This window comes from Sorex araneus, chromosome X (genome assembly GCF_027595985.1).
Source record: "Sorex araneus isolate mSorAra2 chromosome X, mSorAra2.pri, whole genome shotgun sequence".
Classification (NCBI taxonomy): domain Eukaryota; kingdom Metazoa; phylum Chordata; class Mammalia; order Eulipotyphla; family Soricidae; genus Sorex; species Sorex araneus.
Window position 1 is genome coordinate 189,831,435 of NC_073313.1, and position 72,089 is coordinate 189,903,523.

A 72,089-nucleotide genomic window follows, 5' to 3' on the forward strand; every position below is an offset into this window, starting at 1 on the left:
ATTCTACTATGTTGTTTGTCTTCAGTACTACTGTTTTGATCCATTGATTTCAAGTATTTGTTGAGTTAAACCATTCCCCTCAGCCTATTTATACCTTCCTTTCCTCCCATCTACCACGGCTCTCCACATCTTCACAGGTTTTTATTGTTCATGACATGGCCTAATAATGTCTTCCTCAAAGGAAAACTTTAAAATAATTTGTTAAGTTTATACTAAAAAGAAAAACAAAATAATCAGTGTTCTAAACCTAATTTCTGGAGAAGGCAATAATCATGTCCTTTAAAACTAATGGTTCCAGTTGTCTGAGGAAAATAATACTTACAACAGCTCCAAAGTCCAGCAATACCAGGAAGAAAAATCTTTAATAACTCAAAATTACCTTAAAATATGAATATGGTATAGAGGCATCAATTTTTTTTAATATTCCTTTGGTTGGTTTGCATTTTCCTAGACAAAGTGAAGAAATTCAGATAAAATTATGTGCACCAACTAAGATTTGACCTGATTAGTTCATGAATTATAGAAAGAAATTATTATGTTCAAGCGAGTAAAAACCTTTCACGATTAAATGGAGAAAATAAAAGAGATGGGTGAGAAGGGGAAAGGAGGGATGAGGCAAAGGAAAGAAGAAATTGCTAAAATGTAGTCAATACAGAAAAGATGCTTCAGGCTTTATAGGGACTTTATATTTAAAAGTGAGATATGATATACAGTTTTATAAAGAGATCTCATTATTAGACTTATATTGTATTTCAATTTTATGTTTATTTTTAAATGTCTAATCGAAAAAAATATTTGGATAACAAAGATGAGGTGTGTTTTGGTCCAGAATAAAATAGATTCCATTCAGCTAAAGAGAACTGGTTTTTTTTTAATGGAAAATATTAGACTCCCCCAAATCAATCAGGAAACAAAATTATTTCTCTGTAAAAAGAAATGGAAGAACAGAGGGAATGAGAAAACATTTGTCAAGTTAGCCCTACTCTAATACTTTCTGCGACCATTTCTCTCTTGGTTATTATGCAGTCTCTATAGAAGATATTGTCTCTAAAAGCTGTCCTGCAGCTCTGGGAAATAGTGAAAAGTAGGATTCCCTGGTCCTCACAAAAGAGAACGGCTTCCCCTGGTAATCAGGTCTGGCTTCCCATGGTTGCTCAACCTTAAAAACTTGTGGAGTGTCTTCGGTCCAGGAGCTACCAAGGTAATTTTACTCTGGATAGAGCTCAGAGAGGAGCTGTTCTTCACATGCGATTGATCACAGATGAAAATATATCTTCTTTAACTGGGTATGCTGCCCTTTACAGTCTCCCACTTCAATGTAATGGGACAGATTGAATATTTTTCCATGTTAGTGGGTGGAAGTTTTTCTGATGCCACCCAGTTGCTCTTTTCTTACAGAAAGCAAAATACAGATTTCCTTTGCGTGCAACAGACATCAAGAAATAAAAAATAGCTGTCTCACATGCAATGCAAAATGACATCCAAAGAAATCACACATCAGAATTCACACATGGCAGAGGAAACAAGCTTCCTTTTTGAAATATTTTGGCACCTGACATGAAAGTAAAAGAATCGCACAGCCCACCTGAAAATTTTGTCATAAAAAATTAATTCAGTAATACATTTCTTAAAGGGTTATCCTGAAAAAATAGGTGGACTCTGTATTTCGAATGATATTTGGAGAAATATGGTTAAAAAGTGAGAAGTAGATCTGTAAAACCAAATTATACCTAGTTGGAGTTCCTCAGTCACTAAGACTCAAACAAATAAGGGGAAATGACTGCAAATCATCATGAATGCTTTCTGATGGACATAGCCAAACAGTTATCAAGACAAAAACTCTCTGAGACAGAAACATTCCCTTCAATTTCCTTCAAGTAGGTTCTCATTCATTTTATTAAACATAATTACATGTGGAATTTCAAGAGACTAATCATTTTTATTTTAAAAGACATTAGTCTCTTTTTAGTCAGACCAAAGTTTAGTCAGACCAAAGGGGCAATGGTAGAGGGAGGGCTAAAGGCACTGTGGTGATGGTAATACACAGCAACTTTATCCATCAATACTAGAAATCTAAACACTATTTGAAACCCTATTACCTACACTATAAACTATAATGCATTTTTTAAAGTTATTAGTTCTATTTGAAAAGAAGTCTTAGAAGGTGATGTCCAGAAGGAGGAGAAGGGAAAATGAGTTTCATGTTTAAATAGTTCACTTTTATGTGTCTGCAAATACTAAATACAAATACTAAATACCAGAGAGTACAGGAACCAAACTTCGTACAGTACACCTGTGTGAAGTATTAATGAGACAAGTTCCCAACCTATGTGTAACTCAATGAAAGAGTTACGTAGTCAGGGAAATTGGCTCAGGAACAGCTAATACAGTGGTTGAAATGATAGAGGTGATGTTTGAAGCTCGCAGCCTGTCAATGCCAGTAAGAATATGAACCAGTTTCACTTACTGCAATAGCTTACACATTTTTCTCAATTTTTCTTGATGAACGGCAAGCTACTGAGATTATCCACCCGCACGGCAAGCTACCTGTGGTATACTCGATATGCCAAAAACAGTAACAACGACTGTCCTCATTCCCCTGATCCTGAAAGGGCGCCAATACACCATTGGGCTACAATAACATGCAACAGGGACGAATGGAGATGTTACTGGTACCCACTCGAGCAAATCAATGAACAACGGGATGACAGTGATACAGCTAAAATAATTTTGGCAGATAAAGTTGTTTCTCTATTCCCTTCTGGTTTTTAAACTTTTTATTCTGTCTGAACAGTGCCTGAGATTTTTAATAATCCACTGTCATTTGACTTGAATTTTAGATTTCCATGCTAAAACTGTTTAGAAAAGACTTTAACATAAATTTTAAATTATCACAAAATACAGTAATAAAGAGAATTCTCTCCAGAAATATTTCAAAGAGTTACAAAGAGATGACACTTGAGTTTTGAAGCATTCATAGAAATTTCCCAGGTTAAAAGAGAAAAGAAAGTGATTTCACATTTAAGCAATAGAAGTAACAGCATGCACAAAAACATGTGGTTTTCCTGAGACAGAGTGTTGTAGCACTGTAGCACTGTCACCCTATTGTAGTACCACAGATTTGCTCAAGCGGGCATCAGTAACATCTCCATTGTGAGACTTGTTGTTACTGTTTTTGGCATATCAAATCCGCCATAGGCAAGATACTCTTGGTAGCTTGCTGGGCTCTCTGAGAGGGATGGAGGAATGAACCCGGGTCAGCCTCGTGCAAGGCAAAGGCCCTACCCGCTGTGCTATTGCTCCAGTCCCAGAGGAGGTAGAGTTTTCTCAGCAAATAACAAGCTTTTTTTTAACAACTATAAAATAGACTACAAGAGGGGAATAGACAGGTGGGCCAGCATAATCATAGGCCAATGTGAATTTATTCTCCAAATAACAGTGTATAAAAAGTCTTATTTTAGTGGTGAGTCTTTATATGCCTAGCTCCAGCCTACCTTACAATTTTGCTCAAATGACACACAATATATGTATATATATATATATGTGTAGATATAATGTGTATACACACATACACACACACACATATATATATACATATATATTCTAAAAGCCTGCTAGCAAAATTGAAAAAATACTTTTACTGGGCTGAGGCATTGTAGGTGCTTTAAATAGGAATAAGGCACAAAATTCAAGAAAAGAAATGAGGAGGTAAAACAAACACTATAGTCACAAAAATACATTCAGATAACTATTTAAATAAATTTTATACAGAAGAGAAATCATTCTGTCCTGGAATTAGTATTGGGTGGACTAAATTGAGTCCATTAAACATGTCTGTGCAAAAAGGGATTTTGATCCAATAGTCATTATTTCAAAAGCAAAAGATGAAAGCAAAAGTAAAATTCTTTTTATGTACCCAGGGAAAAAAACAAATGTTATTGATGTTTTTCTCATTGTTTGGGGAGCTGATACAAATTGAATAATACATAGGATATATTATAAGGATATTATGTTCTAAGATTATTTCAATTCTTCACTAGCACCTTTTTTTTTTTCCCTGGTACATTATTTTATTTTTGTTTGTTTGATTGTTGGTTTCTGGACCACATCCAGTTGTGCTCAGATCTTATCCTGGCTCTGCACTCAGGGATCTGTCCTGGTCGAGCTCGGGGAACCATTTAGATATTGGGACTAAACTAGGGTCTGTTGCATGCAAGACAAGTGTCCTATTCACTGTGCTATCTCCCTAACCCTTTTGTTTTTGTTTGTTTGTTTTTGTTTGTTCTAGAGTGTCACTTTTCTAGTAGGAATTTCCTATACTTATTGGGACATGACAGGAGTCTTTTAAGTAGGGATATATTTGGTCATATTTGCTTCTTAGAAAATAAACACTATTGATAATTAAAGACTTATAGAGCCAGGGCTGTCCTGAACACAGAAGGGTGTGGCTCAACCCCATCCCACACTTAAAATCAGAACAAATCCTGGAGAGCAGTGAATCACTAAGCTCTATGATTCAAAGAAAGAAAGTGAAAGCTAGAATGATTACAATGATGATTTTAACTATAAAAATGATGAATAGGAATTAATGACACATTGTTGCCACTAGTTTGTCCAAAGGCAATGAGAGTGAAAAGGTTGACTTACAGTAATTCATCAAACAGTAGTAGCAAGTTAAAGAGTTGGGAGTCACATCCAGCCATGCTCAGGATTTACTCCTGCTTCAGTGCTCAGGGATTACTTCTAGCAAGATTTGGGGGAACAATAGAGAGTGCTGGGAATCAAACCCAGGTTGAGACATGCAAGGCAAATATCCTACCTGCTCTAATATCTTTCTGGCCCCGCCCACTTTTTTCACTACACCATCAAGGATATGGCAAAATTTATTGAGAACCTAGAAGGCAGTCTAGGCAGAAGGAGATTTATTTATGCTAATTTATAGGAAACTTTTGGAGAAAAGCAAGGAAAATACTGGGATTTGGTTTTCAGGTCACAGTTTGCTGTTCTCAGACTTACTCATATCCTTGTGTTCAGAGTACCATAAGTGATACTGGGGATAGAATCCTGGTAGTTTGCATACAAGACAAGTACCTTAGCCTCTGTTCTAACTATCTGCTCAAAAATATTGATTTTTCTGAAAAGTTATAAGATTCCCAAATAGTCCCTGAAAAATTAGCACCTGTTCTGAAATAATTATAGTCATGATGAAATACCATTTAGAAAGTTATTTATGAAGGGAATTAAAAAGTTCAGATATAATTCTTTTGTGGGTTGAGAATGTATTTGACAAAAACATCATATTGGCTTGACCATTAGCCTTTCAATTTTTTCCTTGGCTGGTATTGGTTAATAATTATAACATAAATCAACATCATGAGGAACTTCTAAAATCACCCATTCAGGTCTATGCCTTATATAATACATATGCTCTTTTGATATTCATTGAACATCAAAAATTTTATATTTAGTACTTTTAAATATCCTAAAAGGAAACTAGATATTTAAAGATATCCTGTGATAGATGTTTGCTAAAGGAAGAATCCTTTGGTAACATGAATAATTCTCCCATATTTATAGGTTAGTCACTTTGAATTTTCATGTACTGAATTATGTTTTCTTAAAGGGAGTATATCCTAACTGGCAATGCTGTTATGTTAGAAGTGTATATCTTATACTTATTTCAAATTTCAGTGCAAAATGAATGCAAATATTATTCCAATCACCTTTACACCATAAATATGCCAAAATATCTTAGCCAATGAAAAACTCCCCACTGTTAGATACATGTTTTCATGAAAAACAAATTAGATACATTTTCCTAAGGAAAAAAATTAAAATGCATTCTTTGAATCATGTGCTACAATTTTTTTCCAGAGCAGCTTATGCTGTTCCTTACAAAGTCAATGTTTACCAGTATATTTATATGATTTTCTTTCTTTTGTTTTGCCCCAAGTTGGCAGAACAAACAGTACTATATAGGCATGTGTCTGAATATTTAGCCATACTACACCAGGAGTCCACACAATGCTTTAGAACTGTTTAGTTTAACAAAGAATGTGTACTTTTGCATGTGCTGGCACATACATATGAGTGATTCCAAAAAGCTCTATTAATGGCAGAACATACTTGTCACTTGAAATTTGCAACAGTGCAATGAGTCTAAACAAACCACCACCAACTCTATGTTTTTTTGTTCAGCTTGATGCAAAATAAGGTGTATGAATGGGGGTGGGGTGGAGAGTGTAACCCTGATGAGTTTTGAAAGCATTCAACAGTACTCAGAATTTAGAAAAACAAATTCTTGGATGATTTTTCTGTGACTGTCTTCTAAATTTATTCATGTTTTGCTTCTAACAAAGATAACATGAAGCTCAAAATATGATTTATAACCTTCCATATAAATCAATTAGAACTGCTGGGACAGTCAAATATTTAATAGTCTGCCAATTCCCCCATATCTTATATCTAATTTTGATCTTTGGGTTGGGATATTGTGTAGTTAAATTAAGTAAACATTAACTCAAAACAAATGATGAATTGATGATAAAAATGCTGAAGCAGAAAAAAATTCAGTAAAATTACTTTAAAATTATGTGACTGCTAGATTTAAACATGTTATTTTTCTTACATGAGAACTATGGAAAACTGTTTCCTACATTGATTTTTTTTAATAAATAGCAAGAATAATTTCAATATTGAGGCAATGTTCATTTCTATTATAAACTCTATTAGTAGTGCCTTTTCTATTAGTAGAAAACAGTGTTTTGAAAACCAATCATGGTGTTTCGCCAGTATTAAGAGGTTAAGTTTGTCTTCTATACTAACTCTTATCAAACTTTATGGGAACATCTAAGATGTTTAACAAGGAAATTACAATTAAAAAATATGACTTGGTGACCTGATAATCTGCTTTTCTATCAGATTCCTAAATAAGGATTTTTTGTTGGTTTGTGAATTGCTCTTTGGAAGAAATAAAATGAGTGATTTTTAAAATAGAAATCTTATTCTGTATCTTCTATCTAATGATGAGTCAGTTTTTTTTGTGCCAACATGATTTGTATCCAATATTATTCCTAGGCTTGAATGAATAGAGCTTAAACATTCTATACTATTATGGAGATAGGAGAAAACATATTTCTGAGTTCATTACCTGGTACAAAATACCTTCCCCCCCTCAGCATTTCTCTATGTGGTCCTGGGCACTATCTTGACATCCATCAAAATTATAAAAGAAAACACACTTCAAGAGAAAGAAAGAATATCAATGGTAGCTAGGGGCAGAATGCAGATAAGGTAAAAGGTCCCCTTACCAGATTTCTCAACAGAAACTTTACAGGTTAGAAGAGAATGGCATGACGTAATGAAAGTACTCAAAACTCAAAACTGTTCAGCCAAATATACCATATGCTGAAAATGTTTTCTCTGATAAGAAGAAAAATATAATCCTCAAGTGACTTACAAAAGTTGAAAGCATTTTTAAAACTTAAAGTTCTTGTACAAAAAACCTTGAAAGGAGCTTCCCTATCCGATTTTCTTTTTAAATAAATCCCACCCCCACCTCCTGCAAAATAAAAAAAAATAGAACTAGGAAATAAAATAAACAGAAAACCGAGATTAGCAAATAGAGGTTTGGGAGGGATAGATGAGGAAATTTAGCGGTGATACAGAACAGTGGTAAAGCATTTGGGCATGTTGGTGGTAGTGAAAATGCAATAACTTAGTTCATCAAACCGATAAAAGTTAACACTACATGTTACCTAAAAGACAATAAAATTAACTAATTTTTTGAAAAAAGAAGCTGGGGGCCAGAGAGATTGTACAGAATGTAGAGCATTTGCCTTGAATATGACAAACCCGGGTTCAGTCCCTGGCATCCATACGCTCGGTCCTCCATGGTCACAGAGCTAAGGAGTAAGCATTGAGCACCATGGGCTGTAGCTCCAAAACAAACAAACGCCCCCCCCAAAAAAAAAAACTGAACCAAAGCAGTTAAGACATAATAACAGCAAAAAAAAAACACCCCTTGTGTATCAATAATCAACCTTAATATAAATGGATTATATTCACCAATCAAAAGGCACAGAGTCACAAAATGGATTGCAAAGCAAAGCCCGATCATATGTTATTGACAAGAAATGCACTTAAGCTATAACACTAAACATACAATTAAAGAAATGAAACCTCACAGGACAAGCCAACACAAAAATTAACAATACAAAACCTATTTAGTTATGTAAAAAAAAAATCAACTCCAGGCCTGGGGAGTCAGCACAGATGTTAGGGGTGCATATGCAGGACTGCAGTCTGATGCACAATATCACATTGCCCACTCCAACCCCAGCACAACCAGATAGAGGCGTGGAGGCCCGAGCATAGTATGGCTTAAGTAGCATAGCATCTTCAGGACATTATCTAGGACTGCCTGGACTTGTTGGCCAAGCATCATTCCCTGAGCACTGCTTGGAAGTCCCCCAAATTATAATAGACCTATGAGAGAAGCTGACAACAATATGAAAATAGTTGAGGACTTTAACATCCCACATACAGCAATGGATATATTACCCAGACAGAATACCAGCAAGGAAACAAAGCTCTCAAATTAAAAATTAAACAAGATAATTAACTTAAAAAGAACTCCACCCCAATTTGCCACAATGAATGTTCTTTTCAAGTGCTCATAGAACATTCTCAGAGATGGAGTGATAGTCCATGATCATGGATGGGAATCATTAAAATAAATTAAAATGGGTAGATTACCTAAAGCAACATACAGATTTAATGCAATTTTCATAAAAATTCTAATTACATTATCTAAATAATTACAATTAAGTTTAAAAATTAAAATACAATTAAAAACTATTAAGCTTAGTTGGAAGTAAAAAAGCTTAAATACGTCTGAGAAAAATAAATACAAATGGAGGTAGCATCCTCCATTCAAACTATACTACAAAACAATAGTAATAAAAAAAGCTCTTTATTAATATAAAAGTGAGCATACATACCAATGTAATATAATTGAGTCAGAATCAAGGTTACATTTTTATAGATAGCTTACTTATAACAGAGGAGCCAAGTGCTTACAATAGAACAAGAAAGTCTTTTCGATTAGTGGATTTGTGAAATCTGGAAAGCTAAATGCTAAAGAAATAAACTATAACTGTCTAACACTTCCAAAAATAAACTCAGAATGACTTGAATAGTTGACTGTTAAGATTTAAAACCATAAGACAAGTAGGAAAACTCTTAGATGACAAGTTTCTGGATATTTCCTAAGAGATATGTTTGGAGACCTATCTCCAATGGCAAGAAAAAAAAAATGGGACTACATCAAACTAAAATGTTTCGTCACCGTGAAAAAAACTGACTTCAGAACAAAAAGCCATCCTATTGAATAGGAGGGTGGGTATTTTCATGTATGAGGACAAAAATGGAGTTACTATCCAAAATATACAGAAATGTTGATAAAATGACAACTAATAAAATATTGGCCAAAGGATCCGTATAGGCTCTTCTCTAAAAAGACATACAGATGGTCAATAGGCTCATGAAAAGACAATCATTATCTCATTTTTATTACAGAAATGCAAACCAAAACAATAATGAATTATCACCTCAAACCTGTAAGAATATCTATTATACAAAAAAAACCAGAATCAACAAGTGCTGGAGAGGACGTAAAGAGAAAGGAATACATACACACTGTGATGAAAATTAAGTTGATGTTATCGTTATGGAAAGCAGTATTGAGCTTTCTCAAAAAATTAAAAACAGAAATTTCACATTATCCTACTTTTGGCCATTTAATTCAAAATACAAAACACTAATTTGGAAAATATGCATTCCCATGTTTATCACAGCATTATTCACAATAGCTAGGAATGGAAACAACTAAAGGGCCATCAACTGATTAATGAATAATTTTTTTTTAAAGATGTGGTGCATACACACAGGAGAATACTATTCAACCATTTTACAAAACAAAATCTTGCTATTTGCAACAATATGGATGGATCTAGAGGGTATCATGCTTGTGAAATAAACCAGATGGAGGAAGACAAACACTGCATGATTTCATATTTATGTGGCATATAGAGAAAATAAACAGACTAACTGAATTAAACAAAAACAAACTTAGGGGTTATAGATGTATTAGTGCTTACCAGATGAGAAGGGGAGGAAGGTGAATAAGTTGGGACAAAGTATACAAATGTATGATGTACAGAATTCGACTCTCAGCAGTGAGCTTTTTGCAATATACTCAAGTTTAACACACGTTTATTTTCAGTGATACAAGCCATCAACTTATAGTACATTCTAATATACTATTTATTTAATATAAAATAATAAATTGGATTTGTTTAATTTATTTTACCTATTTGTTTTGCTTCTTTACGTAGCACATGTGAGTGAAATAATATGGTTTAAGTGTTATTTAAGGAGGGGGGCTCACACATGATAAACCCACTGTGCTCAGGGCTTACTACTAGCTCTTTGCTCGGGAACCACCCGTGATGGTGCTCAGGGTAAGAGAATTAACGCCAGATCAGTCATGTGCAAGGCAAGCACTTTACCCACTGTGCAATCTGTTTGATCTACAAATGTTAATGTTTTTGTCCTATAGCCCATATACACTCAGCAGTAGCTTGAAATTCTTTATCTTAGAGAATTTAAGTCAGAGATCCATACCAACATTGTTCTGTTTAACTATAAATTTGTCAGTATAATTGGGTGCTTTTCTCTGTGAATTTCCTTCTGAATTGAGGAAATAGAAAGAGGGAAGAAATCCAAAGAACTCTTTCTATTCTTCTCTAAACCCTAAATTCATTGAGATGATAATATTAGGTCTCCTGGAATTGTTTTGAGAGAAAAAGGAAGGAGAAAGAATGATAAGAAGGTTTACAGAGAACAAAGGGAAAAAGAAAGGACACAGTGGTAGATCCCTGGTGTAGGAATAATGGGGAAGTCAGCTGGTCCTAGGATTATAAAAAAAAAAACTGAACCCATTCTCCTATATGACAGAAAGATGAGATAGCAAACTTCAGAAAGGTGTCACTGTACCAAGCCTTGCAAAGATCTTGCAAGACCTTGAAAATTGTGCAAAACTTTTGGGTGGTATCAAAGCCAAGAATGCTTGCATTTCAATAGAGCATCTAGAAATGAATTTGGATATATAAGCAAACTATAACTGTTCTTGGTATACTACATATTGCCTCCTAATTCAAAGTTCTCATAGAAAACACAAGGACTAATAATTACTGAACTGAATTTTATGTAAGCCAGTCTGCAATTATACAATCAAATTATAAATTAATTTAATAAGTATAAAAAATCCGTGCACTCTTGCATACATATTCGTTGATGCATGTGCTATCTTGAATCTGTGACTTATCTGAGTCTCTTTTTTACCATAACTTTTGTTAGTCAATAATTTTTCAATTGATTGTTACCTTTACAATAGCTGTCTATATGTTTTATGCTCTTTACAAAGTATGTATAGAATAATTTAATTTATTAAATGCTTTTCTCTGTGAATTTCCTTCTGAATTGAGGAGTCTTATAAGTATCTATCTCTGATTTTTCTTTTTGTCATTACATAATACACAATTTTTTTAATCATTGTTACCAGACACCAACAAACAAAAATAGTGACACTAGAGAGGAATATAACATGCTGAGAAATTTTTTAAGGAAATGAGGTAAAAACTTTAATATCAAAAATAAAGAATGATGGCAAAGCCAATAATGGTGACCACAGAGATGGTTACTATCACATAAAAGCTAAATGCCAAGTGGTTATAGTAATTACTATACAAGCAATTACCATGGAAATAGAATCTTATTTCATAATTACAGGGGTTTTCTTTTTCAATCTTGAGACGTTCTGATATGCTCTCCAAACTACCAAATGTCTTTGCTAATAACAAAGCTAAATGTGTCTTTCATTTTATCATGAGCAAAATTATCTTTCCAGGTGAGATTAACTCTAAAGATACTAATTACTATTTTAATAGGTTGTGCGGACAGTTATGGTATACTTTGAAAACTTTGAAAATAAATATGTCATTGAATAATTACTCCTTATGTAAAGTTTTGGCCATTCAAATAGGTAACTCCAATCTAATCTAATAATTAAATCCTTTAACACAACTTGAATCTGAATATACTACACACTGCATACACAAATATATTGCTAAATACATCCCACTGCTGCAAAATGCTTAACAGAAATGTCTTCCCATCTGAAATCTAGTTCTGTGCCTTCACAGGGCACTATAGTGCCACCCTAGAATACTGTAAGGAGTTGGATGTCTTAAATATCTGACAAAATACATAACTATTATCAGCCCTCATCAGCTCACAGTCACCTAATACTGTTAACATTTAATAAAAGTAAAACCATGCAATTCTTCACCATATATATAATATAATCTATATATTATATATAATCTATTAAATTCTACTTTACTTCTTAAACACTTTATAAGCTAGAAATATTTTATGAAATTGTCTTATAGAGGAAATACTTAGAAGCCACAGATGGTAAAAATAACCTGGATTGGGACAAAAATAATAGTGAGAGGAGAAAGAGCCTAAAGATTGCAGAGAACAGGGAAACAATAAAAATGGGGATTTTCTCATTTAATATTATAATCTCATTAGGTTAGGTATCCTGGAGTTGTTTTTATCCTTTTTCTCTCCAACTCATAGTTTGGCAAAATTGCCTTGTTTCCTCCCAATTTCCATTTCATTTATCACATTTTATATAAGATGTGGGAAAAGAGAAGTCTCTGAAAGAATTCTTTTTAAGAAAGTCATAATTGCTGTTTTGCTGCCTGTTAAAGATGTTTGAATTTGTATGGAGCCACTTTTGAATATAAAAGCATTTGAAGTTAAAGAGAAGCCACTCTTAGGAGAAGTTTAGTAACCCATAATCTTTTTCTTTGTCTTACTAGAAATTATATGTGAAAAGACTTCAGGGAGTCTTCCATACAAAAAAAAGAGAGAGCGACAAAATTAATGTTATATGTATGCAATAAAATCTGACCAAAAGACCCTTTCTTTGCCTTCAGAATATACTGATGTTTTCTAGTCATTTAACACTCATTTTGCTTTTGGTTAAGCGAATCAATTTGAAGATTTCAGTTGAGTACTTTACCCTATAGAGGGCTGCCATATAGTTGTTGCCACATTCTTGATTATCATCTAGATACATTGCCATGATAACTTGAAATCCTTGGCAAATTTAATGGACATTTTATATTGTGTATCTTGGCTTGAAATGTCAAGCAAGTAAAAAAAAAAAAAAGTCAAAGCAACACAGTCTACCATCTCGCCAGTGGATGTGAGGGCTGCATAAGACATAGCCCTGACTACCGACTTCAAATCACGAAGCTAAATGACTCGGGTGTTATCAAACTTATTTCTCCCAAGTACTAAAGTGACAAATCACAGAGGTGACTGCTAGCCTGAAGACACTTCTGTTCTATTATTTAAAGTCTGTTTTTTTTTAATGTCTGAGATTTCTATGTGGAAAAAATAATGAACTTTAAGAAATGTCACTTTTACTAACAGAAATTATGGCTTAAACACCTGAATATGAATATTAAATACAAAAAAGTACATTTAAATAATGTTAAGGTTGTGACACAAACTGACAAAAGCAGCAAAATTCAAAGTTAAGGATGACACTCCACCTTAACTCACCCTGTTACGAGAGGGAAAAGGGCGTCAGAGCATATGGCTGGAAATGCGAGCTTGGCCTCCATTCTATGATGCTTGATTGTGTCAGATAGTATTTTACCCTTCAGATCATTTAATTGGTTTTTGGTATTTGAATATGGCTCTCCTTTGCTTAAGAAAATTGTGGTGCCCATTTATAAAATGTCATTTGGAAATTTACCATGTTGATATTGTTTTGGGGGGAAGGTTACTCTTGGGAGAGAAATCATTTGGGGTTGTTTAGGAAATATGTATTTTTTAATTAATTTATCAAACAATGTAAGTAGTGTATGGTATAGACAGAATAATAAAAATTAACAATTTTAAGTATGACACTATTCCAAGTATTATTTGAAATGTCTGCACTCATTAAGTTCTTCAATTCTTACAAAAGAGATACAAGGGAACTTCTATCATCATCATCCCTGGGACACGGTGACGTGAACCAAAATCACATAGATCACTAGCAAAGTTAAGGTCTAAACCTAGATTTTAAACTATCAGGTTATTTCTTATGATAGTGAAAAGAAATAAATATGACCTGTAATGCTCCAAATACTTTAATCAATTTAGTTTTCTAGAGCAACTGATACATGACTGTAACCCATTCAAGTATTGTAAGTTCAATCAAACACACAATTGAAGTACATTAAGCACCTATTACATGCAAAGCACTGAAACATGTGTTTTGGATAAGAAAAAGAAACAAGAGGAACTAATATTTCTGAGAACCTGCTACAGTTGTTTCTCTCAAGAATATGCACTTGATACTGGTATACCTGATTACTTCTAAATCACTCTAATATTATAGTCCTGGTTTTAAAGATGAGAGAAGTGGGCTCAAAGATATTAAATAATTGACCAACACCAAACAGAAATTCTGGTTTGTATTCTAGGTCTGTAATTTTTTCAAGTTACATATTTCTTTTTCTTTTTTCCTTTAATAGTTACTTTTAATTTTTTTAAATTTCACTGGATTATTGTGGTTAGCTCTCTCTCTGGCATTTACCAAGAAATTCCAAACTATAAACCAAGGAATGTCAATCTATAAATCAACAAAACTTTGCTTAAAATCAACAATATATTGACTAAGCATACTTAAGATTGACAATATTAAGGGCAAATTAACACTGGTATGGTATAAGCTAATTTATTGATGGTCATGGTATAAGCTAATTTATTGATGAAAAAGAGTGATTGATGACAGCCAAATTTATCTCACTTCCATTCCTATCAACATCCATATAAAGTAAATGTAACAAAAATAACTTTATGTTAATAAATGAATCTTAGAGGATATAGCAGTTGAGCCTCTATTTATCTATTTATTTTTCCTATAAAGTGTGTTTCCCCCCACAATAATATAGCCCTGCACACAGCAGGCAAGTGTTGGAATTAAGACTTCTACTTCTTAGTTGAAGACATTTTTATTTCACCACTCTTTACTTGGTCATTAGTTTTAAAACTCTTTTCATTGCTTCAGAAATTGTACATTACCTACCTACTCATGACTTCTATCCACATCCTTTAAGTCAAAATTGTCTGACTCTCTTGGCAATGCTAGAAACAATGCTATGGTGATAAATAAATAAACACTAATCTAATGCAAGATAATTTGAACTTAATATAACTCAGTAGGCATGAACTATTTTAAAGTGGAACGGGCAATGCAAAGATAAAAAAATTCATATGTGGTTAATTTTTCCTCTTGTACACAAATGAGGGGAAAACAAGGTGCAAACATGTACATCAAATGTCACTAATCACAATTTGTTAACTGGCAGTATTTGTTCACTACGACCTCCAGATCAAAGATCTACAATTTTATGCCCTTCAATGGACCACAATAGATTTGTGCAAACACTGAAGCACAAATATCTCTGTTTCTGAGCCTCTGCTTTAACATCTACCCTCTTCATATTTTCCTGTGCAGCCCCTTTCCATGGTTCCAAGTTCTCCCGGTTTACGGTTTTTTCCATGATTTTCTCTGGTCTAGGGTGTTGATACAGATTATATTACTTTTCAATTTTATCCCTCCCTCTAAGTAAAACACAAAGTCTGACATATTAACCTTGACACGATCACATGACCATCTTTAGCTAAAGAAGAGCAAAGTGGCTCATGTCATTCCCAGCCAGCCTCCACTACCTTTTCATTTCCCTCTATGCCAGAGACAAGTGATATCAATAGCACCTTCATCATTAGCTTATGTTATAGAAGAAAGACAACAAGAATTTAAAGTCCATATAAACCACAATAAACATGGATAAAATGGACATGTAACGTTCTAGAAAACGATACTTTCAATTTTAATCATTCATTAACGTAAAATAACCCTAGCTTAATGATTTTTAACATCAATGGTGTTTCCCAGAGTTAACAAAGGCTCAATCCAGGGGATACTGGAAATATCCAAGAGGGTCGACACAGCCTTGGGTGCAAATGAAAAGCATTTCCTATTTGTTCACTTAAAGAAAGTAGATTTTCAGGGGGTGACCTGAGAGATTTTATTTCTGAGAAGAGAGAAGTAGGCCAAACAAGTTTGTGAGGTAGTAAAATCTTTTATAGTGCTCTTTCTATATGCCCCACACCTAGAAATTTCAGTTCAGTAAATTCAAGGTAAAATCGAAAGAAGTTGTATTTCTAACTCTGATACCACCGCTGCCATCTCAAGGACCAGACTTTTAGATTTACTCGCTCACTATTCTGATTGACACTGATGTAATGCATGTGCGCTGTTGTTTATCCTGGCCCAATTACCTCTTTTTGGTGCTTTCAAGCTACACATACTCCTGCAAACATACTGATTTTACTATATTCTCTTCTATGAAACCATCACAGGAAAAATTATCCTTTATTTTTTTACATAACATATAACTTTTTATTATTTTTAATTGTTTTTGGGCTGGAGTGATAGCACAGTGGGTAGGGCGTTTGCCGTACACGCAGCTGACCCAGGTTTAATTCCTCTGTCCCTCTTGGAGAGCCCGTTAAGCTACTGAGAGTATCTCGCCTGCACGACAGAGCATGGCAAGCTATCCATGGCGTATTTGATATGTGAAAAGCAATAACAAGTCTCACAATGGAGACATTACTGGTGTCCACTCAAGCAAATCGATGAGCATCGAGATGACAGTGACAATGACAGTGAATTGTTTTTGGTAGTCCACACCCAGCAATGCTCAAGGACTACTTTTAGCTCTTCACTTGGGTGTAACTCCTGGTGTTGCTTGGAGAACCATATAGTGCTGAGAATTGAAGCCTCCCACATGCAAAATAAGTACTCCAGTTGTTTGAGCTAGACATATAATACGTATTTTTATGACATTTCTCTAACGGAACATCTACATTACCAACTTGAATATTGATAGGGCACATAAAACTTGGTAAATGAGGAAACTAAGTTTCAGGCAGACCTCTTTCTTCACAGCAAATTTGTTTCTATCTTGGATAAAATTTATATATAACTTCTGTGTTAATTTTTCGTGATAACATATTAATTATATTTATATCTTACCAGTTTTTATGGGTTGGTTATTTTCATAGTCATAGTATTTTCCTGCAAAATGACTGGAACTAGCTTCACTTTCCAGAAAGGAAGATCATATACTATCAGTATTATGAGAGATAGAACAGATAACATATGGTCTTGAAACAAAACTAACTTGACCATACTTGATTTAGTATTCACTCTCTAATCACTATAAATTAGACTTCAGAAAAATACAACAGGGTAGGGTAGTTAACAGTGAATTGGATTACTAATACTGCTCTTAGATAATAATCCAGGATCCCCTGCATCAGAATCACATTCCCAAACATCAATACATGTAGGATAACATAGCCTCAGGTAGTTTAGGTTTATTGGGTTACTCCCATTACAGTGCTCCCATTCCTCTGTGTTTATTTGTAGCTTCTTTCTTAGTGTTCTGTTGACTTGTAAATATTGTTTTTCTCTTCTTCTTGAGTCCTTTGCGTAGTTTATTCAGAGCCATGTCCTTTTTGTAAGGACACAGGAAGACTTAGCAAATGTCATGCTTTTGTAACCTGAGTGTCATTTGACTCTACATGGTATTTTCCTCCTGGGCATCTGTTCTCTCAACCTAAGCCTCAGCTGCCCTTACTTCCTAGCACCTCCAAGGCAGGGTCTTGCTATGTCCATACAAAAATAACTAATATTAAGATGTTAATGAGTCTTTGGAATAAGGAGAGGGAAAAAAACCCTTAAGAGGTATCTTGCCTACTGGCAGTTAGGAAGGACTTTGGAATACCCCTAGTTTGTGTTCCCTTTGAACCTGACAGCCCTCAGGAAGGGCTTTCTTATGTTGATTTTGCTACCTTGCAGTGTGTAACCTAGGGGCAAGGGCGAGAGAGGAAAAGGGGAGGAGAGAGATGGGAGAGAGGCTGCAGTAGATCCAGAGAGAGGACGGAGCTGGGAGTGTGGGAGATGAGAAAGATGGAAGATTGAATAAACGGTAACTAATCAGCAACCAGCTTGGTCCTCGTTCTTCCTTTGCCTGTCCTTGGCCACCGACAGTCCCGATCCAGCCCATACACAGCGGTTCCAGAGCACCAAACGCGGGCTGTGAGGCAGACCCGCCCGGAGAGCCTGTGAGTGCACTTCCCTCGGGGTGCCTTAGTTTTTGACAAATACAGAAAATTATGAACTTGAAAAGAAAATCTTAAGAGCTAGAGAGATAATATAGGTGATAAGGCATTTTCCTAGCATGCAGCTGAGCTTGATTTAATCCCTAGAACAAATACTGTCCCCTAAGCACTGCTAGGAGTCACCCCCGAGCACAGAGTCAGGAGTCATACCTGAGAACTGCTTAGGAGTGGCTCAAAAAACACAGCAAATAAAAAAATTAAGGAAATATTGAAATATATCACTTTTATGATAGAAAATATTTTTAAATGTATGTTACTTAGATTGCTTTATACATTTTTGCTAAACTTTAGTATATGTTTATAAGATTATTATTATTATACATTTGAAAGCATATTTAGAATATTATTTTCATTTAAAATTATGATGCAAAAGTACTCGTCAAATAGATTTTATGATACTACTATAAATCGATGTAATATTATATATTTAAATAAAGACTAGACTTCAAACCACTATGCAAACAATATTTTCATATTTTTAAGCGTAATGCATATAGTGATGCATGTATATATGTACAATTCAATAAAGTTCTCTCACTTATATTCAATATATATTTTAGCAAGTAATTGTCATATCAGGGTTGGACAACCATAGATGACACTCAATTTCTACATTAAACTTTACATATTTTCTGAATTTACATAATTTTTAGTTTTGGCAATAAGCAACATTTGCATAATACTTAGTGTTAAATAAAATTAAATAGTGTATTGCAAATTGCGTTATTTAAAAAATGTTTAATATTAAGAAGAAAATACCATAGGAATTAAAAGTAGCACAGAATTAGTTGATGGTGCACAAGTTTTGGAACTAGTATGAAACAACAAAAAATATAGAGTAGATAATATATATGGTTTTCTGTTAAAATGCATAAAAAAATTTTTTATGATATGGTAACGCCTATTATAGAATATTTTAAAATATATATGGTTATGAGAAAATTAAAATCATTAATAAAATTTTGTTTGAATTTAGGATTATACCTTTAACTAATATTTTAATAAAATTATTTATTTAAAGTATAATAGATTAAAACATAAAATTTTGTTTTCAGAGTTATAAACTTAAAAATATGCTCTACAAAGGTTAAAAAGGACTTATTTGAAAAGAAAGAGTAATTTTGGCTTAGCATTTTATAGAAGAAAGTCCAAATGCTATCCTTACACACATCATGAAGGAAGTAGAGTAGACAATAGTACAACGAGTAGGTCTCCAAATTTTCTAAATAGACTCCAAGTTTTATTCTAAGTTCTAAGTAAAGACTTCTAAGAAGAAAAAGAAATCTACATAAGGTTCCAAGTTTTTAAATTTTTTTCCTGCATAAGGCGTAAGGCAGTCTTTTCCAGGTCCTTTCTAGGAAGCAATTGGTCTGTCCCTATAGCAGGATTATCAGTGGTGGACACAGCTGTCAGATCTGGCACATAGCACCTTCCCCCTCGCCTTGCCAGCTCACTCACCCCACTCACAGTAGTTGCTCAGAGTCCTCTAAGCCTCCTCTGAGAGCAAACAATGTAGGTCTGGAGCTGCCTAACCACCCCTGGCTTCCACCAGCAACCTGCCATCACAGACACCGAGAATGTTTTCTTTTTTATTATTTTTTTAAACACTTGGGTAGAGGGATGAAGAAAAGAATTACTGACAAGATTTCTATGATCTCCCCATGTACGAAACCCCTTCCTTCTATTGCCTCTTGAAATTTTGGCTTTTTTCTTTTTTTAGGACAAAACAAGTGTAGAGGAAGAATGCTGAATTCAGAAACTATAACGTCTATCTATATGTTTGATACTGGTGTGATATTTAAAAGTACAACTCAAAAGCAAATTAAAAATTATAATTCAATGTTTTCGCTTTTCTGGGAGCAGGGAAGGTCATACCCAGCAATGCTTGAGTTTTACGCCTGGCTCTGTACTTAAGAATTACTCCTGTTCTTAGTGGTGGAACATGGTCACTGGTGAAGGAATGGGCGTTTGATCATTGTATGACTGAGACTGAAACCTGAAAGCTTTGTAACTGTTCTTATGGTGATTCAATAAAAAAATGTGTTTTAAAAAAATCCTCCAAAACACAAAAAATTACTCCTGGCAGTGCTTTGGACTGAAAGTGGGTTTGCTGCATGCAAGGCAAGTGCCCTACCCTCTGTACTATAATTCCAGCTCCAAAATGTTTTCATTTTATCCTTAAATTTTATCTGCTTAAATTTTATCTCTGTTATTTGAAGAGAAATTGAAGAAACAATAGATTATATTCAAAGTAGAGTTTACTAGCTTGTAAGTCATTAGATTTGTTTGTTTTGCTTTTTAAATTTTTATTAGTGAATCACCGTGAGATACAGTTACAAACTTATGGACTTTCATGTTTGTATTTCAGTCATACAGTGATTATTTACCTATCCCACCACCAGTGTCCATTCTCCTGCACCAATGTTCCCAGTATCCCTCCCATCACCCCCACCCTATCCCCCACCATGCCACCCTGCTTATTTAGGTCAGTTAGTCATCAAATAGTGGGAAATTGTAGGACCATTTTTCTTTTATTAATTTATTTGGTAAACAAGTATCTATTAACCATTAAGTATTTATTATGTATAAAGCCTATGTGATTACAATATTCTCAATGTTCGGAATACAACAGTAAGTACAAGATACCAAACACCAGACAAATAGACAAAAACCATTGGCTATTTTGAATTTTCATTCTACCTGGAAGATTAAATGACAAACTATAAAAAGTATGAATAACTCAAATTGTGTAGTATTTTAAGAAATAATGCGTTCTAGACAAAAAAAATAAAGTGTGATAAGGAAAAGTAAAAGTTTTTGTGTGTATTGCAAATTTAAATAGATGGTCATGTTTGGTCTTGTAGAGAAGTATTTGAACAATGATTTTAAAGAAATAAGGGAAGTCCTGGGCGAGTGCTTACATGGGAGGACACATGTCTCACACAGATGAAGTACTGAGAGCAATATCTGGCACCAGGAGAAAAATAAAAGAAATGAAGAAGCTAGTTATGTTAATTGGTTAGACTGTTTCATTTCATTTGGAGAGTGTGATTCAAGATCAGTGGAATTGGAAAATAGATTCAATGCAAGCAGAGAATCCTGGTAAATAATATGAGATGCAGATATTAGGGTATGGAGGGTTTTCTTGATAATTTGGCCTCCTCAGAAATGAGGAGCCATACGTGGATTTACATGCATAAACACTTCATTTTTATTGTGGATTCGGTTCAGATTACTACAGTAAAGCGAATCAATCCTTTCTGTTTTCTTGGTACAGATAAAAGCAACGTTATATCTCTCTACCTATCTTAAATTGATAAATATAAGTAGATAATCTGTTGAGTATGTAACAGCATTTCGACATTTTTTTGGTACTGATTTCTTTAGTTTCCAAGCCTTTGGGAAAAAAATTTTTAATTGAATCACTGTGAGATATGGGGTTACAAAATTATTCATGATTGAGTCTCAGTAATAAAATGTTCTAAGACCTATCCCTTCACCGGTGCACATTTTCCTTCATCAGTGTCCCCAGTTTCCCACCTGCCTGCCTTCCCCCACCCCACCCCTTGCAGACTGCATCTTTGGCAGGCACTTCCCTCTCCCTCTCTCTCATTTTCCTTTTAAGTACTGTTGTTTGCAGTACTATTACTGAAAAGGTATCATGCACATCACTTTGTCCTTTCAGCACTGTGTCCAGAGTGATCATTTTCCATTTTAACATTTTAAAAATACATTATGTCAATTAAAGCATCTTCAGTGCTAAAAAAAAAACTGCTAGCCACATCTAATCTTTGGACAAGTTGTAATCTCTCGATTATGTGCTTCAAGGTGTGTATTAGCAGGCATGAAAACAATCATGATCTCCTTGTACCTCTTTATGTGTCCAAGTGCATTGGGATAGATGTGCATTGAACTCTATGTATCCAAGTGCATTGGGATAGAGCAATAATAGTTTGAAAAAATTTCAAATATAATAATTTTCTGAGGGTGAAGAGATAGAAGAGTGAGGAAGGCACTTGTGTTGCATGCATCGAACCCAAATTTGATCTTTAGCAAGCACCAGGTGTGTTTCCCAGAGCCCAGCGATGAGTAATCCCTGAGTTCAGTGCCAGGAGTAAGGCCTGAGCACAATGGGTGTGCCTTCCCAAACAAATAAACCAAAAGAAAAAAACCCATATTTTCCTGAGCAATAGGCTACTACAGTGGGCTTAAAATATTAAGTAAACAATGTCATAAACAGATGTGCTACTATCCAGATTCTGTTGGTCTATTTATAGGACACAGGCTGAGTAGATTTTGCATCATTATTAAGGGCGCTATGATTTTTGGAATAGCAAATGAGCTGTTGACTTCAAATTAAAATCTCTGACCAGAGAGTAACCCTGCCTTTTGAAACTTTGAAACAGGCATGGACTTCTCTTTAATTAAGAAAGTTCTAGGTGGCATTATTTTCCAATAGAAATCTGGCTTTTCCATATTAAAAGTGTGTTTTTAGTGTAAACTTCCATCTTCATCAATTTTCTTAACTAGATCATCTAAGTCTCCGTAGCTTCTATATTAACACTGTCTGCCTTTCCATGAAATTTTATATTATAGAAATGGCTTCTTTCCTCAAACCTCAATGTACAAATCTCTGTTAGATCAAACGTTTCTCCTGTCACTCCCCCACCTCTCAGTTTTTTTAGAATTATAAAGAATAAGTTTTGCTCTGTATCAGGCTTTAACTTTAGAAAATATAGTGGCTGCTTTGCTCTTCAGTCTAGATGGTTAAAATAATATCCTCCATATCAATAATGACTGTTTTACTTATTTTGCTCTTGTTTGTTTTATTTATTTTGTTTTTTGTTTGTTTGGGGGATATAATTCTAGCTTTTAACTCAAGGGATCATTCCTAGTAGAGCTCAGGCACCATATGGGGTGACAAGGATGCAACCAGGGTTGGTGGTGTGCCAGGCAAAAGTCCTACCTACTGTAATATCACTGTCACATCTGACTATTTTATTTTCTTATAATTTACATATTCACTGAAATAGCACTGAACTATTATTAGTTTTGAACTAAATAGTTCTTAAAGAACTTTTTTATTGCATTCCACTTAGCTGACCAGGACAGGAGGCCAAGTTTTCTTCTACTTCATCTTTGAACATACTTTTCTCATAAAGCTAATCATTTCTAAATTTTTATTTAAAATGATATTTGTGACTTTTTCACATGAACACACACAGGTATTTCAGGGTTATGAAGTGGTATGCTTTCAGTATTGTTTTGTTTCAGGGAATAGGGAGACAGAAATGTGACAGAATCAGAAAATGGAAGTTTGCCAGAGCAGTCAGAACACACATTTCTCAATTCAGCTTGTGGTTTTATATAGTTATAATTTTTGATGCCCTTAAACAAATAGTAACAACAACAAAAAACACAGATTTAGATAACTGCGGCAGATATAGGAATAAAAAGGCAGAAAATATTGCAAAAAATTACCAATATGTCACAAAGACAGAGTACATAATTTCTGAAAAGTGCCATTGGTAGACATTTTCAATGCAAGGTCATTACAAATCTTTAACATATAAAACAATGCATTATGTGTGAAATGCAATCAAGAGGAGTATAATAAAACAAGGCAAATCATATAGAGGAGTAATTGATCTAAACTGTTTTTTTGAGAATCCTTTAGCTTGAAATGGAGACTTGGGATCAGTGATAAGATTTTGCAATCATTTGAATGAGAAACAATGAGTATATTAACCCTCAGGTGAGGTTAGCTTAAAAATAATCTTGACTGAATAAAATGTACTTGCTCTCTTTTTCAAGTCAACTTGATAACAGGGTTCCAAATACAAAATCTGTAATTATGGCCATCAGTTCAGTATAAATTGATGATTTAGAGCAAGCTATAAACTACATTTGCCTCTGTCTAAATGGTGTATTATGGTAACAAGATTATTCTTTAAGAGCACTATGACCAAGCTTTTTGGGAGAGTCTTGAAGGCTCCCTGTGGCATATTCATATGCCAAAACCAGTAACAGTGATTGGTCTCATTCCCCTGACCCTGAAAGAGCCTCCATTGCGGCACTGTTGGGTCGGATGAGTAAACAGAGGCTAAAATCTCAGGGCTAGCTTTGCACAGTGGCAGTATCATAGCCAATGAGGTTTATCCAAGGTGCGATTATTGCTAATTGAAAACTTTTCCTAAAATCTCAGGGCTAGGACGAATGGAGACATTACTGAGACCGCTAGAGAAAATCGATGATCAATGGGATGATGATGATGATGATGATGATGATGATGATGACGAACAAGCTCAGTACCTAAACAGAAACATAGGAACTTTCCAATAATGTGTAATTTCCATCAGTGTCCTTGGTAAGGTTTCAAATTGCATAGTGTCTTCTTTATCAAAAAGCTGAGAATAATGTATACAAGAAGGGTTGTAACATTTAATCACTAGCTCTGGCTTCTCAATCTTGCCCTGCAAGTCTCTTTAAGTGGGATCAGACAGACGAGGTGCTGAAGGTTGAGGGGATAAACTAAGGTAAGACTGCTACTGCAGTCCATTCCCAAAGCTCACTGCATCAAATAGAATTTTCTAGAGAAAAACATCCTTGGAAAATGGAATATACAGAAAAATAAAATGAATATATTTCTATCAGAACTGTCCATAACCTTTACTCTGCTAATATCATGTGCTCAGTTTCCCAGTCTTATTTATGAGTCCTGTTTCACAGTGAAATTCTTGCCATTCCTTTTTGTACTTTTTGCCATCTTATATCTCAGAGTTATAAGTAGAACATTTATAAAGTGGGGCTGACAAATAGTATGGAGTCAGTGGGGGAGGGCACTTGCCTTGCACACAGCTTACCAGGATTCAATACCCAGCACCCCTTTTGGTATCCTATGCTCCACTAGGCATGATCACTGACCAAAGTCAGTTGTGACTTCCAAAACAAAATAAAACCATCTTCTTAATTCTCTCAATAACTGTCTAATGAAAACTAAAAATGTACATGACATAGTTTCTGTGTAAAAAATATGTATTAAGTAACTATTATTTATAAGTTATTCATAGTTGAATTTCAGGCATAAAATGTTCTAACAGCAATTTCATCATCAGTGTCAACATCCCTCCACCAATGTCCCAGTTTCATTCCCAACCCCCATGCCCAAATCTTCCTTTAACAGACATATTTTAAAGTTTTGTTGTCACACTTCGGATCTCCTGTTTTTACTTTTGTTAGTTCAAGTATATATGATACCAAGATAATCAAGGTATCTCCTTTGATACCATACAACCTTTCTCCTATTACTCTACATGCCACAGAGAAGTACTATTCTAAGAGATGCAAAACATAATGGTGTACAAATATTCTTTTGAATTAATGTTTTTGTGTTCTGGGGAGTATATACCAAGAAATTAAATTACTGGGTCATATGACAACTCTAATCTTTTTTTTAACTTTTTTATTGAATCTGTGAGATACAATTACAAAGATTTCATGATTGAGTTTCAGTCATCAAATGTACGTGACTTTACCATAACATATAGATATCATAAAAGGTAACAACTTCAATAAAAGGTGTGGCTCTAATAAATCTTCTTTCTTCTTCATTACATAAACAAAAGTCATCATCTTTAGTGCATGAGTACTAAATAACAACATACACATATCCACACATATCCACACATTCTTATAATTGTTATCCTGAGAAATGTAATCTTATATTTAAGGTGTATCATATATGTAATTTCCTCCACCCCTCTTGGAGAGCCTGGCAAGCTACTGAGAGTATGGAGCCTGCACGGCAGAGCCTGGCAAGCTACCCGTGTGTATTGGATATGCTAAAAACAGTAACAATAAGTTTCTCAATAAGAGACATTACTGGTGCCCGCTCAAACAAATCGATGAGCAACGGGATGACAGTGACAGTGACATATATGTAATGATTACTCGGAGAGCCCAGCAAGCTACCGAGAGTATCCCGCCCACATGACAGAGCCTGACAAGCTCCTTATGGCACATTCGATATGCCAAAAACAGTAACAACAAGTCTCACAATGGAGACGATACTGGTGCCCGCTCGAGCAAATTGATGAACAATGAGAGAACAGTGCTACAGTGCTACATTAATATATCCTTCTAAAAAAAATAGGCAATTAAAACAATTGGCATACTTGTACACTTTCATGGCCTATGCATGGAAATCTGAGTAATAACTAAGCCTAGCACATCTGATGTCACTATAATGTTTTATTTCTCTTTTTCCAGAAAGTATAAAATAAATGCAGAAAAAGAAATAGAGTAAGTATAAAACTATGTTTATGCCATGCTTACAAGTGACTTGAAATTGATATATCTTTTTAATCCATTAGGTAACTTTGTTTTAAATAAATACATATAGATAACATTTACAATCTTTGGAAATGTCTGTATTAGAAATCCTAATTTTCAAAAAATACATGCTTTGTCAGAGAGATAGGACAGTAGCTAAGGGTGAGCCATCCCTGAGCATACAAGCAGGAGTAAACTTAGCATAGCTGGTGGAGCCTCAACCAAAACAAAAATTTCTAAATGAGGATTTTTTATTGTCACTAATGAATGTATATGCATGATAAGTGTAAGTTCTTGTGCACATACATGTGCATGCACACACACATAGTAAAGGTACTTTTCCTTCTGAATACACTGTCTGTATTGAAAGACAGAAATGACTATAGAGGAAATAATTTTGCATGAAAGAAGAGCAAGACTGATTTCATTTATATTAAATAAGAGCAAACATATTCTACTGTATACATAACAATCATTTAAAAATAAATGGTGATTGTATAATAAAATATTTTTATTAATTAATTAGAAACCATTTGAGAAGACAGAAGATAGTACAGGAGATAGTAAAGTGTTTGCCTTGCACATCACTGTCACTGTCATCCCATTGCTCATGGATTTGCTTGAGTGGGCACCAGTAACGTCTCCATTGTGAGACTTGTTACTGTTTTTTGGGCATATTGAATATGCCACGGGTAGCTTGCCATGCTCTCCAAGAGGGGTGGAGGAATGGAACCCAGGTCGGCCACATGCAAGGCAAAGGCCCTATCCTCTGGGCTATTGCCTTGCACATTTGAACCTAATTCGATACCCAGCACCCCATCTGATCACCTGAGCTCCAGACATAAGTGATCCCTGAGAGCAGTCAGGAAGAAGCCCTAAGGCCAGCTAGGTATGGCACAAAATCAGAGCAACCCAAAAAGTAGAAACATTTGAAAAGGTTTAAAACATTTAAATCCAGCTATTGTAAACCTTCCAAGAATTTTGAAAAAATACTGAAAGTTCCTTTCTCTTTCTTTTTTCTTTCTTCTTTCTTCCTCCTTCCTTCCTTTATTATTTTTATTTCTTCTTCCTTCCTCCAGTCCTTTCTTCCTCCCTTTGTTCCCTCTCTTTCCCTCCCTCTCTCCCTCTTTCTATGTTTTTTCTTTCTTTCTCTTTTGTTCTCTCTTCTTTTCTCTTTCTGTCTTTCTTTCTCTTCCTCTTTCCTTTCTCTCTCTCACCCCCACTTTCTCCCCCTCTTCCTCTCTCTCTCTCACACACACATACGTACACACACATAATTCATAATCTAGCCATGGAATAATCTGAAAACTCTTCTCTGTTTGTATCCAAAGAGGAGGACCCCATCCACAATGGGGCATAAGCTTCTCTAATATACAAGACAATGCCATAGTAAATGAATAGGAAAAGTATTGAATAAGATTTGAATGCATGAAAAGAAAATGCAATACTTTTTTGTTCTGAATGATCCATTTTTATTAGTATTATTGACAACATTTAGTACATTGTGGGTTAACTTATAGAATTTCAGACCTTTATGTGTTCCCAAATACCATAAGATAAAAACGTTAAAAAAACTAATGAAATAGAATTTTATTTTATCTTCTGCTGCTTTTATTTTTTTTTTTTGGTTTTTGGGTCACACCTGGCGATGCACAGGGGTCACTCTTGGCTCTTCACTCAAAAATTACCCCTGGCATTGCTCAGGGGACCATATGGGATGCTGGGATTAGAACCCGGGTCAGCCGCGTGCAAGGCAAACGCCCTACCCGCTGTGCTATCACTCCAGCCCCTTCTGCTGCTTTTAAACAGATGGATTTCTGAAAAGTAGTGCAATTCCTTTGGTAAATCAGAATGTCACCTGAGTATCTTTTAGAAATAAAAAAAATTATAACTATTGGACTTTCTCTGAAAGGTTAAAATGGCTTAAGTAAATTTGGTCAAAGTAAATGACATCAAGTGAGGGATACAAGAAAACTATTTATTTATAAATGCTTTCACTTACCATCCAAACAAGTAATTTACCAAGCTATAATTTTAAGAGATTGTGATGTGATTCTGAAAAAGAGTATAAAGAACTGTAAATGGTAAAGAAGTGATGGGTGGACAAAAGAATATGTTTTGATAAAAAGATTAATCCACAGGCTCGGCATCTTAATGCCACAATCTATGGTTATGAGTAATCATTTGGAAACAAAAACTACTCTAAGTGGCTCTTGTCCTTTTCCTGCCCTCACAGTACCTAACCAGCTGTAGCTGACATCAGCTAAGAAAGAAGCAATGTTTCTGCAAATCAGAGCCTATTAAAAAAAGCATACATTGTTGACCAATCAACTCGATTCTGAGAGAGTACTAAAATGCAAGCATCATTACCTACAACAGGCAGGAAGTTAGTTTAGTCATGGTCTGAAAGAACTGCTTTTTTATAATATCTTTAAATGTAACCAAATAAAAGTAAAATTAATATAGAATGCAGAGGAAAAACAAAAACCTTTGTATGCTCTTAAAAATTGACATTGAGTGTGCTCAAACCAGCTTTTCTTCATGAATCTGACATCAGATTCTACCAAGACAAGTCGATAGTAGTGCATTTTAGTATCATAGAGGAAGTCTGGTCTGGTGCAGGACAAAAAACTCATTAACCATTCAGCATTTTGTTTTAAGAAGTTTAATTTTGTGATTGTAATCTCACTATTTATTTCTAAACAAAATATTCTTTTGACTTTGTATGTCATCTTACCAATATGCAGGTTCAGATATTCAGGATATACAATATATATACAGCTTCCTGTATATATATTGAAAAGAATTTTTTCTATCACACTTCATGTAGCTGCTTATCAATGAGAGTACTCTTCATTTTTAAAACACTTAAGGACTGATTTCATTGGCACTCTCAAATTACTTTCATGGGTCAAGATGCCAGTGTCCACATAGGTGGATTTTTCAACACTTACATTTTCTTTCAGTAATCTTGCTTTCTGTCTATAGCTTTTATTCAGGCTAATGACCATATCTATACCAGAGTTTAGAAGATTATGATCATGAACTATTCTTACTTTTCTTAAAAAAGTAGCCACTTACTTTTCTTTAATTCTTCTTATTTTGACTTACAAAAAGTTAAACATAAGATATTTTCCCATAAACACATCCTCTCTCTCATATATACAACCTAACTTACATCAGTGTCCTTTACAAAAAAAAAACGAGATAAAGCCTATGTGAAAAGAACAAAGACAAGCATATGAAAAGTGTAGAGTTTGATGCCCAACACCTCATTCCCTCTCACCAGCCTGCCAGCTTTGGCCCCAATACTCCCAAGAATTGCCTGGTCGGGTTACCAAAATCTGAGACTTGAACTGCATCAGAGAGAATGCTGGAAACGCCCCAGGTCTTACCACTTACACCACTTACACCATTGGGTGAAGCTTCTATAATAAGATAATAATCGTAAAACATTAACAAAAATTAGTTTTTTCGAAACAGGAGTGATTAAGGTGTTTCAAGCTTTAATCATGCAGAGACATTAATCATGAATCATGCGAACTCCAATCGTCATGTTCCACCTGCCCTCTGAATAGAGGAACAGGTAAGAAATATCCTACCTGATAATTAGTAATAATAAATTTTTATAAACCAAAAAATTCCCTTACTAGAAAGGTGCATGGCACCAATAAACCTATTTAATACACCATTATTATCCCCCAAAGATACTTGTTAAGACTTTATTCTTGGTATCGTACAGTACATGAATTTGGCAAATACGTAGTGATATGTATTCATAATAATGGTATTGTAGAGAATATATTCACTGCCTTAAACTTTCTCTGCGTTCTGTCTATCTGTCATTTCCTGGTAGTCCCTGGAAACTATAGAGTCTTTTACTGTCTTGATAGTTTTGTGTTTTCTAAATCTCATGACGTTGAAAACATACAATGAAGCCTGTTAAGACTGGTTTCTTTGGTTAAGTAATATGCACTTATGTTCCACCTAGGGAAGTTGGGGACTAAATGTTGGAGGGGCTACCAGCCAGTGCTCAGGGAGTCTCGAGGTCACTCCTGGTGATGCTCGACTTGCTCTGCCCACAGAGGATTCAATGTAAGACCCCAGAGACTCTGGCACTGTGCTAGCCCTGGGATGCTATTGGCTACCTGGGTCACTAGGTGGGGTTCTGGGGGCCTCCAGGGCCAAATTCAATGGTGTTTGAACCTGTCATACTCAGGGAACCATACAGTGCTAAGGGTCAGATTGAGTACAGGTAAGGCTTGCATCGTAACCTCTGTACTAAATTCCTTGCCCCAGTCACTGGAACTTTTACATACAGACTTCCTCCAGTCATTGGATAAATTTCCCAAAACTTCTGACACAGGTCACCTTTGGCTAATTTTCATTAGTTTTGGAAATAGTCATTGGGTTTGAAGAAGTAAATAATGACAGCTGTTAAGTTATTAGGAGCACTCAGGATAGAACGGTTGAAATGATGTGATGGAGTTTCTAACAATTTCTATTAGGAAGAAAAAAAAAACCTAATTCTGGTTTGCTCTTCAAGCTCACGTTCTCCCTGAACACGTTTCTCTCTTACTGGTTTCTGTTTCTTTGCTTGCTTCCTTCTACTCTGGAGAAACCTGTGTTTTCTTTTGAACACATTTCCCCTCTTTCTAATATCTTTCTAAACAAGATTTATATAATAAAAAATATCTTGCTTCACTAAAAAAAAAAAAAGCACTTGTTTTCCTTATAATTCTTTTTTCGGGCCAGAGCAAGAGTACAGTGGGTAGGGTGCTTGATGTGTACCCGGCCCACCTGGGTTTGATTCATGACACTACATATAGTCCCCTAAGCCCTGCCTGGAGTGATCCTCTGAGCACAAAGCCAGAAGTAATCCCTGAAACTGCCTGGTATGACTCAAAAACAAACAAAAAAACAAATACTTTTTTTCATTTGTCATTGGAAATAACAGGCACTCTAGGTTTCCCTGTTGTCAGTTTAGTTTCTTTTTTGATCCTTCTTCAAAGTGTTCTCATTGTTATGTAGGCATGCCAAGATAATTTTATCTAATTTTCTAGATGTTGATATCTTTTTAATGTAAAACCTGCGCGTGTATATGATCCTGGATAGTCAGATATGGATATGAAACTAGCCACTTTAGATACACAAGAGTCATCTCAAAGACATTACACCCAGAATTTCCCTGTAATTTTCCTTACCTTAGAGACATTCCTACTTTTCAAATCCCTTAAGTCAATACTTACAAGTTCATTTAATTCATTTCTTTATGTCCAACCCACAAATGTCATATCAACGTTGAAAATATGTACAGTGTCTGACATTGTCTCACCATGACCATTACTTATAGTATTTTTCTACATTTTGTCAACTAGATAATCAGAGCTCCTTTTTTTCCCCCAATCCTTACCATTCCATCTCCATACAGAAACCCAGTCAGTCACAATATTTCACAATAAAAACAGTTCTAGTGATATTTTTAAAAGTCTGGTTAGATTGTATTACTCCCCTTGTCAAAGCTCAACTGGTTTTCTATCTTTTCAGAATAGACAGCATCTGGCCTCAACAACTTTAAGGATTTCATCAGCTTCTGCCTTTCTCACTCATTTTACTTTCGCAGTGTTGGCCCTCACTCTTCCTCAAACTAATCATGTTCACATAAGATTCTAATAGCTTGCTCATCTTTTTATCTGAATATCTCTTTATCATGATGATGTCCCTCCAATATCATCATCATGCTCATAGTCTCTCCTTTCTGGTTTCTGTATATTGCTATAAGTTATGCTTTCCCTGACCAACTTATTACAAAAAAACAAATTTACCATCTCCTATACAATCAGCAGTACTATTCTTTCCCTGCTTTAATCATTATTTAATATTAATATTTCAAATGTTTTTCTCTGTTCATCTGAATGTAAGCACCCAAAGGACCAGGATTTTGCTCTATAATTCATCGTTCTTTCTCTAGTCCCTAAAGTGAGTATAGATCACAATACTGGCACTCAGCTAATATTTGGAAAATGAATGAATTAATGAATAAGTTAAGAATTCAGTTCAATAATTATTATACTATGTACTATATTCAGGTCACCTAACTATAAAAAATTTAGATAAGAGAAAAAGGCACAATTTTAATATTTTTTAATTTTTATATATTTAGCACAAAAATCTTTTATTTAAAAAAGAAGTATAAAATACTTTATCTAGCCAAAATGTAAGATATGAATACATACAAGAATTTTATGTATTTTTCATTGAACTGAAATAGTATCATGACATTATGATCATGACAGCCTAAGTGAGAGTCGAAATAACTTGTCAGAAATAGTTCTATATTATTAGAACTATTAATATCAATATCACCAATAATATCAAGTAGCACTGCATTGTAACACTGTCATCCCATTGTTCATCGATTTGCTCAAGCGGGCACCAGTGACATCTACATTGTGAGACTTGTTACTGTTTTTGGTATATTGAATACACCATGGATAGTTTGCCAGGATCTGCCATGCAGGCGGGATACACTCAGTAGCTTGTCAGGCTCTCCAAGAGGGATGGAGGAATCAAACCTGGGTCGGCTGCATGCAAGGCAAATTTGCTATCCACTGTGCTATCGCTCCAGTCCAATATCAAGTTAAGTGTACTAATTTCAAAGTAATTAAAATGCAAATTCTAATGGCATATCAACTATATTTTATTATTGTACTTATATTATAAAACTACATACTGTTTTCTTTTAAATAAACATGTTTTGCCAGAAAAATTAAATAAAATGCCATATTTTAAAAAATATTACCATAAAAATTCTGAAATTATACTGTGTCACAGTATCACTGTGATCCCATTGCTCATTGATTTACTCAAACGGGCACCAGTAACATCTTGATTGTGAGACTTGTTACTGTTTTTGGCATATTAAATATGCCACAGGTAGCTTGCCAGGCTCTGCCATGCAGGTGAGATGCTCTTGGTAGCTTACGGGGGTCTCAGAGAGTAACAGAGGAATCAAACTTGGGTCACTGACGTGCAAGGCAAACAAACACCCCACCCACTGGGCTACTCATTAAATCTTAAAATTTCCATTTGTCAGTAAGGAATCCAAAAATGAAGACAAAGGAGTTAGACCTAAATCAATATTGTAAATGTAACACTGATGATCAAGAATTTCTTATTATGTAATCTACATTCCTTATTTTAGTATCAGTGGTTAATCTTAAAACTCACTTTAGATAATAAACAAGTATTTGATAAATATTTTAATTTTTTTTTGTTTTGGGGCACACCTGGCAGTGCTCAGGGCTTACTTCTGGTTTTGTGCCCAGAGATCACTTTTGGTTCTCGAGGGTTCACATGGGGTGCCAGAATCAAACTCTGGTCGGCCACGTGTAAGGAAAGTGCTCTTCCCACTGTGATATCTCTCTAGCTCCTGTTTTGCTAAATGTAACCAATTATTTCTCAAATTACCCCATAAATTTTAATTTAATGATTTGCTGATTAAATTATACAAATAAAATACTTTATAAACTCTAAATTATTTTGTAAATTTTGGTATAATTATTTGCTAATAAAGATAATATTTATTCAGTACCTTCTGCTGTTTTTATATTATTCCTAAGACTTTAATTAAAAATTCAAAACACATTTCTAGAATAAGTCTACTCAATTTTGTAAACTGTAGATAAATTGAAACAGTTAATAATTGGGAAATAATTTAAGATACACAGATTCTTTTTTGAGGGTCAGGTGGTACTTAGGATTTACTCTTGACTCTGTGCTCAGGGACCATTCCTGAGAACCATATGCGGTGCCAGAATCCACGTCTACCCTATGCAAGGCAGCGTACCCCCATACTATTTCTCTGGTCTCTGAACAGGTTTTTGTTTGTTTGTTTATTTTAGAGTAAGAGTTGAGCTAGAGAGCACTGCTAGAAGTGACCTACAAGCAAGGATCCAGGAGTGATCCCTAAGCACCTCTAGGTATGGCCCAAAAACAAACAAGCAAAAAAAAAAAAAGTTTATGAAAACCAGAGGAATCAGGAAATAAAATCAGAAACTGAATTCCACTGAACTGATAATGATTTTAATAAATATTTCCTACCAGTATAGCTTGAACTGGGCCAAAAAACATCTTAAAACCTAAATCTACATACTAGGTGTGGACAAAATCCATTCCAAGGGGGAAAAAATGACTATTTCTGGCCCAAGTGGTAGGTTAAGAAGACCTCTATACTCAGACACAGTCTGGAATATCTCAAAGGTTTTGATTGTCTTTCTAGTTGTGTCCTTTCCCCCACGCCCTACTGTTCAGATAATCCTATAGCCAACATGAACTGATGGCAGCCGCAGTTGGCTAGGACGAAGAAGAAGAATCTTTCTCACTGACCAGAGTAATGGTTACTTTAACTTCTGAGGGGAGGGGGAGGGGGGAAACCTGTCGTCCTTTACTCTTTATCTCCTCCTCTCTTGTTTTTCTTGTTCCTTACTGCTTACGCCCATATGCAAGTATGATCATATCAAGGGCATGGAAAAACAAGGAAACTACAGCTAACATTACCATTCAAAGGAAACAGAAAAATCACAAGGTCATCACTGAAGAGTGGCGGTTCAAGGAAGTAATTCCATGAAGTTGTGTATGAACTCCTGGACTTACTGAGCCTACATGACATAGTTCTGCCCAAACAAACAAAATAAATAATATTAGCTATGAGATTTAAACAACCTAGAGTCATTTATCCTAATACTCAAATGTCCAGCATATCATCCAAAAATGACTGATATGGGGCTGGAGAGATAGTACAGAAGTTAAGATGCTTACCTTGCATACTGCTGACCCTAGGGGGATGGAAAACAAATTGTGGTGTGTTATTTGATAAATTACTACACAAGAACAATAAAAGGAATAACATGAATGAATGTCAAATGTAATTATGAATAATAGTAGTCAGATACAAAATGGAACATACATGCACATTGTATGATTTCATTTTAAGCATGGAACAAGCAAAATGTGTGTTGTCATGTAAACCACTGACTGCCTTCAAAGATTGTGGGAAGGACCCTGAAATTAATTTTAAAACATTGAAAGAAATTTTTGTAGTCATAAATATGTAATTTTGGGAGGTAAGGGACAGGTGGATGAATATATTTGCCCAAGTCTATAAAATACATAAAGTTAGCTTCAGTACAAAATAAATTAAAGATAAAGGAAAAAGCTCATATAAATTTTGAAATTGAACTGGGGGCACCATAGTTGCCTCTGTCTCATATTCTACAAAAATTAAATGGAACACAGCAGGGGGGTCAGAAAAATCTGCCTTAGGGAATGAGGGTGGTTACCTTTCATACATACATCATTATAATGCAAACAAAGACATATTATATATTGGTATAATACTTTACTGGGGAATGAGGCCCATTGTTGTTATTATTGTTACCTTAAGTTAAAACATTTCAAACAAGTCAGTATTAAATATTAATTCTCTGACAAGTTACTTATCCTCTAAATGCACTCATTAAAACTAATTTAGCTACATATAATTATATATTAATCAGTTCATTTTTGTACTACTAGGAATTGTATTATATTTTGTGTAATATTTTTTGTAAGCAGATATAAATTATATCTCAAGGCACGATATTGATTTAAGAGCCCAGCCCCATATAGTGGATATATCTGTACCTTTCTTTTAATTATGGTGAAGGTCTACATTTTTTTAAAAAATTGAAGTACTTAAAAAAAAATTATGTGGGGGGGCTGGAGCGATAGCACAGCGGGTAGGGCGTTTGCCTTGCACGCGGCCGACCCGGGTTCGATCCCCGGCATCCCATATGGTCCCCCAAGCACCGCCAGGACTAATTCCTGAGTGCAAAGCCAGGAGTAACCCCTGAGCATCGCTGGGTGTGACCCAAAAAGCAAAAAAAAAAAAAATTTATGTGGGGAATCCTATATGTACTCTAAGCAAATTATTTCATTATTGCATTCTCTCTCTCCCTCTCCCTCTCTCCCTCTCCCTCTCCTTCTCTCTCTCTCTCTCTCTCTCTCTCTCTCTCTCTCTCTCTCTCTCTCTCTCTCCTACCCCCATCCTAAACATAAGGAATAGCACACTTAGGTATATGATTTTAATTTTACTTACGATATTCACAGCTTTTAAAGGTATTCCAATTCTGTGAGCAGTCATAAGGGAAGCGGAAACTATTTGTAAATCAGTCTTTCTCATGTCAGTGCCTCCAATGAATGGACACCACCCCAAAGTACCACCAGTTTCCTTCCAGAGGTCTTAATACACCAAAAACACTATTGTGCCAGTGGAATACTTTTGTGACTATTGATCTCATTATCTCAACAACACAACACCACATATTTTACCCATCAGGGTCTCCCCTCAACTGGGTAACGCTCTATTGAGAGTTATGAATGAAAGTGAAAAGTCAAAAATCAAATAAGAGTTAACAGAAGCAATTAGACCAATAAGGGTTACAAGATAAAGCCAATTGAAAATAAATGAATTGCATATCTTTGGAGCAGAAATTAGTCAAAAAAAAAAGCATCCCATGCATGATGACTTTCAAATCCTGCATTAAGCAGGCATGTTTTTTTATGTCTGCTGTCAAATCATTTTCATCTAAACAATTCTGAAGAAACACTATCAATTTTTTTCAATTAGAATGCAAAGAAAAATTTATTTGCCACCCTATGCGTTTTATATTACCTTCACAGAATGATTTCAAAAGGATAATTAATATTGGTATTGATTATTAAACAAATCTCTAGAAAATATCTTAAAAGTTGATTCTTGTTTATCTCAGAAATCTGAGAAATGACTGCCAAGGCTAGATCATGTCCATCCAAAGTCTGAGTGCTGTTATGAAGTAAACCCCCAAATGTTCTTATAACAAAACTTTTCCCTGTGTACTATCTACAACCATACCACAATTCTCACCTGAACCCTCCTGCATTGTTTTCTCCTTTGCCCAAGCATTTTTGTTTTTGCTTTTATTTTTTGGGGGGGTCACACCCAGCGATGAATAGGGGTCACTCCTGGCTCTGCACTCAGGAATTACCCCTGGTGGTGCTCAGGAGACCATATGGGATGCTGGGAACCGAACCCAGGTCAGCCTCGTGCAAGGCAAACGCCCTACTCACTGTGCTATCACTCCAGGCCCTGCCCAAGCATTTTTAAGCCAGTATTATTCATTTCAACATACTAAAATAATGTAGAATAAAATGCTATTTCTAAAATAACAAAACTAAATGTTAGGAAAATTGCTAACTAAAGGCAAAGTTTTGTTTAGACAAGTTGTTCCCAATTGTCTCTGGAGTACTTTCTACTGCTACTAGTAAAAAATTTCTGTGTAACCAAAGAAGAATGAGAATTCTCAGGTCTGAAGAATTTTATATAAAGATTTCAGTTCTATTAAATAGACTTTTGTTAATTATAAGACTTTTCCAGTTTTATAAACAACATATTCTCAATAAATTTTGTGTTTAGGTTTCTCAGGAAAATTTATTGGTATTATTTTTAAATGTTCAAATAATCTAATTTCAAGAAATCATAAAAGACATCATTTGGATATGATGTGAAAAGCAAAGATTCCATGAAAGATATGTAAATTATAGTTTTGATTTCCAAAATACCACAAATCCATCATGCAGCATTTTCATCTCAGACACACCAAGAAATTAAAGATTATTTGATGAGCTGCAATTAAACAGAAGCGTAGCCATTATGGAGGCATTATTTTTCATGCATGTACTCTAGGTTTAAAGATTTGTTTATTTTGCCTTGTTTTTAAAGCAAAGGCATTATCTGCTCAATTGCCCAGCAAGAAGGTTTTACAAATTTCCCTCAAGTTTCCATAGAAATGCATTGATTAGAGCATAATTTCCGTTAATATTTTCTTCTTCTTCAGACACCTCTGCTTGCTTAGACTAACAGTGCACCTGCCCCTTGCAGTCGTTTTCATCTTTTGTTCAGCTCAGTAGGTTACCTAACTGGTGGATTTTATTGAGTTAAATCAAGCTGTCACTTCATCTGCCTGAAGGATGACTCAAATACTACACATAATAATAAAAGAAAAGTAGGATAAAATAATCTTGTCAAGCCAGAAAAACTGATTGCTTGATGTTGTAGCCTTCAATCAATACACTAATTCCACAATTTATACCTTTTTCAATTGAAGAGGAAAGAAACCCTGATATGGTATTTCTTGCCTCACTGACCAACTTTGACCTTCTATCTATGTGAATGTAGGATTAACAAGGGCTTCTGCTTAGTGAAATCATCTATGAAAATAAGAAAACAAATATGGGCCTTTGTGGTTGCAAGTGACTATTAATTTCTAAAATGCAAGAAGCTCACAGTGTTCATTTAGTATGTCTCCTAAAACGAAAATTTTATTTAGCTTGAGAACAATGGTATTTCTATTTAGAAACAACTTTAAGAAAGATTTGTAGCACAAAATACCTTAGGATTTAGCATGGTATAATCCCCTAAGGATTTTTGTTTCTGTTTCATCTACTCATTAATAGTTCATGCAAAAGAATAAGTAACGAAGCAACATAACACTCTCTCTTTCAAATTATATACTTATTAGACTTTTTGGAAAATCTATCATCTATGATATATACTCATCTATGAAGCAAGAGCTATGATTTCCTATAGCATATAATAAACTTTTCCCTTATATGATTTTTCAAAATAACCTATAATTTTCTAAAGCTTAGACTTGTTGGTAAATAGCAATTAATTTGCATACCTCTTAAAATCAATAAAAAATAGTTTATTTCAAAACTCTGGGCTCTTCGGCTGTCAGGTTTTTGCTTTCCTTTCATAATTCCTCCCCTGCAGGCACCTACTAGAAAATAAAATTCTTTGTTTAGCAGCCTTTTATATTTCACTAGACCACCTGCTTCCTTTGACTTGTGATATGCAATCAAGCAGGGTTCCCCAAACTCAAACTTTTCCTCCCAGTCCATATCTTAAATCAATGGATGTATAAGTGTGTGTCTGTATATGCCACAGAGCAATTAATAAATTGGGTCACAAAATTTTTTAACAAATTATTCTAATTACAAAACCTAAGATGCACTAGTCCAAATATTTTATCAAGAAGTAATATTTTTATTAAAATGAAAGCTATAAATATACTACATTTATTTATTATAAAATCCATTTTACTAATTATTTACTCTTTGGGTTTTGCACTACACCCAGCAGTGCTTCGGGATACTCCCAGCTCTGTGGTCAGGGGACATGGAGTACTAGGCATCAAACCCAGGCCTCCACCATGCAAATAATTTGTTCAGCCCATTAACCTATCTTTCTGGGCTTAAAATAAATTCTTTTAAGCCCTGGTTGACTGTTGTGGACTGTTGCCTCTATATGCTTTTGTCTCTATATGCTTCATCACATCTTACTGCTATCTTCATCTTCTTAAACCCAAATGTGAACTTTAAAAAAATAAGTATAAGACCGTTCCATCTGTAAACCATCCAAATATGCGTAGGTCATTAAATAATGCACAGTCTATATTTCATAATGTTCTGAGATTTTATAACTAATCAATATAATTTTAAGATGGATGAACACTGACTCAAAGCATATTCCTCCAACCAGACCATAACTTTCTACTTCTGTGTCACTTGTATTTGTTAAGAGGGAGAAAAAGAGAAAGGGGTAAATGTTAAGTTATTCTTCTTCCTACCATTATCTAAACAGATACACAGACACACACGCATATACACACACTCACACACACACATATACCATATTACTTTTATCTTCAGTTGGGATTAAGCGCAGTCATCTCTTTGAAACCTTTATTTACACACACAGAAACATGTTTATTTGAAAATGGTAAAGATGCACACTCAAATCAGTACCAAATTATCTAGCAAGTAAATTCCTGTGTACAATTAAAGGTCACCAATGGATTCCTGTTTGCACAATAGAATGGACTTGACTTGCTCTTTATTCACTATGATATTTCTGTAGAATTTCATTCCATTAGCTAATTTCTTTTTCATGAAAATGTTTATTTTCCTCCTTTAGATGACTTCGTTATCTTCTTTTCTCTATTTTGAGCATGTTGGTCAAGGTTTGACCCTGAGATAACCTGTACTTATATTAATACATATGCTCCTTCCTTTTTGAGAATTCGTTTATTTGAAAGACTTCCATCTTCTGACTGAGCTGCAGAGAGCAGTCAATCTGACTTTCAGGCTTTGGTTCCTAAGAGTCACGGAGAGGTCAGAAATTAAGCATGGGGTCAAGCCCAGCAGACAGTCTGGAACCAAGAAGAGGACAGGAGGCAGCAGTCAAAGGCCAATTGGAAGATGAAGTCTGAGTGAAATGAAAAAAGGAAGGGATCAGTCAACAGCCAGATGGCAAGCCAGTAGAGTGGGTATTAAACTGGTAAAAGTCAGGAAACTAGAAATGTAGCTCTGTGGTAGTGAGTGGGACTTGCAACCCCCAGCACCAGAAAAACAGAGGACCTGGGGCAAGTAAGAGACCAGAAACATGCATTGCCCTATATATCTATAAAGAGAAAAATCCTGCTCCCTCTATTCTTCACACAGGAAGTGAACTTGCTTTCACAGAAATGCAGTAACCCGAAATGTGGATATTCTCACTGTCTTCATGTTCAACAGCAAAAAGAGCCCAAATGTCTTGTCTCTGATCTGGCTTTCTTAACATTCTCATGTTTTTCAGAGTCTAATCAGCTCCTTACTTGAATCCTGTAGTTCCATCCACATATTCATTTATTTAACAAAATGTATCAAGGGACAGTACTGGAACAGGCTCTTCTGGAAAGCAGCAGAAAACAAGGTGACAAAAATGTGTCCCCTGTGGGGCTTGTTGTTTTAGGGACTAGAGAAAACAGATAAAAACAAAATGAATGGGTAGGGAATATAGTATGTATAGTACACTCTATTAGAAAATTATGCATAAACAAGACAGTATGAATATAACAACAAAACAGATAAATAGATCAATGGAACAGAATGGAAATTCAGGAGATTTCACACTTAACATTGCTGACTGATTTTTGACAAAGATTGGAAAGCAATTTATTGGAAAAAGAATTGTATCCTTAAAATATGCCAGTGTGATAATCGAATAGTCATATGCAAAGAAAAAAATCAAGAGTTTTATACATAAAAACTAACTCTAAAAGGATCATAGATTAAAATGTATTTCCAAAATTTATAAAATGGGTGGAAAAATCTTTGAGACTGAGTCATACAAACTTTCTTAAATACAATACCAAATAAATTTTTATCAAAATTGAATATGCTTAAAAGTCCATTTTTCAAATTATACTGTCACTGTCACTGTCAAATTATACACTTAAGACAATTAAAATTCAAACTAAAAATTAAGATAGAATATTAGTAAATTATTTTATCTGAAAAAGTATTTATATATAAAACACATTTCTTAAAATCTTGAAACTTTAACTACTGTCCTTCATGGTGATTCACTAATAAAAAGTTAAAAAAAAATCTTGAAACTTAGCCTTTAAGAAAACACACAAAGGATTTTAAATGTATGTTATCAAAGACAACATAGATGACAAATTACATGGAAAATGTTTAATATTATTTGTCATTAAGAATATATAAATTAAAATTGCAATTTTGTAATACTACAGGGATCAAAATCAAATGATTAGATATATATGGAGTGTTAGTGAAAATGTGGGAGAATTCCAACTCATATGTAAAGTTGTATAGACACTGGAAAAAGGATAAGCATTTCTTTTTGCTTGTTTTATTGCCACACCCAGCAGTGCTCAGGGCTTACTCCTGACTCTGTGCTTAGGTATCACTCAGGGGGCCATCTGTGGTGGCCGGGTTTGAACCCTGATCAGCTGTATTCAAGGCAAGCACCCTAACCATTGTACTGTCACTCTGGCCCCAGATTTGCACTTCTTAAAAGAAAAACAACAATCTGCCATAATCTCTGGTCATTCCATCTAAAGTATTTGTCCAAATGAAATAAAAGACTGTCCACACAAAGATGGGTACAAATATTCTTAGTAGTCTTATTTATCAGTACTAAAAATTAGAAACAACTCAAGTGTCCATGAGCAGGTGAAATGATAAAGCAGTCCACAGTACATTTACCCGATAGAATAGTTCTCAAAAATAGTAAGGAATAGACTATTGATAATGGAATGGTTTTCAAAATAATTATTCTGGAAAAATAGAGCAAAAAAAGAGTAGAGACTATATTTTTCCATCCATAAAATTCTATAAAATTCAAACAACATATAGTAACAAAAAGCACATCAGTGGTTGCCTTAGAAATGTAGGCAGGTAAAGGAGCAAGAGGGGTACAATGCAAAGGAACAGAAAGAAACATTAAGTGTAATAATGATCTTCATTATCTTAACTGTGGTCATTGTTTCATGATTGTATATGCATGGTGAAGCACTAAGTAGTACCTTTTAAGTACAGACTTTTCCATATCAAATATACTCAATAGTGCTGAAAATAAATATGAGTAAGGAATGATTATAACTGATATAAAGAATTTTAAGTGGAGGAACAGAGACATGCTATTGCTGATTGTGTAAAAATCACCCTGTAGAGAAAAAACTATGGGGAGACAAAGGTATAAGTAAACATAATTTAGGAGGTTAATGCAATAAATTAGTCATAATATAGTTGAAGCTGTTATCAAGATAAGATTATGAAAGTATGATGAAGATAACTGATTGAATTCTGAACATATTTTGAATACTGAGTCAACTCATTTTGCTCGTGGATTAGATATGTAATAAAAAAATGAGAGAGAACTCAAAATTATATTTCCTTAATCCCTAAAATAACTTAATTAATGAGATAGTGCAGAACATGAATTAAAAGAGTAAATTTAAGCCTATCGTTAACAATATGATGTTGTACATTTCAGAACCTGTTAAGAGAGTAGATCTCATGCAAAGACATTTTAATATTAAAAAAAAGAAGAGGTATGCATATGTCCAAACGCATTGAAATACACATGTTATATATGTGTAACTTTCACATACTATTCTTTAATATTCAAAATGCAACTAACTAATATGTATTTAGTTTAGTTATATAAAGTTTCATAACTGTTGATAGCTACATGGATCAAAGAGATAGTCAGCCGGTAAGCTGGTTGTCTTGCATGAGGCAAAGCCAGAACTGATTCCTGGCATCTGATCCCTGGCACCATACATGGTCATCCGAGCACTGCCAGAGTGATCTCTGAGCACAGACATAAGAGTGAACTCTGAACATTGTGAGGTGTGGCTCCCCACCAAAAATAAATAATACATGAACACCTGGATGTAATGGTCAATCAGTTGTCTTTCATAAAAGGAGATTTGCCACAATTTGAATAAGATCTGCTGAGTAGATCTTATTATATTATATCATTGTAAAACTTTTAAGATGTATGGGTTCATATTTGAATTGTTAGAGAAGGGGTTGGAATAACACTTGATCTTACTTGTTTAGCCTCAAAGTAATTAGTCAACCCTATTTTAGAAAGTACTATGTAAATTTTATCCTTCTTTTAGTACCTGTAATGGTTATCTATTATGTAACAAATTGTTCTAAAAATTGGTTGCTTAAGACCGCAACAACTAATTTTCATCTCAGTGTCTCAGGATTGAGTTCAGGGAAAGCTGAGCTCTTCAGTGGTAGTTGTGTGGCTCCGTACAATGCTGTGGTTAAGGGTTGCTTAGGGCTGTGGTATATTAGAATTGACTTGAAAAATCCTTTTCCAAAGTTTTTCTTTACAATGGCATACACATTGGTGCTAGCCAACACTAAAAAACATCATTAACTTTCAGGTGGACCTCTACATAGGCCTACACTATTGAACTCGTGGACACATTTGCTGCCCTTGTCCACAGTGAATAATGCAAAGCAGAGAACCAAATAGAAATTCTAATGAAAGCATGACTTAACCACCAAAGTCACATGACATGCTTTCCACTAAAATATATTTTTGTTTTATTTTTGCTGTTATTTACTTGTTTGGGGACCACACCTTGTAGTGATCAGGGCTTATTCCTGGCCAGGCTTGAGAAACCATACGGGTTGCTAAGGATTGATCCCAGACAGTGTGCTTGCAAGGTAAGTCCTTATCTGCTGTTCTATTTCTACAGCCCTACTTTCTATTATTTAGAAGTCACTGTGCCTGACCTTTGTCAACTGAGCAAGAGACCAATGGCATTTAGTAAAATGCCTATTAAGAGTGAAACAGATGTGTCTAGTCAGAAAAATGAATTCTAATATGTTCTACATTTTTGAATGAAAGATAGTACAGAATTTGTGCACATATAGTAAAACTATTACATAATGCATTTCTCTTTCAATTTGAAGTACTGTATTTGAGTAACCAAAAATTTTTGATAGCTTCTATTTTTATTTAGCAATAAGCGATATCTTATAGCCTAGATCTCCCTCTGGGAGAGTCAGCAGGCTACAGAGAGTTTTTTGTCCACATGGGAGAGCCTGGCAAGCTCCCTGTGATGTATTCATATGCCAAAACCAGTAACAATGCTGGGTCTCATTCCCCTGACTCTGAAAGAGCCTCCAATGCAACATCCTTGGGAAGGACAAGTAAGGAGAGGCTTCTAAAATCTCAGGGCTAGGATGAATGGAGACGTTACTGAGACCACTCAAGAAATTTGACTATCAACGGGATGATGATGATGATGATGGTGAATTGTGTATATTATTAAAGTGTTTCTAATTGCAATTGTTAATATTATGAAAAATACATTAAAAAGTTATTTGCATGAATCTATATACAAAGTGTCCAGTATTTAAAGCTGGTTTGGTAATGAAAATTAAACAAACAAAAAATTTTTCAAAATATCCTATAAGAAATCAATAAACTAACTAACTTTTGAGAGTTTTCTATCCTGGCCTCACCTTTAAATAATTTCTCTAGTTATTACACCACATAACATATTTTATAGTTAAATTTTAATTATTTAAGCATTTAGTTCATTGTGTTCAATTAGCTTCTACTACTACTGGCATAGGAAATTAAACAAATAATATTATTTCTGATATTTCAGTGAGAGGAGTGTCTGAGCATATAGACACCTCTTATGACACCCTCCTATTCCATCCATGTTCTAGCAAGCAACAAATTTTCATCTTATAGCTGAGTAGTATTCCATTTCTCATTAGGAATTTGGGTCATTTCTAGAGTTTTGTTATTTTTAATGTGCTATAATTAACATAGGTATGAATAAATATTTTCAGATTAGTGTTTTATATTCTTGGAGAAGATACTAAGGATAATATAGAAATATCCACTGTTTTAAACTGAGTTTAAACTAGTTTATGGTTCCACCAACACTAAGTATCCCACTGGCATTCTCTGGTATTATACTTACTGATCCTGTTCCTGTCCTCTTTGATATATCCCATCGCACTAATATGAGGTGATATCTTACTGTGATTTTATCACATTTTCGGGATAATCAATGACTATTAGCATTTTTATGTGTCTGTTGATAATTTTTATGTCTTCTATGAAGAAAGAAGATAGTGCAAAAAATAACCATAGTCGAGATAAAAATGACCATAAAGTCATATAAATCAATAATTTCTCTAAGTATCAATGTTCTAACTCTCCAGAGTCTTTTTATTCTCCTACACTCTTCAAGATATTTTCTCCATCAAATTCTAGATAGCTCTCTGTCCTCATCTTTCAAATAATAATATATTCCAGAAAAGCTGTTATGTACTCCCAGAGCAATGATGTTTTACCAGCTTTCTGAACATCTGAGCTCAGTGATACCAGCAATGTGGGTCCAATGAAGTTGCACATTAAAATAACCATCAACAGCAGGTAGGGCGTTTGCCTTGCACACAGCCGACCTGGGTTCGAATCCCAGCATCCAATATGGTCCCCTAGCACCACCAGGAGTAATTCCTGAGTGTAGAACCAGGAGTAACCCCTGTGCATCGCCGGATGTGACCCAGAAAGCAAAAAAATAAATCAACAAATAAAATTTTAAAAAATAAAATAAAATAAAATAACCATCAAAGGATTTAACATACAAATATTTTTCAAGCTTCTGCTTGAATTATTTGCTAATGCTCCATTGGCAAAAGTAAGCCACTGACTTAGGCAAGTCCAGATTTATAGAATAGAAAAATTAAGTCCACTTACTTTTTAATTAATTAACTCCAAAAATTAACTTCAAGAAGACAACAAGGAGATGCCATGTAATGTATCCACAGGAATGAGAGGTATTTTTACCAATCTATTATAAAGTTTCTAATTTGATCATTGCTATTTTTTTCTTTACACAATTTTCTGAATTTTATCATTCTGGGGTTTAGTAACTACATTTAACCATCACCAATGTGAGTAAAACACTATACTGAATAGAAATTCAAGAAACATTCCAAACTTAGTAGCCTCCAAGATTTTTTTTATTTTCATTGATTAAGAAAATGTTTGTTTGTTTTTCTAGTAGCATTCTTTCACCTAGTCTCTTGTATATCATACAATAAGCATCCAGGAGAGCTAGCAATAAGCAAACTCGGTTATTTTGCATCAACTGGCTTAGTTTTACTTACCAATTTGAATTAAATAGATCACAAGTTTCCTCCCCTTTAATGCATAACAGTCATGTCCATTTTTCACCTTCTAGATGATGTAGTAGTTCTGGCATGCACATTTACTCTTGTTTTAGTGTTTTGTAGCTTATTAATGGTACTGTACTTGTTCAATTTAGGATTTTAATTATGTTATCTTGTATCTTTTCTTCCGGATTTTTTGGCTAATGAAATTACCTGCATCTGTTTCAGATTGGTCACTCATTCTAGGAGGAAAACCATATGTAGTGTATAGAACAGATGTGTGGCACTTGACTAGTTTCTTAATTTTAAATGAGTTTGACCTGTGGCACCTGACACTGAGGCAGCAGCCTACATATGTGTTAGCAAGAATTGGAAAATTGCCTCTCTTATATCACAAGGACTGGTAGATGATATCAAAAACTTTTGTTGCTATCTAAATTCTTTGTCATCATGAAACTATAAAGCAGTAAACTTGAAAACACTGATAGTATTTGAATTGACAACCGTTTAGGGGATAAAACCCTCCTGTCCCTAGACCTCATATTATCATGATGTTGAGTATATTAATCTATCAACCAAAGAACAAGAAATGAAATTGTTATTGTCCAAGAAGTCTGCAGTAATGAATTTTTACACCCTCTAAATAGGCACTTGAAGGAACTGGAGAATATCCAGAAAAAAAGTAATTAAGGAAAAAATTAATGCTGGGAGTTTTCAGAGGAGTTAAGGCTACTTAACCCAAGAAGGGAATAAGTCTAAGAGGTTCCTTCTTTAATGAATTGAAATTATAAAGAAGGTGTTAAGAAGCTGTTCTCTGGCTCTGTAGAGCAGAGTATTAAAAAAAAATTAGTCTTGACAAGCAACAATATAGTAATCAGTAAAATGTTAGCCCCAAATCTTGACTTTAAGAAAAATCAATGATAAAGGGATACACTTGATAACCGTTCAGTATCTGTATTACAAATAATAAGGCCCAAAGAGAGAGAGAGAGAGAGAGAGAGAAGAAAAGCACAACTGTCACAGAGGCCTGGTGTGGGGGAGGGAGAAACTGGGGACATTGCTGATAAGATAATTACACTGGTAAAAGAAAAAGAATGGGTGCTGGAACATTCTATGACTGAAACCCAATCATGAACAAGTTTGTAATTTTGTGTCTCACTGTGACAAAATTTAAAAAATTTTTGAAATAAAAGAAAAAAATCAATGAATTATAACAAAATCACTTGGTAAATCTCAAAGATTTTTTAAAAAAAAACTTGGTGAGTTCTATACATTTAATTCTGTTTCAAGAATGGTTTCTGACCTCTATTTGCTCATTTAATAACCAAAATAATAGATTGTTGACTCTCATTATGCCAGATACTCTGTGACTCTGTGTGTGCTTATATAGAGAGATGCTCCCATGTCTTAATTTTCTTCTTAGGTTGGGACGTCTTCTGTACCCATTTTGTACACTACAACTACCAAGTTCTAATCTCCTTTCATTCAAATGTTTATCTGGATTTTGGCTAGACTATAATTTAAGGAACATGTACTTCAGTGTTCAAATAAAAAGTATGCAGAGAATTAATTTTAAGACTTCAGCTTGAGGGCATGTTAGAATTTGTTTCTGTTAAAGAAATGTTAGAAAAAATAAATGGTCTTTGTTTTCTGCTCTATGAAATACTAACGAACCAGAATAAGCTACCTTACCTTTTTCCACTTATTTCAATAAATTTAAAATTTTGAAGATCAAAAGTGCTGGATTATTGCTAAAAGAAATTTTTTTTTCCTTATTCTGACCAATAGGTCTTGCATTGCTGGCCACTAGTGTGATTGAGAATGAATGGATGAATATGATTCATTATAACTTTTCATTTGACTAAATTCTCTTGTGGGAAATCATCCCCATGAATAAAAACCCCAAGGCTGAAAAAAAAACCTGGATAAAGAAAGTTTAGTTTATTGAAACAGAATAAATTACCATGCAATAGATTATAGAAATAGGTTAGATTATAGAAACAAAATAGATTACCATCATTTAAATGCTATAATTTAGGGTGATTTCTTATCACCCTAAGGCCAAAGCTATGTAAATATCTCAGCCTTTATTCTTAATGTTTTTGCTAACTGTACTTAATGTACCTGTTAATGTAAACAATGGCTCCCACGTGGAGGGGGTTAAGAATGGATCTTGTATTTATATATTAGTAAATGACTAGCTTGTCCCTGTTTAGAGCTCTGTTTAGCTAGCAAGCATTCTAAACACTTCCTGTGTCCTATAGTTTGCTATAAATTCTTTAGGGCAGAGGTCAAAGGTACTAATCCAATTGGCTTTATTGTGGTAAATCACTACATTTCCTAGTAAAAAATATGTCAAAAATAAAAGAATGTTGATTGCAAATCATTAGAATTACATAAACCTACAAATTAAGAACATATTATGCCTTCTGTCTCATTGAGAGAATAGACTCTCAAACAATGCACTGGGGGCCTGGAATTTTCTCCCAGTGATGCTTGGCCAAAACTAACAGTGCTCTTCAATAAAAGGACCCAAAGCTGCTTAGGGTTTCCAGAGCTAACCCATTGTCAGTGGAGGGTCTTGCAGTGTTGAAATTGCAACTTGGTTCCTAATGAATGCAACACATGTACCACTGAACTCTAAGCTAGCTCCTCAGATACTCCCCTCTGCTTTTTAATCAATGAACTATCAAAAAACTCAGATCAAGTAAAAACTATGTCACTATAAGAAATGGTGAAAACTTGTAGTTCAAAGAAACTTGGTAGAACTGGAGGGTATCTTGTTAAGTAGAGGGATGACAAATACCAAAGGATTTCATTCATCTGTGGTATACAGAGAAATACAAGGAGAGAGACAGTATTGAACAATAACAAACCCACCCCACTGGCCTTGGATTGCAAAACTCAGATTTCCATGCTGTGAGGTCAGGGAAGGGAGAATCAAAAGGTTGACTAGAAGTAACATAAGAATAATGGTGGAGGGTCTTAAGCATTTTGGTGACGGTGAGATGTAGTAACCTTTTACAATAACACATAAATGCTATAATTATTATAAGAATAAATAAAAATCAATATTTTATTTTATTTTTGATAACTTTTTAGTTATCAAAATCAAACTTTTGATAAGGAGTCAGATTTTATCAAATTCTTTTATAGACTCCTATCCAAAATTCTAACATGATTAATTATTACGGAATATATTTTAAGGAAGATATGTTTTTAATTGATTGAACTTTATTCTTTAAATAACACTGAAAGTGGGAGTATACTGAAAGCATTCTATTCACTATGTCAATATCATGTCAACTGCACTGCACTGTAGCACTGTCATCCTGTTGTTCATGGATTTGCTCGAGCAGGCACCAGTAACGTCTCCATTGTGAGACTTGTTGTTACTGTTTTGGGCATATCGAACATGCCACAGGTAGCTATCATGTCAACATCAGTTAATATCTTTCTTCAAATCATTATACAAGAAATTCAATTTCTGACTTTCAAAGTATGACATGACTTCAATTCAACAAGTATTTATCAAGTGTTTACAAAGTGAACCATTTTTAGTGTCTCAATATTATGTGAAATGTAATGATAAGTATAAGCAACAGTCTACTTTCAGTTAGCTTACACTTAAATAATAGAGCTGAAAAAATTTCAAATGTGGAACTGGAGAAATAGCAGAGTGGGTAGGACACTTCCTTTGCACTCACAGGATTCATCTCTATTGAATCTTCACAAATACCTTGTTTTATATTAAATACAATTCTTTGTATCAAAGTGGGGGTAAAAAGCACTCTCAAAAAGTACCAAACACAATTAAGGGTGGAGGATAGAATTAAGCAATTAAGTTTTTACAAGTCTTGCATATTTTTATGCAAGAAGAACTTTGGTGAAAAATTATTGATTATTGAAAACCCTCCATTTTACTAAATAATAGTAACTGTCTTGCTCCAGGTTTAGAATCATCTATCTTTGACAAATATGCAGACAATTCAAAATCCACTTCTCCGTTAAAGCATCTCTTTCCCTTCCCCAAACATCAATTGGTAAAGGAGAAGCTTATATGAGTTATTTCAGGCCCTTCCTTTCCAAAACACCTCAAGTGGAAAATTTGGCGGGGGGATGGGGTCTCTCAGAAAGTGTTTAAGTATCCAATGCCACTCTAGTACCCAGAGAGGGGGACACTGCTGCTCTAGTCCAGCAGTGTCAGGGACTACCAGCACCAGAGGTGCTATAGGACCTCCAAAACTACACCACAGTGACACACAGGAGGTTTATGTGGTGCTGGGATTGAATCAGAGTGCAACTCTTAACTTGAATGGCATCCTAATCCCCCCCAAATTTCTGCACAATGTTGTGGGCCCTAATATCTACACCAAGAAGTATTTATGAGAAAGGCGAAAGAGAAAAATTTCATGTCAATTCCAAAAGAGATGTACCTTTCTCAAGACTTGTTCATTTAGGGAGACTTAGCAAAATTGAACAGAACTTAGTCAATCACTTGTACTTTCTCAGATTTTGTTAGATCTCCAAGTAAAACAGGCTCTTTGCAGAAGGAATTTACTTGAGATAGACTCCTTTTGTTTTCATCAAACACACTAAGCTTCTTTCTGCATGAAGAAGTTTGCATTGTGTTTAAATAGCTCATATTACATATCCTGAGGTATCACTGTCTGTATCGCTGTCATCTCTTTGTTCATCAATTTGCTTGAGCAGGCACCAGTAACGTCTCCATTGAGAGACATGTTACTGTTTTTGGCATTCTCTCAAATACCACCTCCTCCCAAATCCTAAGTAACTACTACTCGATGGACTATAATCCCCACTTACTCTTCTGCACCCAAACACATTACATTACTCTCTTTTATCATTCTTTCTTATTTTTAAATATAAACTATTTTTATGTTCTTTGTTGCTCTTCAGTCTTCCTCAAGTCACATACACTGCATGTATCAGCTATGTGGAATTGCCAATGTAATGTCTATGCTAATTATTTCATTCTGAAATATAAGGATAGTAATAGTGTCTATCTCAGAAAGTTGTTTAGCAAACTTAAATGACATAATACAGTTTACAATATCTCACATAGTACACTTGAAAAACAACCACTGTTTCACAAAAGATAATAAGCAAAGAAGCATTGGCAAAAATTACATATATAAAATACTATGTCGTATCTTTTCATGAAGTTAATTTTAAGTAATATTTCAGCTTAGAGTTTAGTCTACAGAAAATAATTAAGAAGGCAAAAATTTGAAATTTTTTTTTCTACAATTAAACAGAATCATGTTCTGTAAACAACAGTATTTGAAATCCTATCCTTCACACATTCCATCTACAATAGCCATGCTTTTGTTGGCTTCAAATGCTGACAGCTCTGTTAATGACATTATTAGATATTTCTAAGTATCATAAGTTAATGATAAAGTAACTATCTTGATGGGAACTATAGTACTTGATTCAAAAGTCTGTGATGAAAATTTTTATTAGAAGTCAAAATTTAGAATGAGATCCAGAACCCCTCTAACTACCACTCACTATGGTACATAGGTCCTGCCCATAAAATCAATACAACCAAGCTGGTTGTAAAATTTGAAAATAATTCATACAAGCTGAAATGCAATTCTTTATCTATAATTCAATACAAATTTATAATGACACTCAATTTCATACATAAAAACTCTAAAAGTATATACACTCTGACTTGAAATAATTTAGAAAAAGATTTTAAAGATCAATACTACCAGATTTAGCAGTTTAATGCAATTTGATGACTTAATGTAAAGAAAAGCTGTTTGTAATGGTAGGTTGAGAAAGAATTGTAAAGATGCATTTACAAAGCATGTGCATAATACTGAGACTAGTTCACTTATACCAAGTTCTCATAGACTTCACTGTTGTTCTAACTCATAGAATTTATGGATAAAATTGTGCTCAAAATTATATGGAGAACATCTGCTAGAAGCAATAGAACATAAAGAATAATTTCTTCTTTCATCAGTATTTCCCAAAAGACAATAAATTTGAACAAAAAAAAAGTTCTGACTAACTTATAAAGTCTAATAAGGGATTTATTTATAGATTATTAAAGTCAAATTAATTTAAATTAATTAGTTTAGACTTCAAAACTTTCAGGGCCAAAGTGATAGCACAGCAAGTAGGGCATTTGTCTTGCATACACCCAACCCAGGTTCAATTCCTGTCACCCTGTATGGTTCCCATGCCAGCCAGAAGTGAACCTTGAGTACAGAGCCAAAAGTTAGTCCTAAGACAACTGACTTGCCCTCCCCACCTGCCTCAGCCCCCTCAGAAAACTCATTCAGATGTTACCTTTTATTTAGCCCATTCCGTCATGCTGGAATTCTAAAATAAAAAGTGACCCCACCTCACAACTGCCGGTGTCAGTGGTGTCTGTGTATTTGTTAACTGAACTTGGCCATGAACATTGATTCATTCAAATGCCTAACAACCGGAACTGGTCGATTATGCTTGAATAGAAGTAGTTCATTGCAAGCAGTTTCTATCTTTGTTGTCTACGCACCTACATCCAACTATGAGGAAGTAAAAATTGAGAAGTTCTACATGGAGCTGGAGAAGTTCTATAAAGAAGACTACACCTTCTACAAGATCATTATCGGTGATTTTAATGCCAAGATAGGACCAAGAAGGTCGCCCGAAGAACTCAACATTGGGACCCGTGGCCTAGAATGGAATGAACAGGGTGAGAAGCTGTCTGAGTTCATCATGTCTACCAAGACTATTCATGGTAACTCACAGTTCCAGAAGGCCAAATCTAAACGTTGGACATGCGAGTCTTCCGATGGACAGTTCCACAATGAAATTGACCACATCATATTAAATCAATGGTTTTGCCTGAACAATGACACTATTGTCCCAAAATTCCAAACTGAATTGGACCACCATCTCCTTTGTGCGAAATTCTACTTGACAGATCGGGGAGAAAGGACTGCAAAGTTTAAGTTTAAGAAGAAAACTTCCAGAATGACCACCAACTGGGAGCTCTTTGGCACTATTGCGGCAACATGGGAAGATGCTGTCATTGACAACATCGACAAGGAATAGATCAAATGGTTCAACACCTCCATGACTGCTCGAGAAATTGCCATGAGTGGGAAAGACACAAAAAGACGACTGTCTTTGGAAACTCTTGAGCTCATTTGCCGACATGGTTTGGCGCAATGCTCAGGCAACCACAAGCAAACTTCCCAGCTCACAAAGCTGTGCAGAGAAGCAATAAAGGAAGACCTCAAAGAGAGAAGAGCAGCAGTATTGGCTGATGTGGCAGAAGCCAGGAAAAGTATTTGCAACACTTGCCTGTCCTTTGCCAACTACAAGACCAAGAAGACTGCCCCCTGACGTCCTGATGGATCTAACACATCTTCCAGAAAGGCAATGAAGAGGATTATTCATGACTTCTACTCGGATCACTTCAATAGCTACGTCCATCTGTCCACATACCAAATTCCTCAGGATTGATATGTCATTGTCAACATCCTCTCTTCCAAAATCCAACACGCTATTTTGTCGCTAAAGACAGGTACAGCATCCAGTCCAGAAAAGGTCAGACCTGAACACCTGAAGAATCTGCCATCAGTACTCCTCAATACACTGACTTGGCTCTTCACATGTTACCTGTCTGAATGCAAGGTTCCGTCCTAATGGAAAACCAGCAGGACCATTCTGTTGTACAAGAAAGGAGACTTCCACAACATCGGCAACTATCACCCAATCTGCCTGTTGTCCGTTATCTATAAGTTGCTCACTCAAGTCGTCCGGAATAGAATAGGTAGAACACTGGATGAAGGACAACCATGTGAGCAAGCCTGGTTCTGAAAAGGATTCAGCAAGATTGACCATATTCACACAGTGACCAAGCTCATTGAAGTTTCGTGAGAGTTCAAGATGCTGCTCTGTCTAACGTTTATCGATTTAAAGAAGGCCTTCATTCTGCTGAGACTGAAGTGGTAATCAAAGCCCTAGTCAAACAGGTGTTGAAACTCAGTACATCAGGATCCTCCTCGAGCTGTCTTACGGATTCGCCACCAGGATCTCACCATTCTACAAGGAAGTGATCATTGACGTAAAGTGAGAGGTTTCAGCAGGGTGATACCATTTCACCGAAACTCTTCAGTGCCACCCTCGAGAACATCATGCAACGACTGGAATGGGAAAGAATGGGAGTAAAGATAGAGGATTGGAAACTATACGACCTCCGCTTTGCTGATGACATCATTCTAATAACACCAAACATTAGCCAAGCAGCACAAATGCTGGCTGACTTCAACCATGAGTGTGGAAAGGTCGGACTGTACCTGAATCTCACCAAGACAATGTTCATGAAAAACAAACTAGTCCCTGAAGTTCCACTTGCTCTCAATGAAATGAACATCTCTGAATGCAGCAGCTATGTGTACCTGGGTTGAGAACTCAACATGAAGAACAACTCGGTACCAGAACTTCACAGGAGAACGAGAGCAGTGTAGAACACCTTCAAGAGCGTTCGAGAAGTTGTTAAGAGGACAAAGAACCTCTGGCTCTGGGTACATCTTTGCGACTCCACCATTCTTCCTGCACTAACATATGCCTCAGATAACTGGGCCCTATGAAAACAGGGCAAGAATGCTATTTAGGTATCCCAAAGAGGAATCGAAAGGGCTATGCTTGGGACATCACATTTCACTCAAGTGAGAGAAGGAATCTGGCGTTCTGATCTCCATCTATGACCAAGATTCAGGGACGTTGTCTTGTTTGCCAAGGAGTCTAAAATCAGACGGGCCAGACACATAATGCGATTTACAGTTGACCGCTGGACTAAAGCTGTTACCAACTGGATTCCACGGGACATCAAAAGACCGCGTGGTCGCCCACCTAGGAGATGATCAGACTTTGTTAAGATCCTGAACGAACATTTTGAGACTCTTCATGTTCCTGGAGCGAGCAGATACCATTGGGCTACACTAGCATGTGACAGAGATGAATGGAGATGTTACTGGCACCCACTTGAGAAAATCAAAGATCAATGAGATGACAAGTGATACAAGTGAAACTTGAATCAAAAATGCATGATAGCCCCACACAAGTAGGGTAGCACTGTAGCACTGTCATTCCATTGTTCATCAATTTGCTCAAGTGGGTACCAGTAACGTCTCCATTGTGAGACTTGTTACTGTTTTTGGCATATTGAATATGCCATGGGTAGCTTGCCAGGCTCTGCCTTGCGGACAGGATACTCTCAGTAGCTTGCCAGGCTCTTCGAGTGGGACAGAGGAATCAAATCCACCTTAGACACATGCAAGACAAAAGCCTACAAGTAGGGTATTAAAACATCTTAGAATGGAGTTTCTCTTTCAGTTGGACTGAGGTTAAAGTAAATAACACTGAGTTAGTAAGATCTATGAGAAACTACTTGAGGAGAAAGTAATAGCCAAAAGATCAAAGAAAGTCCAAATTCTGATTTGAGCTCCTGCATTTAGCTATGTCTGAAAAGTCCTATCACTTTTTTAGTTATGTATATAGCCTAACATTTCTCCTTTCCGCAGCTTGTTTCAGTTGGATTTTATATCAGCTGGAACTTAGAAATTTCTTTCAATATATCACTATAATGTCGTCCAGAATGTCAGAACTTTGTGTGATAATATTCAGGCATATAAAAAGAAAAATTGGGCTGGGAAGGGGGTGCAGTTTAGTAGTAGAGTTTATCCTTTCATGTGTGAGACCCTGGATTTTATTAGCATCACTTCCAAGAACAAAAAATAGCCAAAGAAAACAAAACACGAAACACAAAGATCATAGAACTATTTCAACCAAAACTAGATTAAAAATTTTACCTATTCAGGGCAGGAGTGATAGCACAGCAGGTAGGGCATTTGCCTTGCACGCAGCCAACCCGGGTTTGATTCCCAGCATCCCATATGATCCCCCAAGCACCGCCAGGAGTAATTCCTGAGTGCAAAGCCGGGAGTAACCCCTGTGCATCCCTGGTGTAACCCAAAAAGAAAAAAATTTTACCTATTAATCCAGAGATGACTGAGAAAATAAGCTCATGAAACTAATGCCCCATGGCTCCAAAGGAGGTTACTAGAATTTTCCTGGGAAAGAAGATAGGTATTTGTAACATTAGTATAATTGCACAAGTGTTTATATAGAACTATACCTTTTGCTTTTTCTTCAAGTAAAGGTTTCCCATGAATCAAAATTATGCAAGTTTCAACTGAGTACTATGATGATTTCCATCTTTGGAAATGAATAATTTAGTTAACTCATAATTATGTTTGTATTTCTCTGCTTATTCATTTATTTGTCCACTCTCTTAACAAGTAGTCACTGAGTACAACTCTGGTCAATCATTTTGCTACTTGCTCAGCACACAGTATCTCCATAGACTAAAAAAGACTCATTTATTAGTCTTTGACCCCAATGGGTTATTTTAGTATTCATTGGCACTTCCTTTACAAGATGGATAAGAGGTGGGGAGAAAAAGATGAAAATCTTTCTGTTAAATGTCATCACTTGTAAATGATTTTACTGGTGGCTGAGTGGAAAAGTACTTTTAAATGAATGAACAATGTGAAATTTAGAATTATTTGTCATTTCCATTTTCCTCTAATTTCCTCTACCCACTCTAATAAATCATTGATAATTGACCATATTCTAAGTGAATAGGCATGTCAAAAAGCTCAGGTCATGATGTTCATTGTAAGTATTTCAAAAATTATCACCTCTCAAATATTTTTGTCTTTACAGAAATTTAAAAATAGACAACTTTATAGAACCATATATATAATTCAGGCTTTCTAATTATTGATGCAGAGATCTTCCTGATGATCATAACAAGCTTAACTTTGGGAAATTCAATAATACCAAGCCATTTATACATCTTATTCTGAACCATGTCTCCAGGTATCCCAAACTCAAATTTCTGCAACTTTGCACCCAATCATTTGAAAGGGAGAGTAATTTTGGTGCTAATCCTAGCAATCATTATGATTTAAAGGCACAGAGAAAATAATGTAAACAAAACGCGAAAATATTTTTGGTGTGTAGCATAAACATGCAAACAATTATCTTAAAATGTAATCTTCATGTGACTTATTAAAGTAGATTACATTTTAATGTGCATTGCAATTTGCACATTATAGAGAGCACTCTATATGCAGCGTTCACTGTGTGACCAACCTGACAACCTGCACAACTGAAGATATAAAAAAGGAAAAAAACGTCTGCTATCTTTCTCTAAATGGATGTATTTGGTGTTGATAGTCAGATACAGTTTTCACCTTTATCCCAGCTTGTTTCTGACCCACTGGGTTAGTGTTAATCACCACTGTAGGCACCAATAATTTCCCCATATGTGGAATTTGATAAGTTAGAGCACCCACTTCAATTCAAGAAGATTCCAGCTGACTCTCCAGTTATCGCTATGGACAGCTTCAAGCACATCCATGGCTGGCCTTGTATTCTTAGCTTTATCAAGCGCTTTGCACTTTTTTGTCTTTTATCTCTTAATTGAGACCTGACTGCAAGAAATGCCTATCTCTTCAACTGGGTTGCATTAAGTATTAACTTTAACTGCTTTGGGTACTTGAGGTACAGAAGGGGGGCGGGGGGAGAGAGCCTTAAGAAGCTGTATAGAGTGGAAAATCTTTCCAAATCTCTATTTATAAATTGTGTAAACGCTACAGCATTTTTTAAAAAGTAAATAAATCTTTATCTCATTCCCAGATATTAAAAAAAGGTGTTTATATTAGCAACTGGGGGAAAGTTTATGAATCTTCCATCCTATTTGGCAGTAATAATAATCCTACAATTCTGGCCGAAAGAGATAAATATTAGGAAGATTTAATAGTTTAATAATAATAGATGAGAGAGAATTTTGTATGTTATGCCTCTGGAACATCTATGAACTCCTTCATAAAGGATACAGAACTATAATTTTATATGATTCAAGAGTGCTCCAATCCAAGCATTTAGACAATTCAAATAGGTCCCAAGTCTTGCAATTTTCTTTTCTAAGTATTTCTCATTTCTAAATATCACCCACTTTGTAATATTTTATGAATTTCTTAAAAACTTTGTCTCTGCCCTTTTTATCTTTTCTTCACTTCACGTATAGTACACATTCAACTAATGCTCATTGAATCAAATAGCATTCTGAGGGGGTCTTGCTTAATATTTATGAAACGTCCCTGTGATTCATCTTGGTCTTGCTCTGTGAGTGTGAGAAATGCCTAATTGTGTTAGCACTATAATATCTTTGATAGGCATCCTTCCTCATAAATTGATATATATATCTTCAGAAAATATATGACATGAATAAGCAATAGTTTTAGACCAGAGGTTCCCAAACTCATTTGGCTCAGCACTCTCTTTTCAGAAACAAAATTGGTGCCCTCAGTCCCCCAGCAAATATATCTTGTAGGAACAAACAAAAAGCACTTGCCAATAGTCCCCAGGCTACTACTGTCCCTTTGACATTCCCATCATTGGGGTGGAAGGCAAGGGTGGTGGGGGCCAGGGAACAGTAGCAGGGTGTACTGTCCATTCAGGAAGACTTTTAGACTTTACAGGGGGAAAAAACTTCAGAAAAATAGTAATTTATTAATAGGAGTGAGACTGAGCAACACTAGTTAAAATGAAAATGCTCAGTTTTTAGTCCAACACCTAACAAATGGAGGATAGCACTATTATTATATTTATTTATGAGTTTATAATTATACACATATACACTTATAAAAACTTAGAATTCCCTTCATTCAAAATCTCTTCAACTAATTCCAAGGTTATATGAGAAACAGCTTCCTAAGAATCAAACATAATTGTAGAATAAATTTTGAACTAGAAAGATTCAAAATAAATAAGCAATTACAAATAAGATCTGGCAGATTAATAATATTTCTATTAAAAATTGCTAACAATAAAAATAAATTTTCAATGTGTATCCCACTAAAAATTCCAGAATACAAATTTTAAAAAATAATAAAATGCATGTTTTAATTTTTGGAAATTCTTATATGCAGCAATTAATACTATGGTACATCTTTCAATTAGAAGTAATGATTTTAAAAAGAGCTATCTTGAATAGAGCTATCTAAGAAGATTTTGATAAAAAAAAGAAAACCGTAGTTCTAGAGACAAACAGAATCTAAGTCCACCTGAATATACTATCTATACTTCATATAATTCATGTAGTACCAGTGCACTACATAATAATCTATTGCTTCATTTTCTTGTTTATTTTACAAAATTAAGAGGACTTTTTATATGGAGATACCAAAAGTAGCAAAATGAGTGAGTTGTCCATGGTATCTTCTAGACATGGTTCACAGAGCACTGATTATATGTAAAACTGTGAAAATTAAAATACAAATCAAAGAGGCTTTATAAATTCTGTCAATTGACAGAATGATAACAATATATACCACCAACATCATCTACAATGGAATCTAAATTTTTCTTCAAGATTTGTGATTTTCTTGTTGATCCATTACATTCCACCCCCATGTGTTCACACAATGCTCCACTCTATAAAACTCACAGTATAAGATCACCAATATACTGCATTTATTGCATTTATTATTAAGAACAATTATACTATTAATCAGGGTTTTATATTTTTTTCTATAGACATTGATAATATGTGAAAGAAAGTACTTTTCCCCTTTCATGCTTATAAGTACAACTTCTAAAAGTCCCCCTCCACACTTAAAAAGAAAGAAAAAAAAGCTCTCATTTTATTGTTTTCTTATAGGCTCATAAAATTTTAGTTTTGTGTTACTTTTTTCAAAGACTCTATTAAATTTGATGCATGAGACTGGTAGACTGCCACAAACTCATAAAAAATATCTTTTCAAAGAATTGCTGCCTAGCAATGGAAATTGAACAGCAATTTCTAAGAATCAAGCTAATGGCTTAAACTATAGAAAATGTGAAGCCTACTAATAGGTAATTTAGGATTTCCCCCAGTTCCCCCCAGCACTGGAGAGTACAGAACATGAGCTTGAATAAAATTGAAGCAAGATCTTATTAATCTTCTGTCTGTAAAAACTCGATTTTCCTCAGCAACGGGCTCTGGTACACATAACACATTAAAATCTCTTCTTACAAAATTCTCTACATTTTGGCGCTAGAAGTTGTGCACTTTTGGACTATGTGGACACTGGCATTACTGTCAGTTTCAAGAGTTAAATATTCCAGCAGGAATTTGTTACTACACAGCGGTACATAATGCCTGAAAAACCCCTGCACCAATATTGCTCTCAAATTGGCAGCAAGTGAACAAGGGACATGAAGGATGCTTCAGCACAGTAACCTATCCTTCCTTCCCTCCTGGGAGCCACTTGGCCAGCTTTCATCCTCATAATTATAATAAATTTGACATTTCATAGATAATATTGATTTCTGTATTTTAGCATTTCACCATAGGTGACAGTCTAGCGTCAAGAATGAAATTTCTATTGATCTCCTGCGCATTAATCTCTCATGTGTATGTGATCATTTTTATAAGACCTTTTACTGCACATAAATCAATATTTCATATTTCCAGCTATGCCAGAGGAGATGTCATATTTGTAAACTGTGAGTTGACACCTGCAATTCCTTCCTGTTCAGCTTCAACTGTTCAGTAACAGTCGATTCAGGGTTGGGAAAGGATCAAGCTCAAGAAACAAGGTAGATGAAAGGCACGAATGTAGACTAGAGTAATTAGCCTAATGAACAAAGAAACCAAGTAAGTGAAATAAAGTGAAATAATGTTTCTTCTATAAAATCACTTCTAGGAACATAGGAAATTGTAGAACGGGTTAGCTTTCCTTTCTTTTTCAGGAAACTGATCCTAGATTTCAATGCCTGTGTTGATAAGGAACACAGAAATAATTTAAATAACTTAAATTATTGGTCCAAAAGAATGAACAGATGTTGTAAATAAGAAAATCACTATCATTTCAAGACTGCTAAACATATAAGTATATGATCTTCTTAAAACTACAGTAGAATGATAATATTAATGAAAGAGTTTTTAGGATTATAATGTTTCTTAATTTAGAAAAAACTTAGAAAATATGATTTTTATATTTTAACAATAAGTTCACAGACTTCCACATTAATACTCTTGTAAATCAATTTACAGTAGTACTATGAACAAAATGTGAACTCTCTTTTGTATAAATTTTAATTTAGAACTGGACTAGCAGAACTAACAGGTATTTTAATGAATAAATTCTTTAAAGAGTTCTAGTCTTATTTCTACTTAAAGATTCAATAAAATATTCACCTTCCCATTTTAAATGGATTATAAAATTAGTTTCATTTACATATAATTGTGCTAGACTTGTCTATGCCTTTTTATTTTCAAAACTGTTTTCTATTATATAGTTGGATTTTATCCATGACATATTTTAAGAGTTTTTGGGAGAAACCGGTGGACACAGAGATCTGTGTGTATATACATCTTTCCATCTATAAGTTTTTCCTAACTACTCTTACACTTTCCTATATAGGTGATTAAGTGCAAAAGTCAATTTGTATATGTCCTAAATGTTAATGAAACTGCAGTGAAAATAGATACTATCTTGTAAAGTGTTACATTTTATTTTTTAATTGTTATCAAAATCTTATGAAATAAACATTTTCAAAATCTGACAAGGATGCTTTTAATTCAATAAAGTGTTTGCTGGCTTCAAAGAACTGCTTTTCCAGATAAAATTGGACTTGGAAATGTCCACTTTCTAGCAATTTCCTATAGTCACTATTGACAGACTATTACTTCAAATTATATGTCGTTTCACTAGAAGGAAATGCTACTCTTGCTTATTTTTTAAAGGCCAATCCTTTTTGCTGGTTCCTGAAACATGTTCATGGCCATAAAATATGTCAGCAAATGACTGTTTTAACACGATGACAGACACATTATCGGAGTGTGACTGACTAGTGTATGAGTGACTATATTTCGACAGTTGTGTCAGCTTTTGACTGAAGGAGCACAATTAAAAAAAATAAAAGAAAAAACCCACCTTCATTGAATAGTAGGGAATTACTAAAGAAAAGGCAGCAGGTGAAATGTATCTTTTTAAATAGTTCAGTTTTCTCAAGTGTCAAGAGAACTAGTGGTGAGCTTTAGATATTATAAAATTTATTTGGTTTATGAACAAATTAACATTTTCAGCTTTGGGCAGCAGGATCTGTACACTTAAAATAAGTACTTTGACTTCTAATGTCCAAGTTGACTTGAAATAATAATCTCTTTTGGATTTAGTTAACTTTCATTGTTCATTTTGGCATTTTATTTCATAAGGTGAAAATTTCTCGGCCCTGAAACCCGAAGTTGAAAGGATCGCCTGCACTTTTTAAACCAATAGTGCTTCCTTAATAAGTAAGTTGAATAAATTCTCAGAGAATTTATTCTCTTAAGGGTAAATATTCCTCCAATTCTGTGAGCAAAAGAGTTTACAATGGTAGGGTATATGAGGTTATGTTACCAAAATTATGATAAATAGTGGTATAAATTATACTTATAAATTTGTGATTTCTTTGTGTCTCTTTTCTTCCTCACATTTGTTTAATGTCTTCTATATTCTAGAATCCATAGATATTTCCCTGAGACACAAAACATTATTTCATCTGTCCTTTGCTTCTTCCTTCTATTGCCTGCATATACTATTTAACGTTCTTGGTCAAGATGGATTGCTCATCTCCTTGGTTTCGTTGGCCCCTAGAGATTCTTTTGGCATTGCATTCTGCTACAGGCTTTTAAGGATTTATACTTTTTTTAAGTGTCTTAAGTTTTTAAACGTTTTTCCACAAAATGAGTTTTTGTCCCCTGTCAATATTATATTGTATTGTGCATATTTATGTATTAATAACTGTTAGATAAGCAAATATTTGTGGAATGAATGATTTAACAGCACAATGGTGCGCATAAAATATGATGTTTTACAATGAGGAGAGTCATTAATTCAATGAAGTAAACTATCACCAAAGAACCTCCTCCTAATTTTAATGACAATGCAAATTTAAGGTCCTTGCTACTATTTTAATTTAATCTAGAGGTGCTTAGCCTCTATTAGAGCCTCAGTAAGTAGTCTGGATTGTGTAGTATAAAGAAAATTTTTTAGTTTTCAGTACATGCATAAATAATTTCCCTATAGCCTAAGGACTGAAGTGATAGCACAGTGTGTAGGGCGTTTGCCTTGCATGTGGCCAACCCGGATTCATTTCCACTGGTCCTTTCAGAGAGCCTAGCAAGCTACTGAGAGTATTTCGCCTGCACAGCAGAGTCTAGCAAGCTACCCGTGACGTATTTGATATGCCAAATGCAGTAATAAGTCTCACAATGGAGACGTTACTGGTGCCCGCTTGAGCAAATCTATGAACAACGGGATGACAGTCTATAGTGCTATAGCCTAAGTATATTAAAAATGTGAATAGGAAAACATGTTTATTAAAACTGTGTTAGGGCAAGAAGATATAATTACTCATAATTATACTGATATACTTCTAAGGTTTTATGACTCTGAGACAAGTTTTTTCTGAAAAACCAAAAACATATTTTCATCACATTCACTTACTAAATATTGTCATGACTGAACATTGCATAATTTTAATACATTTCTAGCTTAATTTTCAAATTCATTTTCATAGCTTGAAATGTAATAATTGTAAATAAAAATTAAAAAATGTAAATAATATAACTTGAGAGAGAAATACATATAGAAAGTATTTAAAATCAGACAATCTCAAATTTGGAAAAATATAGAGATATCTAGAAATAAGCATAAATTATAGAATTTTAGAGTTATAATAATTTGATTGTTTGGAACCAATTAATTGCCTCAGTATATACAATGTATTTAGAACAATTCCAACAAACAAAAAAAAGTTCTTTTTTTTTCCAACCTCCAGTTCCACAACCTTCTGTCCCCATCCATCACCGAAGACCCCAGGTTCCTTTCCATTATTGTTGTTTATTTTTAATGCTTCAAGCACTGGTTTATTTTTCTGCAGAGCAGCTTTGTTTCTAAATAATTTTTGCTATCCTTAAATTTAAAACATAACACAGTAAACTAACCTGTAATCTTGTGAAGTACTAAAACCTAATGAATAACTTTGCCAGGACAATTAAATAATTCCTTCAAATATTTATAGAAGTCATTTTCTATAGTAGCACTGTCATTCCATTGTCCATCGATTTGCTCGAGAGGGCACCAGTAATGTCTCCATTGTGAGACTTGTTGTTACTGTTTCTGGCATATCGAATATGCCAAGGGTAGCTTGCCAGGCTCTGCCGTGTGGGCCGGATAGCTTGCCGGACTCTCCGAGAGGGAGGAAGGAAACCTGGGTCAGCCTCATGCAAGGCAAATACCCTACCCTCTGTGCTATCTCACTCCAGTCCATTTTCTATGTAAACTAAAATTTTTTAAAAACTGTATCTTCAGGATATAAATGGAAAGAAGACACAATAAGAATGTCCTAATAAATTAAATATTAGTTTAAATATTAAATTAATCCAGTTTTTAAAGTAAATTTGTAATCTTAAAAGTTAGAGACTGCTGATAACAACATGGGATCTATAAGTACTACAAGAAAAAAATACTTTCTAGAATGAAATTAGAAAGGTTAATAGTAGGCTTTTTAATATATGACAACCAAATATTTCAAAGCTTAGCATTTGGAATAACAGTAAAATTTTTAGATCCCAAATGCAATTCAAAGTCAATATATTACTACAATCAAAATTCCCAGGAATAATATTAAATGATAGAATACTTGAAATTTTTCAAATTACATAAAAATGAATATATTAAACTATATTGAAATATTTAAGTAAATATGTTATATATAAATATTTTACTAAAACATTTTATGGATACAATGTATACAAAAATATGTTTGCAATTAATACCAATCACAAATAAAAATTAAATTCAAATTTCTAAAGGACTTTGAAGTATATTAAAATTAAAAGCTGGAATAGGTTAGGATTAAAAAGAATTTATTGAAGAGATAACTGTATAAATGAAAAATTCAAAGAACATGTTTTTGTTGTTTCTTTTGCTGGGAATATTATGACTTTTTACAGTGTGCAAGAATGAGAAAAAAATAAACGATTGTGTTGTTCAGAGTTAAAATTATAAAAGAAGAACATTTATTTAAATTATAATAAAGAATAGTAAGGAATAATCTTGTCCATTCTTGTGTTACTCATAAGATTCTTTAAGAAATTCTCATTAATACAGAAGTTTAGCCACTTGCCTTGCACATGACTGTCCCTCATTTGATACCCAGCACTACATATGGTCACCCAAGCACCACTACGAGTGATCCCTAAGTACAGACCAAGAGTAAGCCCTGCAAAACCTGTGTGCAAAACCGAAGATCAAATAAGGGAGGGAGGGAGGGAGGGAGGGAGGGAGGGAGGGAGGGAGGGAGGAAGGGAGGGAGGGAGGGAGGGAGGGAAGGAGGGTGGGAGGGAGGAAGGAAGGAAAGAAGAAGGAAGGAAGGAAGGAAGGAAGGAAGGAAGGAAGGAAGGAAGGAAGGAAGGAAGGAAGGAAGGAAGGAAGGAAGGAAGGAAGGAAGGAAGGAAGGAAGGAAGGAAGGAAGGAAGGAAGATGCATAGAAGTTACAACATAATATTTAAAAGTTTTAAAACCAAACAAATAAAAAGCCAATTAATAATCGACAGGATAACTTATATGTCAAAAACAAGCAGGAGTGAAATTGGAAAATTCACAATGGATTCATGTAAATTCACCTATTTTAATGATTCTCTCTTGATAATGTTTACTTTTGCTAAAGAAAGACAGTTGTTTTTTTTATAAGAAACTACATAATGTTCGATGAAACAAAGTACATGTATTGTTTAAAAGGTGTAAGCTTGGGGCTTTTTAGTCAGAAAAAGAAATATTTTCAAATTTTATTTTTTAACCTTTCTGAATTTTTTAAAATTTTAACACACATTTAAAGATTGATTTTATAATTTATAGTAAATAATTTTTTTATCTAGGCAGAAAAATAGATTTTCCCTTTCATCTTTTAACATAAAACCCCCTTTAAAAACTAAAAGTTGTACACACATGTGCATTACACTATACTAGGAATAAATAAGTAACAAAGACAATATATACCATAAATAATTATATTGATAGTTTTATCTGTACATATTACTTAGCATGTGTTTGTAAGTGTCTGCTTAGTATTTCTGGGTCAACATGCATGGAAGTGATGAAAGAGTGACATATAAAGTTTATACATTTACCCATTAAGAAAAACTAACTATTATTCCCATTTTCTTATTCATCCTAACATTTGAAATATAACCACTTCTCTCTTAGAATCCTAAATTTTTTACATGTGTGTGTGTGTGTATTTGAGGACATACAAACTTTCATGATTAAGTTTCAGTCATACAATGATTGAGTACCCATTCCTCCACCAGTGCCTATTCTTCACCTTCACCACCAATGTTCCCAGTATCCTTCCCGCCACCCCCCCCTCCCTTCCGCCCCCACCCGGCCTCTGTGGCAGGCACATTCCCTTTTACTCTCTCACTCTCTCTCTCTCTCTCTCTCTCTCTCTCTCTCTCTCTCTCTCTCTCTCTCTCTCTCTCTCTCTCTCTCATTTTGGGTGCTATGGTTTGCAATACTGGTACTAAGTGGTACTATGTTTGGTACTTAGTCTACTTTCAGCATACATCTCCCATCCTGAGTGAGCTTTCCAAGCATCATTTACTTGATGGCTCCTTCTCTATCTCAGCTGTCTTTTCCCCCAGCATGTGAGGCAGGCTTTCAAGCTATAGAGGGATCCTCCGGGTCCTTATCTCTACTATCCCTGGGTGTTAGTTTCTCATTATGTTACTTTATATTACACACAGAATGAGTGCAATCATTCTATGTCTGTCCCTTTCTCTCTGACTCATTTCACTTAGCATGATGCTCTCCATGTCGATCCACTTGTATGCCACAGAGGAGAGTCCCTTTCTCCACACATCCAGGCCAACACTGGTTGTTTTTGTTCTTTTGGATGTGTATCAGTCTCTGTGGTGTGAGATGATATCTCATTGTTGTTTTGATCTGCATCTCCCTGATGATTAGTGATGAAGAGCATTTTTTCATGTGCCCTTTGGCTATTCGGATTTCTTCTTTGAGAAAGTTTCTGTTCATTTCATCGCCCCATTTTCTGATGAGATTGGATGTCTTCTTGTAGAGTTCAACCAGTGCCTTGTGTATCTTTATATTAACCCCTTATCAGATGGGTATTGGGTGAATATCCTTTACCATTCTGTAGACTGTCTTGTATTCTGGAAACTTTCTTTTGAGGTACAGAAGCTTCTTAGATTAAGATAGTCCCATTTGTTTATCTCTGTTTCCACTTGCTTGGTCAATGATGTTTCACCTCTGAAGATACCTTTAGCTTCACTTCGTGGAGGGTTTTGCCAACCTTTTCTTCAATATACCTTATGGATTCGGTCTGATGTTAAGGTCTTTAATCCATTTTGATCTGACTTTTGTGCTCGGTGTTATGTAGAGGGCTGAACCCAATTATTTTGCATGTAGCTGTCCAGTTTTGCCAGCACCATTAGGATCCTAAGTTTCTAAACTCCATCTTCTCAAATTGGATGAGCACAGCAGCAGAGTGACAGAAAACAAAATCTAAGATAGACTTTTGTTCCTTTCTAGATATGGCAAGTTAATTATTTCTCATTTGTTATTTTTCCTCTATAAAGTAAGGAATATTCCCTACCTCTATTTCCTGTGCTGCAAGAATAAAAAATATTAATATATGTAAAGCCCTTAGAAAAAAATGTTCTACATACATGAATAAGATGAATATTCTCTCTTCAGATGTTTCCAGAGATTCCCATGGTTGTTTACACATTTCACCATATTTTATTAATATCTATGAAAAATATGGTAGATCAGCTAATAGAATCCATTTTCCTGGCTTTATAGTTGTCATTCATAAGTATCACCAACGAACATGGGCAGCCTGAACTATAAAAGGAAAATGCACTCATTTGATAAATATATGCCTTCAGCGGAGCTTCTGCGGCCAAAGACCTCAGGAGCCTAGCCACAGCCATGCTCTAGGACACTTTCCACACGTTTGGACGAGCCTCACGCATGAAGGAACCAGCAGAGGAACCCAGGTGTGTGGGACCTGGGGCTGAGACCTCCAAGCCTGCTCAGATAGGGACTGGGCCTCTTCCGCCCAGATTCCCCATATTCCAGTAGCTAGGTGGTCACACCCAGGGACTGCCCTCAGAGCCCTGTAATCCCACCAACAGTCAACATCCAGAGACTTTAAAACCAAGCTCCCAGAAGTGATATCTTATGGCCTAGTTCTCCCTCTGGGAGAGCCTGGCAAACTACCAAGAGTTTCCTGCCCACACGGGAGAGCCTCACAAACTCCCCATGGCGTATTCATATGCCAAAATCAGTAACAATGATGGGTCTCATTCCCCTGACCCTGAAAGTGCCTCCAATGCAGTACCATTGGGAAGGACGAGTAAAGAGAGGCTGCTAAAATCTCAGGGCTAGGACGAATGGAGACATTACTGAGACCGCTTGAGAAATTCGACAATCAACGGGATGATGATGATGATGACGACGACGATGCTTTGAGTGCTTTCTGTGTGTTAAGTATTCTGCTAAGCAATGAGAATTCAGTGGAGAACAAAACTAAGCCACCATACTCAGTCATAATTTAGCAGTGTAAAGCTGAATTTACCAAGTACGCTGATTTTCTTATTTTTGAATGTATAAAAGGAAGCAACAGAAAGAAACCCTGAATCATTTTCTGACAGTTCCTTCTCTCTTCCCTGCCAAAAGTTCTTAATTACTTCGCATTTATTAAAAATAAATGGAGATTGCCCAAAGCACTGGAGAATATACTCCATATGCACAAGGTGCTGAGTTTAACATCCAGTACCCTTAACACTCTTGGACTCAAGATGCACCATATCCCCAGACCCACCCAAGCACAGGAAGGAAGGAAGGAAGGAAGGAAGGAAGGAAGGAAGGAAGGAAGGAAGGAAGGAAGGAAGGAAGGAAGGAAGGAAGGAAGGAAGGAAGGAAGGAAGGAAGGAAGGAAGGGAGGGAAAGGAAAGGAAAGGAAGAAAATTATTTCATGTTACAAAGTCAAGAAAACCGCATGTATGACTATTTGTGTATAATTGAGGAAATAAGATCAGCAATATGTCTTAAATAAAATTGCAGCTGCAAGCAACATAATAAAAGGATTGCCTATCATTTAATTATCCTTTCATTTAGGATTTAAAGTAAATCCTCTAATTCTAAAGTTCCTTGCAAGAGAAGCACCTTGAGAAACAAAATCACTTAAATGCATCAAGGTATCAATATAAATATTTAATCAAAATAAATATTTTTGTAATCAATATTTATTACAAAATTTTTTAAGCCTTAGAGCAAATGGAGATATTTTTAGGATTTTCCCCCATGGAAATTTAAGTCTATTGCATTTTTTGTTCATGGCAACTATCCTTGAAAAATTGATTCTACATGCCAGTGATGTAATTTCACAGAATTCAAGAGAGAACAATGCTGATCAACAAATGCACTAGCAAAATTATAGCTCCGCCAAGTTGTTTCATAGTTCCATCACTATAAAAATATAACAATGCAAACTATCAATGCATAGCTATCCCTAATCAAATTTTCATTCTTTGGAAAGAAAAGTTTCAATTCTGTAAGAGAGAAAAGTCTTGAGCAATGGAAAGAGTATCTACCTATTCACTAAATTAAAAATTCTTGTGAGCACAACCAGAGTAAGATTACTCAGATGCTTTTAGACTCTTGAAATATTTTCCCAAGTGGGATTACATTTTTTACTTAAAAAGAGTAAAAGAAAATCCCGAAACATTACATTTATTTGGAAACAATACATTGTGACATAGTAATCTAATTGCCTCAAATGGGAGTAACCAAAATATGCATTTAAAAATTTCTTTAATTGAATCATAGTGAGATACACAAATACAAGGTTGTCCATGATTGGATTTCAGTCATATAATGTTCCTACACCTGTCCCTTCACCAGTGTACATTTCCCACCACTAACGTTCCTACGTTCCTAGTTTCTCTCACCTCCACTCTATATCAGGCACTGCTCTTTCCCTCTCTCTCTCACTCTCTCTCTCTCTCTCTCTCTCTCTCTCTCTCTCTCTCTCTCTCTCTCTCTCTCTGTGTCTCTTTCCTTTTAGGCATATGGTTTACAATACAGATACTAAAAAGTTATCATATTCCTTGACCAACTTTCAACAGTTCTTAAGTGTTAAATTTTTTTATTTGGTTTGTTTTTTTTTCCTTTTGGGTCACACCCAGCAATGCACGGGGGTCACTCCTGGCTCTGCACTCAAGAATCACCCCTGGTGGTGCTCAGGGGATCATATGGGATGCAGGGAATTAAACCCAGGTCGGCCACGTGCAAGGCAAATGCCCTACCCGCTGTGCTATTACTCCAGCCCCCAAGTGTTGAATTTTTTTAAATGCATTTTTATTACCATTTCAAAATAATTTTTTTAGTCATACATTACTTTAGGAATGATTTGTTCTTATCATGAAAAGTATTAGAAACTTAATTAAACTTGCAGACAAGTTGGAATTATACTTGTGAGTAAAAAAATAAAATAAAAAAGGAAAAATATTTGCAACTGGTATGTGAAATGATGCAAAGTATTTTATGAACAACAAATTTATATGCCCATTTATATGTATTCATTCATTCAAGATACTTTTGAATATATCACAT

General features: G+C 34.9%; 1 non-coding gene and 1 pseudogene across 1 annotated transcript; one reads left to right on the forward strand and one right to left on the reverse strand.

Annotated features, from left to right (window-relative positions):
• The first annotated feature begins 24,506 nt into the window (after positions 1-24,506).
• LOC129400364 (U4 spliceosomal RNA) lies at positions 24,507-24,590 on the forward strand (annotated as a pseudogene).
• Positions 24,591-30,191: 5,601 nt separating this feature from the next.
• On the reverse strand, positions 30,192-30,327 carry LOC129400587 (U8 small nucleolar RNA). Its single transcript, XR_008627799.1, has one exon. It is a non-coding gene; the product is annotated as a U8 small nucleolar RNA (small nucleolar RNA).
• Positions 30,328-72,089: the final 41,762 nt, after the last annotated feature.